We start from the raw sequence: 72089 nt of genomic DNA on the forward strand, positions 1-72089 counted from the left end.
AATACATTAGGGTGAGCCCAAGGTGAAAACTCCTTCCTACACATTTGGTTGTGCTCATTGCTGGCGCAGCACTGAAGGAGGCAAGCTGCACACATCTAAATCACATCTACTACCTTCTATCCCATTGATCCAAGTGACTGGCAGCATCCACTCCAGGGTGGAACAGAATTGCCCAAAGGTGTGGACACTGGGAGGGGAAGCATTTGTGATTGCTTTTGAAATTGGACTATTCAAGTTCAAGTTGACCTTTAAGGCCAATCCCAGAAAGGCCTTGTTGGCTTATTTTTATCCCACAGGATTGCTCTTTCACTTCTTTCTTACTGGAATCTTCTTTCTATTTATCTTTGGATACAGCCCCAGTTCATGTTCAATAACTAGCTCCTTTGTAAGCTTGATATCTAAATTGGATGAGGTTGTTAGTTACAAAACACATTTAATTCAAACAATTATAGTTACTGGTGTGTAGCATGCATCCTCTGTTCCATCAGATATTTCTAAAGGGCTGTGTTCATTTTTGCATTCCTCTATCATGCAACAAATATCAATTGCTATTACTTATTTATACCAATTACTTTATATATTTTAAATCCCATAAAAATATAGGCAGTCTTAGTGATTCCTTTTTACAGAATAGGAAACTAAAGCACAAGAGAACTAAAGTTACTTGACCAAGACCACAGAGCTAGGAAGCCTCAGAGCCAGGATTTTAACTCCTGTCTCTTAAACTCAGGATCCTGTCCTTTTCCACTCATCTCCTAATAGAATGGAAAGTAGTGCTCATGAATAAGCCACATGCAGATATTAAGAAGTGACCAGGATGGATGTGATCGTGCACTTGTTAGACTGTAAGTGTCAGGCTCTGGGGGTAGAAGACATCAAGGTTAATGAGTTTCTCTTCTCAGCTTCAGATTTTGGACTTAGATCTATAGATTCACAAAGTATTCTCAGTTCTCTTAGAGATCAACAGTCTTTGTTGAACTGAACCATTATAACCCTTGTCACAAGATACTTAGGCTCTGTGGAGATAGAGAAGGGACTCCCACATCAGCACAATTGTCGGATGGCCACAACCATCTTTAATCAATAGGGAAACTGAGGGAAGATGAGAAGGTTGCAGGGTGAGGTTACTTCCTGCTCCTTCCAAAAGGGATTTGAGACCGTTGCACAGGGAGCTGTTATTTTTAAGGAACACGGTCCCCAATGAGTCCTGTGAGTCACTCTTGATGAAAGGCTTACTCTGCCAAGCCAACAAGAGACTCATGGTGAGTCACCAAGGCTCCAACTCTCTTGGATGTTGCTGGAAAAATTCTTCTCCCTCAACTTTCCATTCTGGATATTCCATAAAAACATCAATATTGGGCTTCACTTTATTGGTTTGGGATTGTGGCATCTGTTCTTCCCTTCCTGGCATTGCTGTTGTAGTGTGGGCAGCCTGGTCTCCGGAGAGGTCAATGACTTCAGCTTAGTTACCTACACATGGGGTGGCTGGTCAGTCTTTCTCTTTTTTTTTTTTTTTTGTGTGTGTGTGTTATACAGATAAAATAATAATATTTGGTTTATTGGTTGAAATATTTCATAATCATTTCAAGGCAGGCAGAAATTTAACAAATCTGGAGTCTAAATATATATATATATATATATATATATATATATATATATATACACACACACACATATATATATATATACACACATACATACACATTTATATATAGATACATATGTGTATATATGGATATAAGAATTTGTGTATGTTTATATGTGTGTATATATGTACATATATGTTTTATTTATTTATTTTTTTAATTTTTTATTGTTGGCTGTTCAAAACATTACATAGTTCTTGATATATCATATTTCACACTTTGATTCAAGTGGGTTATGAGCTCCCATTTTTACCCCATATACAGATTGCAGAATCAAATCAGTTACACATCCATTGATTTACATATTGCCATACTAGTGTCTGCTGTGTTCTGCTGCCTTTCCTATCCTCTACTATCCCCCCTCCCCCTCCCCTCCCCTCCCCTCTTCTCTCTCTGCCCCCTCTACTGACATTCATTTGTCCCCCTTGTATTATTTTTCCCTTTCCCCTCACTTCCTCTTGTATGTACTTTTGTATAACTCTGAGGGTCTCCTTCCATTTCCATGCAATTTCCCTTCTCTCTCCCTTTCCCTCCCACCTCTCATCCCTGTTTAATGTTAATCTTCTTCTCATGCTCTTCGACCCTACTCTGTTCTTAGTTACTCTCCTTATATCAAAGAAGACATTTGGCATTTGTTTTTTAGGGATTGGCTAGCTTCACTTAGCATAATCTGCTCTAATGCCATCCATTTCCCTGTAAATTCTATGATTTTGTCATTTTTTAATGCAGAGTAATACTCCATTGTGTATAAATGCCACATTTTTTTTATCCATTCATCTATTGAAGGGCATCTAGGTTGGTTCCACAGTCTTGCTATTGTGAATTGTGCTGCTATGAACATCGATGTAGCAGTGTCCCTGTAGCATGCTCTTTTTAGGTCTTTAGGGAATAGACCGAGAAGGGGAATAGCTGGGTCAAATGGTGGCTCCATTCCCAGCTTTCCAAGAAATCTCCATACTGCTTTCCAAATTGGCTGCACCAATTTGCAGTCCCACCAGCAATGTACAAGTGTACCCTTTTCCCCACATCCTCGCCAGCACTTGTTGTTGTTTGACTTCATAATGGCTGCCAATCTTACTGGAGTGAGATGGTATCTTAGGGTGGTTTTGATTTGCATTTCTCTGACTGCTAGAGATGGTGAGCATTTTTTCATGTACTTGTTGATTGATTGTATGTCCTCCTCTGAGAAGTGTCTGTTCAGGTCCTTGGCCCATTTGTTGATTGGGTTGTTTGTTCTCTTATTGTCTAATTTTTTGAGTTCTTTGTATACTCTGGATATTAGGGCTCTATCTGAAGTGTGAGGAGTAAAGATTTGTTCCCAGGATGTAGGCTCTCTATTTACCTCTCTTATTGTTTCTTTTGCTGAGAAAAAACTTTTTAGTTTGAGTAAGTCCCATTTGTTGATTCTAGTTATTAACTTTTGTGCTATGGGTGTCCTATTGAGGAATTTGGAGCCCGACCCCACAGTATGTAGATCGTAGCCAACTTTTTCTTCTATCAGACGGCGTGTCTCTGATTTGATATCAAGCTCCTTGATCCATTTTGAATTAACTTTTGTGCATGGCGAGAGAAAGGGATTCAGTTTCATTTTGTTGCATATGGATTTCCAGTTTTCCCAGCACCATTTGTTGAAGATGCTATCCTTCCTCCATTGCATGCTTTTAGCCCCTTTATCAAATATAAGGTAGTTGTAGTTTTGTGGATTGGTTTCTGTGTCCTCTATTCTGTACCATTGGTCCACCCGCCTGTTTTGGTACCAGTACCATGCTGTTTTTGTTACTATTGCTCTGTAGTATACTTTGAAGTCTGGTATCGCTATACCGCCTGATTCACACTTCCTGCTTAGAGTTGTTTTTGCTATTCTGGGTCGTTTATTTTTCCATATGAATTTCATGATTGCTTTCTCTATTTCTACAAGAAATGCCGTTGGGATTTTGATTGGCATTGCATTAAACCTATAGAGAACTTTTGGTAATATCGCCATTTTGATGATGTTAGTTCTGCCTATCCATGAACAGGGTATATTTTTCCGTCTTCTAAGATCTTCTTCTATTTCTCTCTTTAGGGTTCTGTAGTTTTCATTGTATAAGTCTTTCACCTCTTTTGTTAGGTTGATTCCCAAGTATTTTATTTTTTTTTGAAGATATTGTGAATGGAGTGGTTGTCCTCATTTCCATTTCAGAGGATTTGTCGCTGATATACAGGAATGCCTTTGATTTATGCGTGTTCATTTTATATCCTGCCACTTTGCTGAATTCATTTATTAGCTCTAATAGTTTCTTTGTAGACCCTTTTGGGTCTGCTAGGTATAGAATCATGTCATCTGCAAATAGTGATAATTTAAGTTCTTCTTTTCCTATTTTGATGCCTTTAATTTCTTTCGTCTGTCTAATTGCTCTGGCCAGTGTTTCGAGAACTATGTTGAACAGAAGTGGTGAGAGAGGGCATCCCTGTCTTGTTCCAGATTTTAGAGGGAATGCCTTCAATTTTTCTCCATTCAGAATGATGCTAGCCTGAGGCTTAGCATAGATTGCTTTTACAATATTGAGGTATGTTCCTGTTATCCCTAGTTTTTCTAGAGTTTTGAACATAAAGGGATGCTGTACTTTGTCGAATGCTTTTTCTGCATCTATCAAGATGATCATATGGTTCTTATTTTTAAGTCTATTGATGTGGTGAATAACATTTATTGATTTCCGTATATTGAACCAGCCTTGCATCCCAGGGATGAATCCTACTTGATCATGGTGCACAATTTTTTTGATATGTTTTTGTATCCGATTCGCCAGAATTTTATTGAGGACTTTTGCATCTAGGTTCATTAGAGATATTGGTCTGTAGTTTTCTTTCTTTGAAGTGTCTTTGTCTGGTTTAGGTATCAGGGTGATGTTGGCCTCGTAGAATGAATTTGGAAGTTCTCCCTCTTTTTCTATTTCCTGAAGTAGCTTGAAAAGTATTGGTATTAGTTCCTCTTTAAAGGTTTTGTAAAACTCTGCTGTATACCCATCCGGTCCTGGGCTTTTCTTAGTTGGTAGTCTTTTGATGGTTTCTTCTATTTCCTCAATTGATATTGGTCTGTTTAGGTTGTCTATATCCTCCTGACTCAATCTGGGCAGATCATATGACTTAAGAAATTTATCAATGCCTTCACTATCTTCTAATTTATTGGAGTATAAGGATTCAAAATAATTTTTGATTATCTTCTGTATATCTGAAGTGTCTGTTGTGATATTGCCTTTTTCATCCCGTATGCTAGTAATTTGAGTTCTCTCTCTTCTTCTCTTCGCTAGCATGGCTAAGGGTCTGTCGATTTTGTTTATTTTTTCAAAGAACCAACTTTTAGTTTTGTCAATTTTTTCAATTGTTTCTTTTGTTTCGATTTCATTAATTTCAGCTCTGATTTTAATTATTTCTTGCCTTCTACTTCTTTTGCTGTTGTTTTGCTCTTCTTTTTCTAGGATTTTGAGATGAAGTATGAGATCATTTATTTGTTGGTTTTTTCTTTTTTTAAGGAATGAACTCCAAGCAATGAATTTTCCTCTTAGAACTGCTTTCAATGTGTCCCATAGATTCCGATATGTTGTGTCAGTGTTTTCATTAATTTCTAAGAATTTTTAAATTTCCTCCTTGATGTCTTCTATAACCCATTGATCATTCAGTAACCTATTGTTCATTCTCCAAGTGATGTATTCTTTTTCCTTCCTTCTTTTATCGTTGATTTTCAGTTCCATTCCATTATGATCAGATAGGATGCATGGTATTATCTCTACTCCTTTGTATTGTCTAAGAGTTCCCCTGTGACATAATATATGATCTATTTTTGAGAAGGATCCATGTGCTTCTGAGAAAAAAAGTGTAACTGCTTGATGTTGGGTGGTATATTCTATATATGTCAATTAAGTCTAGGTTATTAATTGTGTTATTGAGTTCTATAGTTTCCTTATTCAACTTTTGTTTGGAAGATCTGTCCAGTGGTGAGAGAGGTGTGTTGAAGTCTCCCATGATTATTGTATGGTGGTCTATTAGACTCTTGAACTTGAGAAGAGTTTGTTTGATGAACATAGCTGCACCATTGTTTGGGGCATATATATTTATGATTGTTATGTCTTGTTGGTGTATGGTTCCCTTAAGCAGTATGTAGTGTCCCTCTTTATCCCTTTTGATTAACTTTGGCTTGAAATCTATTTTATTTGATATGAGTATGGACACTCCTGCTTGTTTCCGAAGTCCATATGAGTGATATGATTTTTCCCAACCTTTCACCTTCAGCCTATGTATCTTTTCCTATCAAATGCGTCTCCTGTAGGCAGCATATTGTTGGGTCTTGTTTTGTGATCCATTCTACTAGCCTGTGTCTCTTGATTGGTTAGTTTAAGCCATTAACATTTAGGGTTATTATTGAGATATGGGTTTTTCTTCCAGCCATATTTGTTTATTTATGTTACTAAACATGGTTTGTTTTCCTCTTTGATTATTTTTCCCCCCTTTACTGTCCTACCTCCCACTGTTGGTTTTCATTGTTATTTTCCATTTCCTCTTCCTGTAATGTTTTGCCAAGGATGTTTAGAAGAGATGGTTTTCTAGCTGCAAATTCTTTTAACTTTTGTTTATCGTGGAAGGTTTTAATTTCATCTTCCATCCTGAAGCTTAATTTCGCTGGAAACACAATTATTGGTTGGAACCCATTTTCTTTCAGTGTTTGAAATATGTTATTCCAGGATCTTCTAGCTTTCAGAGTCTGTGTTGAAAGATCAGCTGTTATCCTGATTGGCTTACCCCTAAATGTGATCTGCTTCCTTTCTCTTGTAGCTTTTAAAATTCTCTCCTTATTCTGCATGTTGGGCATCTTCATTATAATGTGTCTAGGTGTGGGTCTCTTATGATTTTGCACATTCGGCGTCCTGTAGGCTTCTAGGATTTGGGATTCTGTCTCATTCTTCAAGTCTGGGAAGTTTTCTCGTATTATTTCATTGAATAAATTGCTCATTCCTTTGGTTTGAAACTCTGTCCCTTCCTGTATCCCAATGACTCTTAAATTTGGTCTCTTGATGTTATCCCATATTTCTTGGATGTTCTGCTCATGGTTTCTTAATAGTCTTGCTGAGCTGTCTATGTTCTTTTCAAGTTGAAATACTTTATCTTCATTGTCTGATGGTCTATCTTCTAAGTGTTCTACTCTGCTGGTAGTATTCTCAATTGAGTTTTTAAGTTGGTTTATTGCTTCCTGCATTTCTAGGATTTCTGTTTGTTTGTTTTTTATAACCTCTATCTCCCTGTATAGTTGATCGTTTGCTTCTTGGATTTGTTTATGTAATTCATTGTTGAAGTGATCTTTCATTGTCTGATTTTGCTGTCTGATGTCTTCCTTGAGACTCCAGATCATCTGAAGCATGTATATCCTGAATTCTTTATCTGACATTCCATCTGCTGCAGCTATTACCTCTTCTAACGTTGAGTTGACCTGCATTGCTTGTGGTCCTTTCTTTCCTTGTCTCTTCATACTGTTCGCGTTCCTTTCTACTTGGTGAAACTGTTGTGCTATTGAATTTTCCCCCTATATATTTATATTGGTCTTGTATAGTTGCAAAGTCTCCCTCGAAGGCGCGGGCGGCGGCTCTGTCCCTCTGCGGGCCGCTAGGCTTGTTCTGTCGGTGGTCGCAGTTCTGCCTACTTTGCAGGCGCAGGCAGCGGCACTGCCCCTCTGCAGGCCTCTGGGGCTGTTCTGCCAGTGGGTCGCAGGTCCGCCTACCTTGCAGGCGCGGGGGGCGGGGCGGCTCTACCCTTCCTCAGGCCACTGGGCCTGTTCTGTCTGTCGGTTGCAGGTCTGGCCTGTTCTGTGGGTGGTCACAGTTCCGCCTACCTGGCAGGCGCGGGGGGTGGGGGGCGGCTCTGCCCCTCAGCAGGCCGCTGGGCCTGCTCTGTGGGTGGTCACAGTTCCCTCTACCTTGCCGGCGCAGCGGGAGGGGGCAGCTCTGCCTCTCAGCAGGCCGCTGCTCCTCTTCTGCAGGTGGGTCGCAGGCCCGCCTACCTTGCAGGAGTGATTGGAAGCTCTGTCCCGCCGCGGGCCACTCTGGTCAGTCTTTCTCTTGACGTCAATAATGCAGGGAAAATAATAACACAACCAGGTGTGGTGAATGATTCCTTTTCTAAAAAAAATATTTTCACGTATGAAAAATATGGTCCTCAGTTGAGACTGTGAGTAGGAGCAGTGCACACACTCAGTGGAAGGGTCAGGATTGAGTGCAGGAAACAGGCACAATCTTAGATACTTGAACTTTGAACCCTAATGCAGGGGATGGGGAATTTTAAAAGTTGTTGGAAGGTCTTGTGCTGTGGGCTCTAGGCCGCGTGGCTAGAAAGACTCCTAGGGCACTATAGGAACACCTCCCTGGGGAGCTCTACCTTGGAGGCCACCTCTAGGGCTGCTGGTTTCAAGAGCCCTCTGCTGAGACCGGGTTGTCAGGAAGCCACACTGCCAACTCACACTGCCTGTGGACACTCAGAAGGCTGTAGAACATTCGCCCAAAGGCCCAAAGCCTATGTGTCTGCTACCTTGTTTGCCAACGACAAGAAAAGGTTGAATGGACTGTCCTCTGCTGGAGCTGCCTCCCAGGCTCAGGTGCTACAGTTGTCCCCAAAAGCACTGGATCCAGGACCCTTGTGGATACCAAAGTCCTTGGTGCCCATTGCCTTATGTAAAATGGCATATTTGAATAAAACCCCCACACATCCTCCTTCCACTTTAGATCATCTCTGGGTGACTTATGATACCTAACACAACATCAATTCTATCTAAACAGCTGCTATTTTGGACTCTTTAGGGAATAATGACAAGGAGAAGTCAGTACATGCTCACACAGACACAATTTCTATTCTGAATACTTTTGGTTCATCTTTGCAGATATGGGAAACTGACCGTACAGTCTGATTGGCCAAACTTAACCGGCTTCTGAGACACTAGGTAAGAGTGAGCCTCGAGAATGTAATTGTTGGTTTCCAGGCCCTGGAGGGAAGATCCAGGGAGGGGTCTGCTTTTCCACGCACCTAATATCAAGCAGCACAGTCACTGTCCCGGGGGACATGGCTGTCCCCTTCCCTGTTGTCATCACCCCCTTCCACAGAAGAGTGAACTAGAGGCCTTGGGTGATTTGCACACATATTTGTGAGGAGGGGAGTGGCACTGACTCCATCTGCCTGATTGCAGAGACACACTCCCCAGCCGTCCTTGGCCACCGTACCCTGCTCTTCATCACTGCCTCGCCACCTGCCACCACGCTGAAGTCACAGGCTCCGAAACTCTCCCTCGCTCTGTTTCAAGTGTCAGTAAGCCCCAGGCTCCGGAGCTGTTCACAGGCTCCTGACAGGTCTCCTGTGGCTTTTCTCTGGCTCCTGCTTTTATAGGGAACAGGACCCATCTCTGCAGTCTTAGTGCTCAGAGGAAGCTTTCTCTGCTAACTCTCTTCCCTCTGGAGAGAGGACTGCTTCACTGATCCCAGGGAAGGTCTGAAATGGCCTCTGCTACATCCACTTCTGCTTTTTTCCATCCCTCTCCAACAGAAATAGGGAAGATGAAGGCAAGACCCTGCTTTACGGATTTTTCTCAGTCTCAGCAAAATGTAATGGCTCCACTCTGTTTTCTTCCTGGAATCACAGGAGGCTTCTCCCGGCAGCCCAGCCGCCCATTCTTCCACTCCTCCTCTCCCTTCCAACTGTTCCTTGGAGCTTGGCCTTGGTGTGGACGTGGATTTGCTTCAAATTTTTAAGAGGCCTCATTAGCGAAGTTGGCAACTGACGGATCCTACCACACCTCTTAAGAGAATCACCAGGTCCCCTCCCGCAAACATTTTAAAACGCTCCTGAACGGAATGGTAAAGCAGTGTGGCCATCGCTTGTCTATTTGCATCTGCCATTGGAAAACACCTCCTCAGTTTAAAATGCCCTCAGGACACAAGTTGTCCCCTATTTGTGCCTGGTCCCTGCTTGCTTTCCTCTCTCTACACCGGGGTTCATTCAGCAACCATTAAATGATAGGCCACCTTTGGGACCCATTCTTGCTCATTCATTCTAAAATATTTGTGAATCCTTTCCAGGCACTGTGCTAAGTGCTCAGAAGAGTTGGTGAATAAATAGTCCGTGTTTCCAGAAGCTTCCAATGCGGACATTACACAAGCAACCAATTTCTCCAAACCAGGTTCCTACTTAAGTAGTCAGGGAAGGCTTCCCAAAGGCGGCAACATTTATGTTGAGTGGAAAGTAGGAGGCTGCCGTGTAGAATGAAGAAGGGGAAAACAGAGGAGAGCAGGTACAGCACGTGGGAAGGTGCCGAGTGAGGAAAGGAAAGCGTCTGCATTTCAGGATCTACAAGGAGTCCCCCTGGCCAGAGGCAGGAGCGGACTCAGGGTCCGTGGACCAGACCTTTAGGACCTGGTAGGGCGAGGTAAGAACTTGGGATTATGTGCTCAGTGTGACAGGAAAGGGTTCAAGGGGAGGGATGGGCTGCCCACTTAGAGTAATTGTCATGACTGAGTGGGGACTGGACTGGGACAAAGGGGAGAGGAGGGAATCGGAGGACAGCAGCTACTGAGGCTGCCCAGCATGGACTAGGCGAGGAAGAGTTGGAGAGAGGTGTGGGTGGGATGTGAGTGGTGGGGAAGTGGAGGGGTCACTGATGCTGAGTGTTTTTTTCCAGTGATGCTGGGGCTCAGTGTCATGGGATCCTGCACCTGTAAGGGTAAAAGAAATTGAAGTTAAAGTGTAAAAGTTAAAGGGTAAAAGGCCGGGTATTGTAAAGTTTCTAAGCTGCAAGGCCTGAGTTAAAATGTAAAGGACTAGGTATTGTTAAGTTCCTATGCTACATGCAAAATCTGAAATTCCTGTAGCTGTTAAGACAATGCTTGGAACCGCCCAGTAAATATTTCCCCTGATTGCTTGGTTGTTTAATAACTTAAGGGCTCTGTGTGGCCTTGCACGTAGGCATAGCAGGGCCTGGACCAATCAGTTTAAATGTGTACCCCGCTTTAGAACTGACCTATCACCCCCGCCTGACCTGTTCCCGCCCATGAATGAACTAATCATGTCTCAGAATTATTGTTTGATTTTCCCGCGGTGTATGATGATTTGTTAAAGGAGACTGTGATGTATGTAAAATCCCCGCCCTCCCAAAGAAAGTGTACTTAAGCAGTGCTCAGCCCCTGCTCGGGGCTCTGGGCTGCTTTCCCTTCTCTAGTGGGCACGGAGCCCCAGCATGCTGGTTCAATAAATCCCCTTCTGCCAATTGCATGAGTGGTCACTTGGTGGTCTCTTTCTCCGACGCTTCGCCGGACCCTTACACACCAATATGGCAGAGGGGGCTTTTCTGGCCACGGAGGCTAACGGCCTTATGAATCTTGACAACCTATCCTCTCTCCCCTCTGGTCATGTCTTGTTAGTCCATCCACATTCCAGTGGATAGAACCCTGAGGCTGCACAGTTACCTGCCTACAGCCTGGACCATGGATGCCTCTGGGCTCTGACAGTACTGTGGTGGTTAAGGACAGTCTCCAGAGCCAGGCAGACTGGCTCAAACCCTGACTTGTTCTCTGGTCTAATGGTGCAAGTCCATCTGGCGTCTCTGCGGCTTGGCTTCTTCGGTTGTAAAATGGGGTGAAGATGTGGCTCGGGTTTCACTGAGTTGCTGGGAAGGCTGGATGAGCTGCTGCTGGTAAAGCCCTCAGAACGCGTCTGGCTCAGTGTTAGTCCTTAGCGGTGTGAATCAGTGGGGACCAGGTACCTCTGAGCCACCTGATTTCATTCTACACCCATCCTTACAGCAGGGTTTAGTGTCTCAAGGCATCTTCTAAGTAGATCCAACCCCACAAGTGGACTAATAAGAAAGGAGACTTTACCAAATATCTCAGGGGGAGAAGGAGGATGAGGTTTCCTTGGGAGTGCTCAGTGCCCCAGCTCAAAATCCCTATTGAAAATCTGGCCCCTTTCCTCTTGGTACACCCTCTGCTGGGCCTACCCAGTCCTGCAGTTTCCATGGCCTCTGGGACAGGGCCCCCCTCGCTCCTTCCTCTTAGTCTTTTCACAGAATCCACTTCTGGTTTTGCTCATCTTCTGTTTTCTTCTATAAACTGAATGTTTGTGTCCCTCTACCCCCCCCCCCACCCAAATAAGTTGAAATCTTGCCTCTCAAGGTCCTGGTGTTGGGGGTGTGTCTTTTGGGAGGTCCTGAGAGCAGAGCTTTCAGAAGGGCTTTCTGCCCTTGAGAAGCGACCTCCAGAGAGATCCATCACCCTTTCTGCCACATGAGGGTACCGCCAGAGCAGGCCACCCATCTATGAACCACAGAGCAGGCCCTCAGCAGGCACTGGACGTCCCAGGACCTTGATCTTGGACTTCTCAGCATCCAGAACTGTGAGCAATGAGTTGCTCTTGTTTTAAGCCATTTTGTGATATATTGTTATAGCAGCTCATAAGGGACTAAGCCATTTTCCATTTTCCTAATTTCTAGGCTTATATATTCAGTCTCTCAGTCCTTTTTTCTTTCTTTCTTTCTGTCATTCTCTTTCTTGAAAGAGGTTGACCAATTTAGAGAAGGCTAGGGATCCGGATCCTTACCTCTTGGGGACTGTTCAGTTGTCTCCATGGTCCATTTTACTGTGACATCTTTTGGACATATATGTTATTTTATCATCACAGTGATAATCTGATGAGAGAATTGATGGTCAGAACTCCAAGGGCTGCTGGGCTGGGGTTCTGGCTCAGTGGTAGAATGCTCGCCTAGCACATGCAAGGCGCTGGGTTCGAGCCTCAGCACACATAAAAATAAATAAATAAAATAAAGGTATTGTGTCCAAGTTCAACTAAAAAAATATTTTAAAAAAAGAATTCCAAGGGCTGGGGGTCTAACTCAGTGCAGGAGCACTCACCTGGCATGCACAAGCCCAGGTTCAATCAGAATTTAAGTTTCTGGATGGAATGCAAATGACCAGCATCATTAAAATTACGACAAAACAAGATCAAGTAACAGTTTCTTTAGGAGGCTTCGGAACCAGGAACCAAACTGCCCAACTCAAGCCCAGAGAACAAATCTCACAGCTCATGAGAATCAACTTAAGACAGCCGAACAGCTTTCCCTTAAAGTCTCCATTAATGCCTTTTCTACCTGGCCTTTCTCATTGATCCACGTATAGCAAGGCATTTTAGCGATGGCACAGATGCCCCTGTGACTGGCCAAGAAGAAATTTAGAGCAATGTGATTGTCCATCACTGCTCATGCAGAGGAAGTGCAACTGATTTGTATTCCACTAAGTGCAGGGCGGCTTCGTTGCAACTTCTGCTTGAGCTAATGATGTCTCTTGCAGTCTTTGCTATCTGCATCACTCTCACCAGAATGAACAATGAATCAGTAATTCCCCCAGGGAGAGTGCTGGAATAATTATGACTGGCCTGGTTTTGGAGTTCATGTACGGTGGGGATTTCTAAAGTATGTGAGGCATTAGTCTGAGGCAAACAGGATTAGATGTTCTGGGCTGAAGGAAGTTGTATTCAGCAGGGACTCGGAGATAGAGGAAAGAAGAGTTACTCATGACATGAGGTGAAAACCCAAGCTTTACATTAGCTGGGATACATATTTGGATTGCAATTAGCCTCATTTAGGAGGCAAGTATTTGGATCATCATCCTATTAGGGTTGTTGAATTTAAATTTAGAAATACACAGGGTCTGATCAATACTCTAATAATTGGTTCCTTTTCAAGGAGAGAGGGACACCAGCAAAGTTACAGGTTGATTCGCTTAAGATCATTTGTCCATGTAATTGCAAGCAGAAACATCATTGGTTGTGATTCCCTAAGGTCTTGTTTAATGAGATTGGAATTGTTCAGAGATTTTTATCATGGGGATATGGTGATGGATGATACATTCAGCAGTCAGTAAGACTGGGGGAAGTGGCTATTGTTGGGGATAACCCAAGAATGTCATTAGAATGAGTATGTTCCAGACTAACAATTATCTGGAATAAAAGGGAAAGAGGCCATTATGGAAAGACAAAAGCTAGAGGTCCCCATATAAAATAAGTAAGCAGATTAAACAACAACGAGAGTTAGGCAGGGATCTTAGCCTAAAGCCTGGGGAAAAAACTGTCCTATTTGAGGTCATTGGCTTGTTCTGAAGGTCTTGGATTGGCTGACAGCTTCAGAAGACTGGCTGTTTCTGGAAGGTATCTGAGAATCCTCAGTTTGAAGCACCTTGTTGGATTTGCTTTTCAGTTGTACAGAATTCAAAATTGCTTTTTTAGTTCTGGAATGTGAGCCCAGAGATTGGCTCCTCAGGATTTCACTGTTGTATTCATTGTTAATTGTACAGATAAGGCTCCTTGCAATGAAGTTCAAGAATAGTTCCTCTTGGATATCTCTTCCAATAGATAACATTTCCTTGTTGGAGATCATGAAGAGGCTGTTTAGGAGGATGTGGGACTAACAGCATAGTGATTTTGGTGTTAGGACTGAGTATAGTACATGAATCTCTTGCAATATTGTGACTTGTCTATGTGCAGTAGGACTGAGTCTGCTATCAGAGGTGGAAACTCTAAATGTCTGGGCCTTCCAAGACTGGATCACCCGGCCGTAAAGGTTATTGGAATGGGAATATGTTAGATCAAGGAGACTCAAATGGTTCACAAGGTTTTGTTAATCTAAATGTAAATATGCCATTGATTCTTTCAACCTCTCCAGAAGATTTTGGGTCGTAAGGATGGTGTACTTTTGGAAGAAGATTATAGATTCTTTATAATAATTTCACAATTGAGAAAAGGGTAATGACTTAACAGTGTTCACATAAAATGTGTGCCTCGGTCACTTTATATAAAAGTTGTTTTTCCTCAGGTTGGAAACATAAAATCAAGTAGCTTTTAGAAACTGTAAGGGATGTAGCTTTTTGGCAAGGAAGTGCCATGGGCCACCCTGAAAATAGATACACAGTAAATAAAATACATTTTAAAAATTGGTTTGATAGTGGTTAAAACAAACAAACTCTTTAGTCTTGTTCCAGCCCCTACCTCCCTTTTACAGATTTTCCAGGGATATACTGTTGACAGGTAACACATGACTTCAAAATAACCTTACTGTCTTTTTTAAAGTTTCACAACTAATGCTGATTTGCGATAGTAACCAATTGGTTTACACTACGATGAGTATTTCCATGAAGAAATGTAATTTCATGCAGAACAATCAGATTTCCCTATTCTTTCTTTTCAAAATCAGGGACTAGACACTGTCAAGGTAGAAGGACCCAGTGCAAGAAAGGTGCTCAACTTATGGGAAGGTGAAGAAGCAGAGAGAGACAGGAGAGGGGCAGGGCCAGCAGGTAAGGTGAACCCTCCCTGCGCATAGGCCAGTCACCACCTCCTTCAGTTTTGCCCCACCTGCCTACTGTTACCACTTAGTCAGTCCATTCAAACCAGGACACAACTTGCTTATGAATGGAGTGTCCTCTGGAACTCTATGAAATAATCCCTTTGCTGTGTACTTGTGGTTAATAGTTTTTGCTGATTTCTGTGGTGTAAATGCTCTCACCGTGTCTAATTTCAAGGCACCAACTTTTGAATGGGAGTTGAAAAAGATATGCAAAAGTGCACCATTATTATTGTGTTTCCATCACACAGATACAATGGATGAAAGTAATCTGAGAAGCATAGATAATAAATATAGTAACATAACTAGAAAGTGGTGAATTTTGAGTATTTTGCTTTTAATGTCATTCTGTGTAAGCTCATATAATTTAATTTTAGGAGTATCTATTTAAAGACTAGCTCACAAAAATACTGAACATTTAACAAGCAGCTTTCACAATCAAGTGTGAAACAGTGTAAATGGGCTCTAGCACACTACTGAGTGAGGACAATGCCAGGGATTACTATAGGCTTACCTAAGATGAAGATGAGGCGGAAACTGAAGGCAGGGATCCTTTTTATTTATGTCTTCAGCACTTGTAGGTTATTCAAGAGCCAAAGTAGTTCATTGATTCCCCCCCCCCGCCCTCCTATATTCTGGGCATTGTTTTAGGTACTAGGGGGAGAAGGAGCACTGCAGCAAAAGTCAAGGCTCTGCCTTAAGAGCGTTTACATTTATCGAGGGGCTATGTAGACACATGTCTGTGTGTCCGGTGATGGGGAAACAAACGTTATGGCTAAAAGTTCTGTAGTGCCAAAGAACAGGAGTGGAGCATTGCCATTTCATATGGGGTGGTGAGGCAGTTGTGAATGTCTTGGAACCTGACAGTGTTCATAAGGTTGATTCTGCGCAGATTTTAATCAACCAACAAGGTCGGAATACAAAGGAACGCATTTTTTTTTTATGCACTTTTTACAGAAGTGCATGCAATTGCACTTCTGTATGCTCAGCAGTTCACCCAAGTGCAAAGTCCTTTCTAAAGTTCTAGTTCCAATCAGATGCTCGCAGTCCGAATTTTAACACTGACTCCTCCCATCTCCGCCTGAAGCCGGCTAAATGTGAGGACTCCCTTGCGCATGCTCAAATACTCCAAAATCCTGGAGTTCCGGCTACAGGTTTGCGCATGCGCACGAGGGGGCGTTGCTGGTCGCTATCTGTTTTTGTCCCAAGGTCCTGCCGTACCGTCCAGGCGGCGAGTTGCATTCTGTGGCCGGTGTGTGGGGAACTGTACTTCAGTCTACCCGTCTCCGACGCCAAGGGCGTCATGAACCGCGAGACCTTCGCGGCGGGCGAGCGGCTGGTGTCACCGGCTTACGTGCGGCAGGGCTGTGAGGCCCGCCACTCGCACGAGCACCTCATACGGCTGCTTCTGGAGAAGGTACCGAGGTGTCGGTCCCCTCCCCAGCCGCGCGCCCGCGAGGCTCCGGCCCCGCCCCGCGCCCCGGTCCGTGCCGGGTCCTGCTAGCAGGCTGCCGGGTGGAGTCCTTCCCGGACGGTCGCAGTTCGGCTCGCCCCGCGCTGCTCGCTGCGCTCAGGTCCTTCCCAGCCTCGCCGCAGCCTGCGAACCCGGAGCCTGGCCTGCGGGGCTGAGGGGTCGGGGCTTGGAGACCTCATCTCCGCTCTCCGAACCGAGTGGTTCCAGCCCAGCTCGTTTCCCTTTGTTTGCGGAAAGGGCAAAGTCCGAGTCTTTCGCGCTCCCAGACACTCGGGGACACTGGTCCACCAGGAGCCAGCTCGGGACTCGGGGTCTCGCCCCGCCACCCCCCCCCCCCAACGTGCCTGAACTTTAATTTCACTAGTTCGACAGCCCTAATTATAGCCCCTGGTTGGAGTCGTCTTCGCTGACAACACGGTGTTTTGGTTCCCACTCACTCTGACTTACTGAAACTTATACCCCAGGATACGCGTTTGTCATCACTTCTCGCAATCTGCAGATAGTCGCAATCAAGTGTAATAGGAATGTTGTGCCAATTTGAGGTTTCTTCATAGTGCTGAATTTTATCTCAATTTTAGGAGCAAGGAGCGTGGCAAAATACACATTTAAAAAGTTTAAAATACATTGATGTAGGGTTTACATCGTCTTGAGAACGATGGTTTACTTGAATATAATTACTAGTTTTTGTTTGTTTGTTTGTTTGTTTGTTTTTAAGGGCAAGTGTCCAGAAGATGGTTGGGATGAAAGTACTCTTGAACTCTTTTTACATGAGCTTGCTGTCATGGATAGCAACAATTTCTTGGGCAATTGTGGTGTGGGAGAAAGGGAAGGGAGAGTGGCATCTGCGTTAGTTGCTCGTCGTCATTACAGGTATGTTTTTTTAAGTAGATGTGAAATCATTTTTTTTTTCTTTTTGAAGGATGGTAAACATAATGGTGGCAGTATTCGGCTTATAAAATTGTCCATTGGCAAACCACTTTATTGTTCAAACGGGCTTGGAATCCAGATTCAACAAGGAGATGGAAACAGTTTATCTGAGCAGGTGCTTTTCGAAGACAAAAGATTAGAAGTACTAATATCTGGTGTTTCCCCTGTCAGGTTCTGGGTTGTTAACAGCACAACCTAAATGTTCTGAAAAGAATGTTTGATCTTGTGGTTGTAAGGGTTTTAAATACTTTAAGGTTGTTTATAGATTTCCATTTCTCTTTTAACATTGCAAGTTTTGTTGGAGAATGATTTATAGTTAGAACTTTAAAACATTGTCCATCTGTATCTAAGCTGAGTCCCATTTTATGAATATTTGTTTTTGTTGCAAAGAAATAGGAAAAAGTGTATTGGATTATTAATTCACTTTTATTCATTATTTCAGAAAGCTTTTCTTCAGTTCTGATAATCATGAAATTATGAAGTGATAGTGATTTTAAATATGATCATTTCTTTCTGTTTTTCAACCTTTCTGGAAGATAAATATAAACTCTCTTAAAAACTCCTGTCTTCCATGATTTTAAATCATGATGAAATTTTCCTGGGCGTAATAGGATCTTTTTAAGCTAAACTGTTGAAGTCAGAACTAATGATCATGAATGCATGAATTGAATGAAGATTTCATATTTAACAATTTGTTTATAACATAGTTGGTAAGTAATAAATGCTTTGTTTATGAGGTTTTGATGGTAAGGAAGTGCAACACTGTGTTCTGTGATAATCCCATTACACAGAATTTCTGATTTGCTTAACTATAAATTACAAATTATTTCAGATTACAAATAGATTTTTTATTTTAAAAAGTATTTAGAGACATTTTTTAAAAATGTATAACGTCATATAGTTTAAAGTCAGTGGATTGTCACTGTTATTTTTAAGAAGCATATATGTCTTTTAAAATTAGGACAATTTTTGAAACAAGTTCATTGCCATTAGAACTTACTCCACTTCTCTGGTTATATAGTGTAGTTTTCTGTTGTTGCCTAACCATGCCAAAACTTAACGGCTTGAAATAGTTATACATTATTATTTCTCATAGTTCTCTGTGTTAACTGGACTTAGCAGAATGATGATTGTTTGTTTTGCCTCTTTGGTACAGTTGTGGTCAGATGTTGGCAGCCAGTTTAGTCATCTGAAGGTTCAAATGGGCATTTTATTCAAGATGACTTACTCACATTATATGGGAACTCCGATGGCCTCTCTTTGACTTGGGTTCCTCCCAGCATGGCAGCTTGATTTGGAGAGAGGACACCCTAAGAGTGAGCTGTTTAAGGATCCTGGTGGTGGGCTGGGTTGTAGCTCAGTGGCAAAGCACTCACCTAGCATGTTTGAGGCCCTGGGTTCGATCCTCAGCACCACATAAAAATAAATAAAATAAAGTTATTGTGTCCAACTACAACTAAAAAAAATTAAAAATTAAAAAAAAAGATTCCTGGTGAAACTGTAGGTAGGGCCTCTTATGAACTAGCTTAGAGGTTCCAGACAGTCATTTCTGCTGGGTAGGCAAATCACTAAAGCTAACCTGGATTCAGATGGAGGGGAAATTAGACTTCATCACCTGGTGTGGGCAGGGAAAAAAGAAATTAATGGTAGCCATCTTTGGAGACTAGATACCATCACAAAATTGATGAAATTATTTCAATTTAAATAGGATATTTTCACTCTATTAAATATAGTTGATGATGTATATATTCAATAGCTGAATATTGCCTCTGTTCTTTTTTGGTTATTGTGATTGAATACTTGTGTATTGAATCACTTAAAATACTGAGTATATTTGTCCAGTCTTTGCCCCATTTTTTGCTCAGGCTCATTCATGGGATTGGACGATCGGGGGATATTTCTGCTGTGCAACCAAAAGCTGCAGGCTCTAGCCTTTTGAACAAGATTACTAATTCTTTGGTCCTGGACATCATAAAGTTGGCTGGTATGTACTGTAGTAATCGTAAGACATTTGGTGACCAAGGGTGTATACCTTTACCTAATTTATTTTATTAGTGCCTCCTTCTAAAAAGAATATAACTGGCTTTTTTTGGGGGGGGTATGGGGGAATGAACCCAGGGTCCCTTAACCACTGAGCTACATCTCAGCCCTTTTTATATTTTGTTTAGAGACAGGGTCTCCCCAAGTTGCTTAGGGCCTCACTAAATTGCTGAGGCTGACTTTGAACTCATGATCCTCCTGTTTCAGCCTCCTAAGCCGCTGGGATTACAGGCTTGCACCTGTGCCCAGCATAACAGGCTTTTAAAAGGACACACATATAAGAAGTGTTACTGCATAAGATAGAAAATCAGTCATAACCCCAGAGGATGAATTTGACAGTGACCTTTCTGGGAGTAAGTACAGAAAAACAAATACTCAGGCTATGACTCTTTATTTATTTGAAAAAAGAAATATATCATTTCTTTAAAAAGGATGTTAGGTTTTCAATGGTAACTAATTTTTGTTTTACTTCTTATTTGTAGGTGTGCACACAGTGGCCAGTTGCTTTGTAGTTCCTATGGCAACTGGTATGAGTCTAACTCTGTGTTTCTTAACATTACGACACAGAAGACCAAAGGCAAAGTATATCATATGGCCACGAATAGACCAGAAATCCTGTTTTAAATCCATGATCACCGCAGGTAAAAAAAGAGAAGTGGCCTATATAGTGTTTTAAATATCCTAATGAGAAAATACAGAATTTTTATGTACAGATAGATAAATGAAAAATTAACTAAATCTGTTCCGTATTTCTTTTTTTAATGTGATAAAATGTACATGATGTAAAATATAGTGGATATATTGCTTATACAACTTTTAGGTTTATAGATACTAAATGTTTACCATTAAAGTTTATGTAATTATTATTTGTGGGACCTATTGATTGCTAGTTAAATATACTCTTTCCATTGAAAATTTAAACAAAAATTTTATGTTTTGATCACAGAAGGCTCTTGTGAGTTGAGATGGGCCAGTGATCCTCAAGCTAGTGAAATCAATTACAGTTTTCTTTAAAGGTGAAACTTTGATGTTTGTGATTTGTTTCAGGCCTTGAATTTATATTATTATTTATGTCCATCTCTGAAATAAAGTGAGCTGTAAATTAAAACTGAAATATTGCCAGAAAATGAGCGGACTTGGACTAGTGATCCTTTTTGTTATCAATATCTGTTATTACTTCTGTAGATTCTATTTAATTTTTATTTTTATTATTTTCCAAAGTTATTCTTTTTTTTTTTTTTGTCACATCAAAGTGTTAAAAAGGTTTGTGATCCTAATTATCTAGTCTTTCACATCAGTTTGACCTGGCTTTGACTAATGTGAGCATTGTGCCAGGTTTTATTACTAGAGGAAGGCTCATCAATCAAAATATTTAGAGTTCTTACATGGAACAGCACTGCCGTGTCGAGTTCCAAGATCTGACTTTATTTTCGTTCACCCTAACATTTAGATTTCTGGTTGGCTTGGTTAGGTTTTGAGCCGGTGGTGATAGAAAACGTGTTGGAGGGTGATGAGCTGCGCACAGACCTGAAAGCCGTGGAGGCTAAAGTCCAGGAACTTGGGCCTGATAATGTTCTGTGTGTTCATTCTACTACATCCTGTTTTGCTCCAAGGGTGCCTGATAGGTAAACGATTTGTGGATATTGACCTTTATGTGTTTGTCAGTCTCTTAAATAAAGTGTTATATACTAATTCTAAAATATGCTTAAATAACATTTGGTGGTAAATAGTGGATGGTCCTAGGAGATTAGATTAACCTTATGGAAAAATAACATAATGGCTTGGGAAAATAAATATTTACTGTAGAAGAAGGAAAAACAATTAGTACAGGGGAGAAGATCCCTTTGTCACCTGAATAGAAGCAGGCCATATATTTTCTTGCCTTTTTTGTTTTTTGTGGTACTAGGGATTCTACCCAGGGCCTTGTACACACTAGGCAAGCCCTCTATCACTGAGCTGTCTCTAGTCTTTTTTATTTTTATTTTGAGACAGTCTTGCTAAGTTGCCTAGGCTGTCCTTGAATTTGCCATCCTCCTGCCTCAGCTTCCCGAGTTCCTGGGTTTACAGGTTTGCACCATATTCCCAGCTTGCTTTCTTTCTGTGTATCCTGTTTCCAGTCTCTTAGCATCTTTTTCCTTATGTAAAAAAATTTTTAAGTTTGTTTTAATTAGTTATACATGACAGTAGAATGCATTTATGCACTTTCATTTCCTCATTGTTTTAAATAAAAATTTCTTTTCCAAGCTAAATGTTGAGTTTAGTTGTTTTCATTGCTCTCTTTACTTCTTTGACCTTATTGTTAGTTTTCAGATATAGGAACTATTAGTATTAACAGATTTTAAATGGAATATTTTAGGATTATTTATTTTCCTTTGAGATTTTTTTAATTGGAAGATTAAATTCTGATGTTTATTAAATGTTCATAGTGGTTGTCTTTATTTTGACAATGGTATAAATATTTAAGAAAATAAAAGTAAACAGGAAATAAAAATAAATATTTACTTTTCTAAAGAATAGCCACAAGTTTTTATTCTGAAAATGTAATAGCACTTTAGTTTGTTAGTACAGATTTCTGTTTTTGAAAGTAGTTGTTTTTGTTTCATTTTAGTATTTTGAATAGAAGTACTAATAATTTGTAAGAACTATATTGACTTTGGACTTATTAATAAGTTACACTCTGGCTTTCATAGAATCTCATTATTTGGCAGTAATGAATGCATGTTAGCTTGTATTATAGACAGATTTGGAGAGAGACTTTTTAAACCATGCTCTTGAAAATTTACCTTGCTACATTCATGAACCTGTGAATTCTATTTTTGATTATATTGTGTACACTTTAGTGGTTTTTATTCTTTACTTAAAAGCATTTAAAATTTGTATTGAAATATTTTTTCAGAGGTTTTATATTTATTTATTCTTCATTTAACTTTTAAAATACTACTATAATTGAATATTGTTTTTAAAACAAAAACAATAGCAAGTAGTGAGCATATTATGATCATAGTCCTTCACTCATTCACTACTGCATATAAAATGCCTGCAGTGAATGTTATTTACTGGCCCCCTTAAAAGGTTTGACACTGAACACCACCTCTGGGCTGATGTTCTTCATCCTTATATGCTTCTTGATTATAATAGCGTCATTTTTCCTGATTTGGATCGAAGTCCATCAGTTCTACCAGATCCATTTCATCGGTCTCTTCTAATTCCTTCCTCTGATATAGGAGTTTTTCCAACAAAGAAAGTTTGTCAGGAGAGAGAAAGCCATTTTCAGGAAAGTTTACCTTAAACTCGATGGTTAGGTGACCCTTCCATTTGGTCTATGATAAATTGGCATACCTTCATTTAGCACCCACTTTTATATCTCCATGCTTGACAATATGACTGGATGAGAGGTGATGATTGTGGTTCGATTATCAAAGAGTGATACTGGCTTCTGGAAGCCACATAATGCTTCTACCAGCTGTATGTCCATATACATGAAGAGGCATTCTCCTTGTCAAATAAAAACAGCATGGGCCTTCTGATCTAACACAACAATAATATCTCCTGGTTCCAGTTCTGGCTCTTGGTCTCCTTCACCATGGAATGTTATCTTCAGTCCATCTTTCATGACTTTGTCAATATTAACTTCTAGAATCGTCTTCTCTCAAACTATCTTCCTTCTATTGCAGCTTTTACATCTATCTTTAGGACTGATCCATTCCCGCTGGCCTGGGCTCTCCATGCACACAGACTGAATTTGGTGAACCATTCCAGGTCCTATCTGATGAATTCTTATTTGCATTCCAGTACCTTGGCATTTGGGATAGCACTCTACTGCCCCTTTCTTACCACCACGGCCTTCACATTTGTCACAAATCACATTCTTTTGCAGAGCCGGTTCTCTTGTGCACCATTATATAAATCTTCTAATGTTACTGAGAGCTGATGCACAACATTTTTGCCTTTTCTCTTTCCTTTGGATTCTTATCAGGGTGGTACTTCAGGGCCAGTTTCCTGTAAGCCTTTTTCAATTCTTCCTGGGTGGCATTGGGTTTGACCCCCCCCCCCCCCCCAAACATCATAGTAAGTGGTTTCTTTCACCATTTTCTACAGCTGGTGAGCAGGCTGGGGCCACTGTAGGGGAGTGGGTGGGAGGGTGTAACTGTGCATCTTGGGCAGCTGCAGCTCCTCCACCTTTCACCAAGTGTTCTGGAAAGTTCCCCTGTATTGAAATATTAAATACACATTTCTACTCTTGTTTGTTGGTTTTGCTATCTAGGAAAAAATTTAATGTGATAAAGAACTCACGTTTCCAAAAATAGCATATGGGGCTGTAGCTCAGTGGTAGAGCGCTTGCCTTGCATATGTGAGGCACTGGGTTTGATTCCCAGCACCACATAAAAATAAATAAAACAAAGGTATTGTGTCCATCTGCAACTAAAATAAATAAATAAATAAATAAATAAATAAAAATAGCATGTGGATATTTACATTGGTTGGATTATCTATCCTTGGGGAGAGTTTTATTTTTATTTTGACTAATGTTTACAGTATGCATGGCGCAGTGTTGAATATTTTACATCTATTATCTCTGTTAGAAAAAAAGTTAAATTTTTTTAATCAGCAAAATTCTCATTTGTCACTTTTTAGTAGTGTTATGTAATGAATGTTTCTTTTCTTTTTTTTTGTAGTTGGACACAACACCTTTATTTTATTTATTATTTTTATGTGGTGCTGAGGATCAAACCCAGTGCCTCACATGTACTAGATGAGCACTATACCGCTGAGCCACAACCCCAGCCCCATGAATGTTTCTGTTAAGAGGGAAGTTCAGGAAAAAATGGGATGTATAGTTAGTGATATGTTTGAATTTCTGATTTTATTAAATTTTACAATTACATTTTGATTCCTTTATGTCAAGTGTACTTCCTTTAATACCTCATTTTGATGGTATGGCATATATTTTATTTTGATTAGATAACTGGAATATTATAGGGGAAATATTCTTAAAAGAGATGTTAAAAGAAGGGTATCATTTCTTTTAATTAACACCTTAAATTAGTTTACATTAGTTGGATTATCTGATCCCTATGGAAATTATTTTTCTGCTTCTTGCTTTTTATTTAATGTATTTTCATAATCCTATTAATGCATTTGATCAGATTATTTAAAACTATACTCACAAGTGATTGTATTCTTTTTAAAATATAATTTTGATTTTATTATGGTACATTATTTTCAAGGAAGTTTTTTTTTTTTTTGTGGTGCTGGGGATTGAATCCATGGCCTTGTTCATGTGAGGCAAGCACTCTACCAACTATATCCCCAGCCCCAAGGAAGTTCTTTATTAGGGAATGTTTTTTTATTAGATCACATATATATGAAAGTGCCTTTTCTCTTGTGAATATATGAATCACAGAAGGTCTAATTTGTTAAAAACATCTGATTACTTTTAAGTAACAAAATAATTTCTATATTGATTGTGAAGTTTATGAAAATAGATGCTAAAATGAGTTTTCAGTTCATAAAATTCAGGGATACAATTGAAAATGAAAATTTTTATTGAGCATAATAATCTTATTTCTATTTATAGTTTGAAAACATGAATACACATCTACTTAAAAAAAGAAAATGTATCATGTATAATGTATAATATCATGTATAAAATGTATTATATATAATATATATTTGAAATATATCCTTTTAGGAGAAAATTTTTATTATATAAAGATACTTTGCTTTCAAATTCTTTTATGTGAAAGGAAGCTTTAAAAGAAATAATTTTCTTAAACCATAGGAATTAGTTTTAGTTTCATAGTGAAGACATTTCTATTACAGATAACTTCAGTCATAAATAGCATTTGGTTTTGTGAAGGACCCTTTTTATTATGTACTGAGATTTATTAGCTTCATTTAAAGTTAGATTGAAATTGTCTTAATGTGAGAGGTGTAAAATGAAAAAGTGTGAGTGAATAATTACAGATTTAAGCAATTATTTAAAAGATTCTGCTGGTATACAAGTTATTAGAAAATGGCACTTATTTTGGTACTGAAACATTTCAACATCCTGTACTTTTAATACATTAAACTTATTTGAAAATGTATTTTTTATGATGGTTTAAAGTGAGTTTTCTGAAGATTTCCAGATGTGTTAATTATTTTGCAGATACTAGCATTGGTATGGTAAGCAACTGGTCGAATTTAAAAAAGAATATATCGTTTTGTGAGTTGTCAATATAAATAATCTTCTTGCTTTGTTTACAGGAACTTTTTTTTAATGATTTAAAAGTTACTATCTATGTAAATTTTTATAATTTTTTCTTATTTATTGGTAACATTAATTTAAAAGGTTTTTTTAGGCTTTTCTAAAGTGCTTGCTTTGTATTTCCAAACTGCTGAATTATATATGCTGAGAGAGTACAGAAGAAATTTCAGTGTCCCCCTGCCCCCTGTATACATTAATGTTGATTGTTAAGTTAAAAAAAGTTTCCACATTGTAATTTATAAAGCACAGTGTATGACTTCCTGTTGTGTATTTGTGCTTAGATTAGAAGAGCTGGCTGTGATTTGTGCTAATTATGACATTCCACATATAGTCAACAATGCCTATGGAGTGCAGTCTTCAAAGTGCATGCATCTTATTCAGCAGGTAAGAGTTTAAAAAGATATGTTAAAAAAAGTAGATTTTGGGCCGGGTTTGTGGCTCAGTAATAGAGTGCTTGCCTAGCATGTGTGAGGCACTGGGTTCAATTCTCAGCACCACATATGAATAAATAAAATAAAGGACTATTGACAAATGAAAAATAAAAACATATAAAAGTAGATTTTAACATTCACCAGGATAGTTATTTTTATCTTACAACCTTAAATAGTAAAAACAGTTATGTAGCACTCTCTAATATTGCTTAAATATTGGATACATTAGAAACTTGCATTCAGTATCCTCTCAGTAAAAGTCCTTATTCCTTGATAGTATGGTGGTATTTGGACAATACTTTTGTTAGTCCCAAATCAGTGTGAAAGTATTTCAGTAGTTTTTAACTTTCTGAGAATATTTCATGACCAGGATTCTTATTTTTCTAATATAGTATTTTAGAAATTTATAGTATTTTGTTCACATTTCCTATTGGTTCATTATAGTTGCCTTATAGTATTTAAAAAACTGTACTATTTTAAAAACAATTGATGATTATGTTTTATATTTAAGGAATCATTTTACCTTATTATTCTAGATTTTATTTCATTTAGAAACATTTTAGCATAAACTATCGAGTTATGGGTATTTTTTGTTTTTGGTTTTATTTATGGTACTAGGGATTGACTCCAGGGGGTTCTACCACTGAGCTGTGTTGCCTTTTCTTTATTTTTTATCTCTACATAAGTTGCTACAGCTGGCCTGGAACTTGTGATCCTCTAGCCTCGGCTCCTGTGTTGCTGGGCGTTTTAGTCAGCTGTTTCACTGCTGTGACTAAAGGGACCCAACCAGAATAACTGTAAAGAAAGAAAAGTTTATTTAGAAGCTCATGGATTCAGAAATCTTAGTCCATAGAAGGTCCACTCCAATCCCTGGGGCTCAAGATAAGGTTGAACATCATAGAGGAAGAGTGTGGCAGAAGGAAGCAGCTCACATCAGAATCAGGAAGCAGAGAGAAAGGGATACAGAATAAATATCCAGGTACAAAATATATATCCCAAAGCCACGCCCCAATCCCCACCTCCTCCAGCCACACCCTGCCTTTTCAGTTACCACTCCGTTAATCCCTAGCAGGAGATTAATTCACTAATTGGGTTAAGGTTCTCACAACCCAATCATTTTGCCTCTGAACCTTCTTGCATTTTCTATCACGTGAGCTTTTGAGGTACACTTCACATCCAAACCATAACACTGGGATTACTAGTGTGGACCACCATGGCCAGCATTGTTTTGTTTTTAATATAAGCATCAGCTAGATCCTGATGATCTGTCTTGGGTTCTAAGTTTAAAATATGCCTGTTTCCCATCCCATTCAGAATAGTCCGAGGTCTGGCCTGCAGGACTTTGCATGTTCAGGCCTCTGCTGCCCTTCTGACCACTTGCCTCTCACCTGCTTTGCTCTAGCAGAGCCTTTCAGTGGTTGCCTTTCAGTGCCTCCATCATGCCGCAGGTGTGCCTGCTTCCAGGCTTGTGCTCCTGCTCATCCCTCTTCCTGGATTCCTTTTGTTGACTTTTATTGCTTCTCCTCTCACTTTTCTTTAGGCTAATAAGACTTTTTTAGATATCTTATCTAAAATAACACTCCTCTATTCCTTGCTAGTATTTCCCATGGCCCTTTCCCTCTTTTATCCATTCATTGTTTTTTTTGTTGTCGTTGTTTGTTTTGTTTTTATTTTTGTTTATTACTGGGGATTGATCCACTGAGCCACATCCCTAGCCTTTTTTATTTTTTATATTGAGACAGGGTCTCACTAAGTTGCCCAAGCTGGGTTTGTACTTGTGATCTTCCTACCTCAGCCTCTTGAGTTGTTGGGATTATAGGTGTGCGCCACCATGCCTGCTTTGTATTCATTGATTTTAAGAGGCAAAGTTCCACATTGTGATGTCTCTGAAATTGGAATGTCTTATGATCAGTGATGTCTTATGACGTAAATTATCAATATTTTGTCTTACATAGTGATAAGTAAGATAATCTTAAAATTGATGGCCTCTTGCTATTTTTCTCCATAGCTTTTTTAATCACTTCTTCTATGTTTACTTTTATTAATTGATAGTAGTTAGAATTAAGGTTTTGTTAAGGTTAGAATTTTGTTTACTGTTAGTTTCTGTGTATTTAGGACAATAATTAGTATCTAATACAAAATTGACAGTAACTGACTACTGAACATAGTGAAAGCATAAGTGAAGTGGTATTATGTTTATTTACCTGTGTGGATAATGATTTTAATCCACACATTCAGTTTTTTTGGTACCAGGGATTGAACCCAGGGGCACTTAACCACTAGACCACATCCCCAGCCCTTTTTTGTATTTTATTTAGAGACAGGGTCTTGCTGAGTTGCTAAGTGCCTTACTAAGTTGCTGAGGCTGGCTTTGAACTCACGAACCTCTTGCCTTAGCTTGCCAAGCTGCTGGGGTTACAGGTGTGCGCCACTGCACCTGACCACATACTCAGTTTTGACACATATGATTTGTGTTATGTATACTTAAGTTATTCAAAAATTATGACCTTTTCCAACATAATGAATGTACTGAGGCCTAGTAAATACTATTTAGTATTTTTTTTTTTTTTTGGTTTTTAAATTTTGTATGTACTAGTTTCGTCTTTTTTTAATGTTTTCTTATTTACTTATTTATTGGTTCTAATGAGTTATACATGACAATAGAAAGCTCTTCAATTTATTGTACACAAATAGAGCAGAATTTTTCACTTCTCTGATTGTACATGAAGTAGAGTCACATCATTCATGCAATCATACATGTACCAAGAGTAATGATGCACATCTCATTCCACCGTCTTTCCTATCCCTTTTCCCTTCACCCATCCCCTTTGCCCCATCCTCCACTTATCGCATGCACCTCCTACCCCCCATATGAATTATCAGAGAAAACATTCAGCCCCTGTTTTTTTGAGATTGGCTCATTTTGCTTAGCATGATATTCTCCAACTCTATCCATTTACCTACAAATTTTGTAATTTTATTCTCTTTTAATGCTGAGTAATGTTTCATTGTGTATATGTACCACAGTTTCTTCATCCATTCATCTATTGAAGGGCATCTAGGTTGCTTCCACAGTTTAGCAATTATGAATTGTATTGCTATAAACATTGAAGTGGCTGCATTACTGTAGTATGCTGTTTTTAAGTCTTTAGGAGTGGGATAGCTGGATCAAATCATGGTTCCATTCCAAGTTTTCTATGGAATCTCCATGCTGCTTTCCATATTGGTTGCACCAATTTGTAGTCTTACCAGCAATGTATAAGTGTGCCTTTCCCCCCACATCCTTGCCAACACTTATTGTTGCTTGTATTCTTGATAACTGCGATTTTAACTGGAGTGAGATGAAATCTTAGTTTTTATTTGTATTTCTGTAATTGCTAGAGATATTAAACATTTTTTCATGTTTGTTGATCGATTGTATATTTTCTTCTGAGAAGTGTCTGTTCAGCTCCTTGGCCCATTTATTGATTGGGTGGTTTGCTTTTTTGGTGTTAAGTTTTTTGAGTTCTTTATGTATCCTGGAGATTAGTGCTCTGTTTGACGTGTGTGTGGCAAAAATTTGCTCCCACAGTGTAGGCTCTCTCTTCACTTCGTTGATTGTTTCTTTTGCTGAGAAGAAGCTTTTTAGTTTGAATCCATCCCACTTACTGATTATTGATTTTGTTTCTTGCACTTTAGGAGTCTTGTTAAAGAAGTCAGGGCATAATCTGACATAATGAAGATTTGGGCCTACTTTTTCTTCTATTAGGCATAGGGTCTCTGGTCTAATTCCTAGGTCTTTGATCTATTTTTGAGTTGCTAGTTTCATCTTTGATGAAACATGTTATTATGATAGTAGTAGCTGATTTGCTTAATTTCTTTATTCAGAGTTTATATCCGTTGGGATGTCATTGGCATCTGTAGCAGAAGCTCCAGTTGGCTTAAGCAATAAGGAAGTGGATTAGTGTAGGTAACTTAAACCCAAAGGTGAAGTGGGTTTTAGCCATGATATGTCAGGATTTCTTAAAACCATTACTAGGATCACCATTTTTTCTTTTTCTTTCTTTTCTTTTTTTAGTTGTTGACGGACTTTTATTTTATGTAGTGCTGAGAATGGAACCCAGTGCCTCCCATATGCTAGGCAAGCACTTCCACAGAGCTGCAATCCCAGCCCAGATCACCATTTTTCTTTTTATCATTTGCTTGGTGTCATTTTTGTTATTCCTTAACTTTTTAAGGCTTTCTCACAGTTCTAGACTAGATTATATCTAATTTGTATGGAAGCAAGGGGAGGGTGTACAGTTTTCTAAACTGGAAATCTTGGCAGACATTTTGTTTCAATTACTCATTTGTATTGCTCCCCTCTCTTTCCTCCTTCCTCTTCTTCTCTTTAATGTTTAGTAGTCTCAGTTCTTTTGAAATTCAAATATATGACATTAAAATTTAGAAAAGTACAGAAAAAGTAGAAGATCATTTATACCCATCTTACCTTTATAAATGCCACTAATAATTTTTATGTATATGTTTTGTCTTTATATGTATTACTTTTTACATATAGTCATTATATACATTTAACATTGAATTTTTAAAATTTTATTTATTTAGATGTTGGTGGACCTTTATTTTATTCAGTTATTTATATGTGGTGCTAAGAATCGAACCTAGTGCCTCACACATACTAGGCAGTTACTCTACCACTGAGCCACAAGTCCAGCCCCAACAGTAATATTTTAAATTTTGTGTTGTGTTTCTCTTCACATGCTTATAAAGGTTTTGTAATTAATGATCACTTTAACATTCCTTAACAGTTACTTGAATGTTATTTACTTAGTCAAGAAGTGCCCAGTGTTTTAGTATTCACAGTCTGTTTCTGAATATTAGAAAATTTGGTGGCATACCTGAGATTAAGACCTTAAAAGAAACTGAGCTCCATAAAGCTGTACATCATAATGCCCTGCTTTGTCATCATTTCTCTGCATTTATGAGGTATTTTACTAACATTTTAACCAGAAGAATAAAACTGTGAGATGAGTGGATGGATTTTTAAAATGAAGGTATTGCTTTGTTTTAGATACTGTGTTACCTTTAAAATTGATGTAACTTTAAAAGAAAAAAATAAAAAGCAGTAAATAAACATTCTATTTTCCTCAAATTTGCTTTCATGAAAAAAGGCTGTGGCACTGTTACTTTAACCCAAATAAATACATGGGTCTTATTGAGTGCTGGTTGATTTTTTATGACATTCTAAGTAATTAACGTCAACTTTAATTCATCCAGTAGCTCTTACTGACAGTATATACCACTTACTGCCTGCTCACCATGTGTGTTTAGGCATCCTGCCAGGCTTTTAAAGTTTCTTAACTAATCCTAACAGTTGAAGGTGTACTTTTTTTTTTTTTGTTCCTGTTCTCTACATGAAGAAACAAACTCAGTGGGCTTAAGTGACTTGCTCAAGATCCCATAGCTGCAAAATAGCCCATCTAGCTCAGTATGACTCTAGAGCCCCATGTTTTTCTTTAAAAAACAAAGTACTAAAGCTGCAAGTCTTTTCTTGAGAAAATAATATGGCAGTAATAAGGCAATCAATGAAGTGCGAGCTATAACTGTTTTAAGAATTTCTTAGGGCTGGGGATGTGGCTCAAGCGGTAGCGCGCCCATCTGGCATGCGTGCGGTCTGGGTTCGATCCTCAGCACCACATACAAACAAAGATGGTCTGCCGAAAACTAAAAAATAAAATATTAAAATTCTCTCTCTCTCTCTCTTTCTCTCTCTCTCTCTCTCTCTCTCTCCCCCCCCTCACTCTCTCTTTAAAAAAAAAAAAAAAGAATTTCTTAAAGTATTTTTAGGGAATTCCCCAGAATGACTTAATTCTGAGCAGATCAAGAAATACATTTCTGTTTATATTTGCTAAAGTGACTGATTTGAGTCTCATGGAATATGGATGATGGCATACAGTACTGCATCAAATACACATACAGGATTAATTATTTTAGTCAAATGGATCGTAAACCTCCCAAAGTGTGGGAAGCAGCAACTTACTACAAGTTTGAAGTATGTCACTGCCACTCACTCACAGACCTGGTTGTTTGTTTTTCAGCAGATGTTTGCTAGGTTCCCACTGATGGGCCAGGCCCTAGGGCGTGTGCTGGTGCTGCAGTTGTGAATACATGGAAATCCTTCCTTCTTGAAGCATTCTGATTTTGGAAGCAGGCAGTAGGCAGATATTGAGAAATACTCTGGTATTTGGAAGAGAGTTGAATTATATGGAATGATCCAGAGACCTCTTCAAAAAGTAACCTTCAACTGGAGCCCTGAATGATATGAAAAAGCGAAGAGAGTGAGAGAGAGAAAGAAGGGAGAGAGAGAGATTCCAGACAGAAAATTACAGCAAGTGTGAGACTAGCAAGGAGGCCAGAATGGCTAGATCATCATCATGAGGGGAATAGTGGTGGTAGAGATTTGAGATGTACTAAGGATTTGGGATTTTACTTGGGGTATGGCTGTTTGGAAGGTTTGGAGCAGGAGAGTGATGTAGAATGTGGTGAGCAGAATGTAGGATGGCGAGCATAGAAGGCTGTCATAGCAGCCCACGTGAAATATGTTGGTGGCTGGGGCCAGAGTATTCTCTGTGCAGGTGATAGGAAATTATTGGATTCAGACATATTTCTAGAATAGATTTTATAAAATATGCTGGTGAATTATATGAGAAAATGAGAATTCAGGGCTTCTAGGCTTTTGGTCTGAGTGGCTGGAAGAGAGGAAATGCTATAGGATAATATTCTTTCTTTTAAACAGGGCCTCTTCGTCTAGATTCTGGTCCTGCTGGGCATTGATTGCTTTGGTAACCTTCAGTAAGGAGCTTTAGCTGCCAGGATTTGAATCATAGCGGATCTTGGGCATGTCACAGTTCATTATGCTTAATTTTGTCATCTGTAAAATAGGCATTATAGTAGCATCTACTTATTGTGCAGGTTAAGTGTGTATTGAATGTAAAGTGCTTAGAGCAGTGTCTGACACACACTAAGCACTCTGTAAATCTGGCAGTTGTTATTTTGTGAACAATTATTTGTTTTATAGGAATAGGTTCTGGGGATAGCAGGAATAAAATTAAATAAAATATTCATGATTAATATGTTAACTGGAATAGTGTCTGCCGTGTGATAGGTGTTCACACATTTGCTTTATGAATAAATGAGTGAACTAATAAATGGCAGCTCTTTACCTTATTGCTGTATTCTAGTGTTCCTTACTCTGCTTCAACAGTTCATCCTCCCAGTGTTTTTTCCATCCATCATTAATGGGGGAATAGGGTCCTTAGGCCATTCTTGAGATTGGGTCTGGCATGCCTGTTTTCTTGCCTCTGAGAGTGCTGTCATTTGAATCCTGCACTTTAGTGATAAAGGGTTCTAGCTAAGTCTGGTGCACTGATTCCTCTCGTACTCCTGCTCCCGGCTGAGGTTCATGTTTCAGGAAGCCTTGGGCAGCAATTAAATGGTAATAAAAAGGCATCTCTGTGCCATTTTATTCTTACATGCTGCAACTTGGAGTATTTTTCCATTATTCTATTGGTCTTACATGCTTCCCTCTGTTTTCCTAGGATACAGTGGCGTTCTCTTTAATTACAGTTTGTCGGGGAATTAGAGGTGTAACGGGAAGTTAAGATTTAAACAGTCCCATGATAGTTCTATGTCTAGTTTGCTCCCTTTTCCTGCTTTTGCTGCCTCTCCCTTTTGCCTGGATCTGGTCTCTCTGATTAGGCCAGCTATCTGCACCTTCCATTCTCCCTGAGATATGGAGATGGAGAGGAGGTGTGAAAATGAAGGTCAAATGTGGTTATAATATTAATAGGAATGTAGATTGCAAATACAGATTGAAAATCTGTGCCTACAGATAAAGAAGAAAAAAACGATCTTAGTTGAAATTTAGATAGTATCTTTACTTTTAAGAGGAGAGACTTGAAGCATATTAGACAGAAGGTCACAGACTATGTTGGATGGGAACCAGAACTTAGTTTTATATTTCTAGTAGGTAAATAAATATTCAGTTTTTCTAGATTTTCATTTGAAGTTCATTTTGCAGTGGAATGATATTATCTAAGATTATAATATTAGGCAACATGCATTACGTAGAAACATTGCTTGTTAAATTTCCAAGAGTATACATATAAAAGATAGTTAAAATTTGGCTTCTCTCTTGTTTCTGAGTGGCAGTGGGAGCAGAATTTGTTGCTTAAAGTGGTTACAAAGGTATAAGATTGTCCTTGCTTCAAAAAGAGACACTCAGCTGTCTAACTGTTTGACAGCTTGGGTAGCTGTAATCCATTAGGTTACAGTGGCAGCTCTTGAACTCACAACAGGTGTTTAAAACTGCTTCATTGTTGCAAGACTCACTGTAGACATTTATTGTCAAATAAAGGATTGCAGATAAGAAGCATGGGAAGAATCCAGTTTTAAGGTGTAGAGCTCTATTTCAGTAAAATTCCCACCTGAACTAATAATGAAAACCTGCCAACTTCACAAGGTTTTTGTGAGAATTGAATGATTAATATGTAAAGTCTAAAATACTGCTTTAAAAAGAACACCATTTAAAAATTTGGTTTAAGACTTAAAAATATTTTACTGGCACTGTTACAAAAATAATAAAAGTCTCTGACCTGTTTTTTATTTCTATGCATTGTTTTAATTTTGTATTTTTTAATTAAGGTATAATTGTATTTATTTATGGTGTATAATATTTTAAAATATGTATGTGTTATGAAGTGGTTAAATCATATTAATTAACATAGCCGTCACCTCACCTACTTAACATTTTTTGTTGTGGTGATTATTCGTTGATAGTTGTTGTTTGTCCTAGCAACTAATATGTAATATTAAATGTTATTTATTCTAGGGTGCTCGGGTTGGTAGAATAGATGCTTTCGTTCAGAGCTTGGACAAGAATTTTATGGTCCCAGTAGGTGGCGCTATAATTGCTGGCTTTAATGATACCTTCATACAGGAAATCAGCAAGATGTATCCAGGTAAATAAGTTATTCTTCAGAAAAGGTAACTAACAAGCAGAAACCCATTTGTATATATACTGCTGTAATAAATATTAATCTCCAAAGCTTCCTCTATACCCTCTTTAATGTTTTGTCCATTCTTATTTTAGGAAGAGCTTCAGCTTCACCTTCTTTAGATGTCCTTATTACTTTGTTATCACTTGGATCAAATGGCTATAAGAGGCTGTTAAAAGAAAGAAAGGTGAGCTTTCCCTTTAGGTGAACTGGAGGGAAAAGGATGACTAGAATAAAATAGGGCACCAAAATTGAACAACTTCTGTTGTACATCCATCATAAAAATGTTGGAGAATCTGTGATTGATGTGTGTGTGTGTGTGAACTATTCACTAGAACAGTGTTCCAAACCATTGGTGTTTTTGCCTATTGGTTCATTCCATTGGGAGTTTAGATATATGATATGGGAATATACTCTTATCTAGATCCACTGTAGGTGGTTTTCAATTAGCCATGTCATCTGGTTTATCCTGATAGTCTGAGGGATATTAGACAGGTGGTTTTACTTTTATTATTTATTTATTTTAGAAAAACTTTACAAGGGGGATCTTATTTAGTAAAATGAATTTTATTTATCACTTAAAGATAGAGGTTATTAAAGGAAAAATAGAAAAGTCTTCTTTTTAGAAGACAGTTTAGGTTATGGATGTTAATCTCAGGAGGAAGAACCAGGTCAGAAGTTGGCCAGCTTCTCATACTAAAATAATAAATTTCTCTCTAGCCATTTTTGGAATGCTGAACTCCTTGGACTATGTCAGCTGTGAGAAGAAAAGTGACACTTATGTTTAAAAACTGGGCTTTGTCTTCAGTACCAAAAACTGGCTTTATTCAGGACAACTCCAGAACCAGACAGTGTTGGCAGAGCAGGTCAGATTAAGGTGTTTTGTTCACCTTCCATTTGGGAGAGCTTAAAGGTCCTGGTACAGGTTTTGAGTATATTTAACTTTCTAGCACTTATTAGCTATTGTAGTCCCTTAGATTTATATTACTACTTTACATAATTTAAAACATTTATATACATGTCTGTAATCTACAACGTCTTCTAACAGTATTATGATGAATTAATAACAGAAGTTTAAAAATTTTATGCCCTGTTTTACTTTAGTCTTCTTTTTCCCACTCATTCAGTCCATGGGCAAGTTGTTTACTTTTTATTGTGAGGACATTTCTTAAGGTATATCTTGAAAGAGGAAAAGATACTCAGGAGTCATTAGGAAAATGCAGATTGAACAGTAAGATACTACTTACACAGCTAATGTAAAATAAACCTGACAGTACAAATGCTGACAAAGATCATGAGCAAATACATCTCTTAGACATTGCTGGTAAGAATGAAAAGTAATACAGCAACTCAGAAGAAACTCTGGCATTTCTTACAAAGTGAAACATAAACTTAGCATATAATCCAGCCGTCTTCTACATATTTCTCTCAAGAGAAATGGAACCTGTTTTCAGATTTGGCTATTTCTGACCAGAATCACTATAAACATTCATGTATAGACTTTTGTATAGCTATTCTGTTTGTAATTGCCCAAACCTGAAACAACTGAAATATCATCTGATCAGTAGATAAACAAACTGGTATATCCATACTGAGCAATAAAAAGGAATGAACTACTGATAATGCAACAAAATTATGACTCTGAAAACCATTATGATAAAAGAAAGAAGCCATACTCAAAATACCATACTCAAAATACTGCATTTTGTATGGTTTCTTTATATGCTGTCCTGGAAAAGGTAAGAAAATATAGGGACAGAAAAAAGATCTGTGGTTACCAAAGGTTAGGGATTAAGGAGGGGATTTTTTGGCATGATGAAATGTCTTGTATCTTGAGAGTGAGTTTCATGGCTCTGTGTATTTGTTAAAATTCATAGAAATGGACACCTGAAATTTTACTTTATTTAAATTATACTTCAATAAATTTGACCAAATTTTTATACAGTAAGAATAAAACTGTGGTTTTAATAACTACAAAAAGGAACATCATAGTCATAGATTGTTGTAGCCAAGAGAAAAGCTCAGATCTTTCAAGGAAATTTCTCCATACATCAGATGACAACTCTTGTTTATGTATGTGTTACACTTATTGGTTTGTCTGAGAGTTTGGTTGTTTCAGATGCCAAGGGTTTTAGCTATCATATAAATTAGTTGTTTAACCTTGGAAAAGTTACTTGAACTTCTAGGTTTTGTTTCCTTATTTATAAAAGAAATATCGATATATCAGGCCACTTTTATTTCTAAAATAATTTAGAATGTTTATTAAAATATAAAGAGACTCTGGAGTCATTAGGAAAATGCTTTGGGCATTATAATCATGGGAGATGGTCTAATTAAGTCAGTCAGTATAAGGCACATTGGTAATTTAGAAATTAGACATTTTCTAAGTTTGAAATTTTTCTTTTTAAGATGATGGAGCCTCATATTCATTTCCATCCATCTCAGGCCTCCTTGCCCCAGTGACAAGCCCACTTATAGCATGGTCTAAAGTATGGAAAAATGTTTCTGTGAAATGTTTCTTGAAATTTTGTCAGTGAAGTTGAGTGTGGGGTGTTTCATTGAGTAAATACTTAATTCACTGACCAAGAGAGCCTGCTCTTTTGGAGCACATGTTGCACATGGGGTGATTAGCAGTGAGCAAACAACATAAAAGCACAAACTCTAAGGTTTACTTGAAGGTGAATAGTGCTGTAGAAATAAAACAGAGCTCTGGTGACTCTGACATTAAAAGATCTGGGAAGAGAAAAAGGAACAGCAGAGGGGATTGAGAAGGAGCTATCAGTTGATTAGTAAAACCACCTAAGAGCATGGAGTTCTAGAAGCCAAGTGAAGGGAGGATTTCCAGGAGGAAACTAATACCATGGATCCAGTCAGTTAGGGTGAGATTAAGATTTGACCATTTGTTAGAAAAGTTTCTCGTAACATCCTTCTTAGTGTAACTTGGTGCAGGGTTATATTATCTCTGTGAATATATGTGCACATACATTATGGGCATATGAAATACTGACACCTAGTCCTGAGCATTTACTATGTGGCAAGCACTCTTCTAAGTGCATTTTCACGTCTTCATTTAATCCTTACAATATCTCTGTGAGGTAAGTTTTATTGTCACCCTCATTTTCTGAGGAAATGGGACAGAGAAGTACCATGAGTGAGATAAATTGTGAAATTAGATTTAATCTAGGCAGTTGGGCCTCTTATTCTCCATATTAACCTTTAGACTCTACTGCCTTTTTGTATAGTCTAGCCTGCTAGCTGGTAGCTGTGTAGCTACATATAGCTATGACTCTGAAGAGTTAGGTCTACTAAAATCTAAAGGAGGCAAAAACAATGAATAAATTTAGCTATTCCAGCCAAAATAAAGTACAGTTATATTTTAGAGGGAATATATGTTATTTGCGCGTGTAGAATTGCTATGCTTGGGCAGCAGCTCCCACTGATGCAGGTAGTCTTGGTGGATCAGTCACAGTGTTCCTTCCTTCTCTTTCATAGCTGTGGGCATGTGATGCGGCTAGCTTGGTTCATCGGTAGGTATGTGGAAGATGAGTCCTGCCAGTAAGTTTTATGGATCCTCCAGGGATAAAGGGCCTCTTGCTTTGCACATAGCAAGTTTTAAGGATGGTTTTATGGTTATCAGCTGCCATGTTTTTGGCTGTTCCAAAAGAGATTTCTTGAGACTAGAGAACATGAGAGGGAAAAAGAGAAGTGAAGCATTTGAGACTCTGGATCCAGCCATACCTACCTGTAGACAGTTGTTAGATGAACCAATAAGTTCCCTTTTCTGTTTTAAACTAGATTTCCAACACTGATATTTTGATTCTTCCTATATCCTCAACTCCTTGTGTCATTAAGCCATTTGTAATGATTTCAACATGTCACATCTTATCCCTTTCTGCTGTTGTTACTCCCTCACTTACACCCTTACACCATCCTGGCAGGGTGGCTACAATGGCCTGCTAACTCTTCTCCTGATCCTCAGTTGTGGCTGATTTGTCATGTTGACTTTAATTTGCAGTATGACTACATGTCATATTGTAGAGTGATACCAGATTAATATTCTAAAATATAGTTTTCTTCAAGTTACTCTGCTTTCAGTTTTCTGTTATTTGTAAGACAGAAGTCAGACTCCTTAGCCTGCCATCCTGTTTATAATTTGATCCCACATTTCTTTAGCAATATTGGCCCTGCTTATGCATTTATTAATTCAAACATTTATGCATAGACCCTAAGGTTAAAATCACAGACAAAACTGAAACAGTTTATACTCTCATGGAAATTATAGTTTAGGGGAAGTCTGGATATTAAATGAACAATTATAGATCTGATGAGAATTTTGAAAGGAAAAGCAGCATATATGAGAACATCCATTGCAAAGCAACTCTGGAAGACCTTTCCGAAGAGGTGATATCTATTCTGCAAAAGTGCAATTTGTGCTGGGTGTGGTGGCACACACTGGTAATCCAGTGGCTCAGGAGGCTCAGGCAGGAGGATTGCAAGTTCAAAGCCAGCTTCAGCAATTTAGTGAGACTGTGTCTCAAAACAGCTGGGGATGTGGCTCAGTGGTTAAACGTCCCTGGTACCAAAAAAAAAAAAAAATCAGTTTGTACATTTATTTATTAATATTCATGTTGTGTTCGTAAGCTAGCATTGTTGGCCAGCACAACTGTAGAACTTGAAAGGGTATTTTAAACTGTGACTAGAAAGCAAAGTATTGTGCACCCACCAGAGGGTTGATGTTTTGGATCACTTTGTAAATATTAGTTTTCTTTTAGGGTAGATTCAGATTCAGTAGGTCTGGAGTAGGGCTCAGACAGCTGCATTTTAAACAGATTTCCCTCCTGTGATACACACCCAAATTATAAACCTGTTGTTTTAGGGCATACACAGGTCATTTGTATGTATAATAGAAACTTGGAAACACGCAGTGTCACAGCATTTTAATACTTATATAGATAATAGTTTATGGCATTTTAGATAGACCACTTAATTATCCTAAATATCAAAGCTTGAAAATGTAACTTGTTATCTGTTTTATCTTCTACAGTATTTTTTCTTAGTTACTTTTTGTTTTATATTGATTATTTGGCAAATTTTGCTAAGATCCATTTTCAAACGAAATAAGTGGAATATATTTTTCCTGATAAGAACATTTTACAGTTTTAATCATTTTTAAAATACACTTTATCATATAGATAGCTTTAAAAATCTTTAAAAATCCTTAAAATGACTTTTACATGCTGTCATTTTAAAATGCTAAATATGCATGCTGTTTAGTATTTCTTGCTTTTGTTCTTGAATTTAAATTGTGAATAATAATAGTATGAAATATTTGTGTAATATATATAAACCTTGAGTAATTTTGTATTAAAATTATTTAATTAGCACATTAAAGTGATAGTTTGAGTGCACACGTCTAAAAATCTGCCATTATCTGAAATGAAATGCCTAACTTGGTTACTCATCAAGCAATCCAGGTGATCTGGTAGACTAGTGCCACCATGGAGTTTGCCATTTGTCCCTCTGTTCTTAGTATCCTTTATGTGATATATAGTAGATGCTCATCAGATGCTTAATAACAAGTAGATGCTTGTTAAGTGAACTGGCAAAGAGTTTTTGGGACACCTGAGTGGAATATTTCTTAGTTGTCCCTTGTTTTACACAGAGGAAGTATTTCATTGCTTATATGGACCTAGGTAAATTGCTTGAAAGAAATGAGTTAAATGGTGTTTAACAGGCATTGTACCTCTGGGCATAGTATCTCCTGCCTACTTTTCTCATTTCAGGATTTTAGAATTGTTGATGTGTTAGGGATGTTCTGTCACCTTCTTGAAACCGTAAGAATTTCTTTTATGTCTTGGTTCTTTTGTCTTTTCATATTTAGGGTTTGACTTTTAAACATTCAGCTATTCAGTGGTACCCAGTGTGTGTACAGTTTGCTTAGCATGAGTGAAAATGCTCTTGTTTTGAGAAGGACCTGCAAGAATATGTAGCTCAGCTACTGAGGGACCCAGCAGGCATCGCAATTCAGCTTTTCGTGGACTTTCTTCTTTGTTATCGTTGAGTAAACACTATGGGAGGGATTTCATGTTCAAGTGGTATTCATGGATTGGATGGCTTCGTCTCAGATGTCAAGAGGTAACCTCTTTGTAACACTCAGAGCTTTGTTCTTTTCCTTTTATCTAGATACAGGTAGTAGAGTAGAATAAATAGGGACAGGACAAGAACATCACTGTCACTCCTGTGTGTTAGCACATATCTAGAGGAGATCTGCCAGGTAATGTTAGGGTTGTGGGTTTGGTGCTGGGGATTGAACCCATGTTCTCATGCCTCTTAACCATGTGCTCTACCACTGAGCATCATCGCAGCCCCAGTTTTTGTTTTTATCCTGAAAGCTCTTGAGACTAAGGTAAAAGTAGGTGGGCAGGGAACTGAGGTTTGTATGAATGTCTGCTGTATGTCAGCAACTGTGCTAGGTTGATTATATTCGTTATTTCCACCACAATTTATTGAGGTAAGACTGTCCCCATTTTATACATGAAATTGTGGCTAGAGGGGTTCAGCACTTGCCCAGGGACTGAGCACAGAGCTGAGTACCAGACCTGCTGTGGAAACCGAGGTCTGGTGATGCACCAGCCCTCGCGCTTGCTTTCTCAACACTGTCTTCTCCCAATTGCAGTCACCTGTTCAGTGCCCAGGGAGTGATCGATCACTCCAAGCAAGGTATTGAGCCATAAGATGATGATTGATCTTGTGACCTTCCTACTCTGTCTAGTGGAGGTATAAAAAAGCCTCAAATCCTCTCTAATGTAATAATTGGTTTTATTTAAACTTCTATGTGTAGAATTTATTTAGAACGGATTATCTATAAGAGTAGTTTTCTAAGTGTTAAAATACTTGTTTGAGAACTGTTGTTATAAATAAAACTTAGCTCTTTAACAACTTCATTCAGTAGGTAGGTCTTTCTGTTGAAAAATGTGGATGTCCTCCATAAACCATAATTGCATATATGTAGCATAAATATTGTTTCTTTATTGGATTTGTTGCAGAAATAAAACCTCTTTGTGTATAAATGGACTTGGTTTTGAACTGTGAAAATTTAATCGTGATAGTTTATTGGTTCAGCTCTGGAGAAGCTGAGGCAAAGCTATTTTGCTCCAGCCAGAGCTATTTATATACCATCACCGTGAGCTCCTTTTTATATTATTGGTGTTATGCCTACTAAAAAAAGGAGTGTTAAAGGAAAACTTCGCATTTCTTTTTATTCTGTGCCCTTATTCACCACAATGATATTTTTAGAGGTTATTTCATCTAGCTATCTCTCTTCAGGAAAGGCTTTATCTTTTTCACAGTAGAGACAGACAAGAACTCAGCTTGAAGCCATTTCTTCTCAAGCTTTCCTTTTTGAAGGGTGAAAGGATCAGAGAAAGTGGGACTTTGTGTGCGAATTGAGCCTCTTTGCCCTTAGGCCCTTCCTGAGCAGCACATCTGCTTCATTGAGGGGAGAGATGACCAGGAGTTTTAATGAAAAAGACAACTTTAAGGAAAGAGGTTAAAATTTAAGAGACTGTTTCTTTTGAGTTTTTCTATGCAAAAAGAAAGATCTGGCTTAGAAGTTTATCCTCACTTTGTTTTGCTTCCAGAGAAAACCATTATTCTGCTTAGCTTTCCTTTTATAAAAGTGCTTTGCTGAACAGGGCAGGCAGGTAATCATTTATTGTTGCAAACATCTGCTGAATTGGCCAAGTACAGAAGAAGAATGACAGCCGAATGGCTGCTTCAGAGGCTAGAATTTGTGAGCTGAAGCTTGGAGGACAAACTAAGTTCTAAGGGAGCACCAGATACAACCTCAGTGTCCTGTAACAGAGCAAAATTTGGAAACATGAGTAAATTTGCAGCTCTAAAAGTAGTACAGTTAAATATCCAAAAGTGTCAGATTTCAGGCCTTGATATGAAGCCTCAACCATTTGAGCAGTGTTTTTGCCTCAGAGGCAAGCCCTTGCGGATCCTTGGCACTGGCCAGCCATGGACAACAGTACATCATATTTAGTACTGTTTGCCTCAATTGTGGACATCAGTGTGTGTGAAAATGTACCTGCAGTGTCTTCCATCCATGTGTTCAGGTCATCGACGAGATGTTAGACTACACGTCAAGTTTCTGTTTTGATTTATTATCCGTTCTAGGAGATAATGAAATAATATCTGAAGTACCATTTTTATTTTATCCTAGAACATGAAACAGTATGTTTCAAAAGACATCATCACTTGAGACCCTTTCCTTTAATATTTAGCTGTTATGCACATCTTTGGATTATGGGGAGGGATAGTCTGGATGTCGGGTTTCATGACTGCAAATCAGCTTGCAAAAGGCCATATGAAAGATAATGCTTAATATAATTCAACTTATTTTCCATTAACATCTTGAACTATGGTGTAAGTTTTGTATTTTTATTCTAGAAATATAGCTGACATTAGCATTTAGGCATACAGTTCAGTTTATCTCTAGTGAAAGTCTTTTAAAATTGTTATATACAGCACAAAGGACATAGAAAATCAATAATATTTCATTTCTTTTAAGTAAGATCCTTCTATATACATTTGCTTGGGTTGCTTATAAGTTTCTTCCTTTATAGAAGTATTTTGTAATAAATGTCAGTTATGGATTTAATCGTAGCAAAAAATAGTGCAGGTTCTGTAGTACCTTTAATATATCAGGTAAAAAACTGCTTAGCTAAGTATTAGTGTAGTAGAATAGTACAATTTCCTAAAAGATATTTTTTAAATGTAGTGATATTAATAGGAGCGCATTTAGGACCTTAGTACATGGAATATTGTAGAATTCAATGCATTGTACTTTTAAAATATTTAAAGCTTCTTTGTTTATTGGTTTGCCGATCATAACCCTTTACACAGTGTAGAGATACTATAAATATTTTCTGTTGAATGTAAACTTGATTTGAAAATACTCTTCTTTTTTAATCTAATTACTCTCATACTAGTATGATTTGGTTACCTCAATGTTATCTTTGTAGTCTAAAGAATTGTAATATTAGTTATAGTTAAAATTGAATTTTGGCAGTATAATCAATTGATGGAACTGGCTAAAATTAATTTATTAGAGTATTAGAAATTGAACATTGGGCAAATTCAGTTTTTTAATAGTCATGTATGCATCAGTAAGTTTAAAAGCACACTCTAGGGGGTTACTAAGGAAACAGTTCCTATTTTTTTCAGAAATAGCTAATTCAATACAAACTAAGTACTCATTAACTTCCTCTTAATTTACAAATGTGACCACATTGGTGTTTAATGTGGTAACCTAGCCAGATAGAATTATATTTTAAATTGGTCTTTACCACTAAAATATATAAACTGGAGAAAACTTTGCTTCATTCATAAATGCTTAAGGATAAATGAAAGGCGGAGGTGGTTTTGGTGTTGGAAGGGACACACACAGTGGTCTGAAAAGGGTATTTCCCAGCTGTCAGATTTGTTTCTGCTTAAGAGAGATTGATGAATTTGAGAGTAAGGGAGAATTAGATGCAGATTAAGACTTCAGTGAATAATAATAGATGAATAAGATCAGCATTTAATAGCTAAATGAAAACATGTGACAGTGTTAAAAAAAATATACAGAGCACTTAAATTAGTGACCTAGGTACTTTATAGTAATTGAAAATATATAAGTGAAACCCAGGAATTCTACCTTTTGTTAAGACTCACATGGTACTGAAAAATTATGAATTGTTCCAATTGCTTTAAAAACTGTTGACATATTGTTTCCATTTAAATATTTTATATTTCACCTTCTGAAGGAGTTTGGAATATTGGTGTAAGATGGAACCAAGAAATCTTTATCTAAGAAGAGATGCCTATAACATTTTTTTCCCATTTCTGAAAATAATATTTGCCTCCTTAAATATTTCTCTATACTTTTCTTAATGGCAAAAGAGAAAGTCTTATCACATGTAATAGTAATAATTACTGATAGCTTCATTAAGTGTGGCAGTTGTAGATGTTAACCTGTTTTAGAATTAATCTTTATAAAGTATCCTAAAATTTAAGAATGATTTTTGTCTTAATATATTTTAGGTGAGAATATAAAATGTACACTCTTGACAAGGGTAAAATGTTTGTGGTCATAAATAGACTAATAATTGGAAGGAATTTTCCTGTTCTTTTAATTTTTACCTAATAAAAGATGGAGTTAGTCATCCAGGTGCTTTAGACATGAAAAAGGCCTTTTGGGGCCCAGCAAGAGTATCTAACTCTTAGATAAGAGTTCAAACAGAAGAAGTTCTTATGGCCTTTGAGGTTGCAGAGGTGTGATTTCCTGCTGTCTCTACTTGGGTACTCTGTTGGCTTTGGTTGTTTGGTATATCTTTCAAGTTTATATGATTTAACTGTGGATGGAGGACCAATGCAAATGGGTTGATTCACCTGCAGATATACTTGGGCAGGTTTTCATTTGAACACCCATCCCAAGGCCATATGAAGAAAGCAGAGTAAAATTTTGGTTCAAATAATTGCCAACTTAAAATTTATTTTTAAGTATTTGTCCCACTTTATATGGGACATTTTACACTAACAAGACAGACATTTTTATTATATTTTCAGCTATAGGATATCAGTTTACTTTGGACTAGGACAATTTTTAACTTTATGTGATTTAAAGGAAATACTTTTAAGGCTGAGGATATAGTTCAGTGGTAGAACACTTGCCTAGTGTGTCTGAGGCCTTGGGTTCAATCCCTAGCACCACAAAAACAACAAACAAAAAAACAACTCACCACCAACACCACCATGGTAACCTCACTTCACTTACCTCTTAACTTGCATACTACAGCCTGGCATATTTCACTTGGTATTGGGGAAATGGTGGAAAAAGCTCGTACTTCCAAGGAGTTTTTCCATTCTGATAGGTAGTAATAGGCAATATTCAAATAAGCAAATAAATGAGATAATTTTAGATTGTAGTAAGTATAGTGAAGAAAACAAAATAGATAATAGTATTAGAGGGAGATTGGGAATTGAGGGTGGGGAAAGTCGAGCTATTTTAATAAAGAAGTAACAAAGGAAGGTCTCCTTAGGATGTGACAAAAGGTTTTGGGCCACTTAAGGAGTTATCTGGGAAATGTGGGGGAAGCAAATAATAAAGGTCAGACAGGAAAGGGTTGCAAAGGAGGATGGTGGACAGTGGAGTGGGGGATGACAGTCACTGGGTTGGTTATGTTGCTGGGTTACATCATGTGGGGCCTTGGAGTTGAGAGTGGTGTTTTTATGATTACAGGAGAAAGTCATGAGAGGAGTGGTGGGAACTAGTTTATGCATTTGAAAGCCACTCTGGCTGTGTATAGAGAAGATTGTGGGGGGCAGAGGAGTAAGCAGAGAAACCACATGGACTCTTCTGCCATGTCAAGGGGTGGAGTTGATTGGGTCCTAGACTAGAGTGGGTACCTCTGGAGGTTCTGAAGAGATGGATTTGGTATGGGCAGGTCATAGCCCCAGGGCAGGAAGGGGGCTGGGATTTTTTTTTTTTTTTTTTGCCTTTACCTAAATCCTATGGTTTCTGATGGTTATGGCAGCTTTGAATCTCATTATATGTGGCAAAGGAGGGCACATAATGAAGTAATTTATAGCACACACTTCATACACTCAGATTTCATATTAATGCAACTAATGAGTTGCAATATTTATTCGATTTGTTTTAAATGTGACGTTTTGTTATTGCAGGAAATGTTTTCATATTTGTCCAGTCAACTAAAGAAGTTGTCAGAAGCCTACAGTGAAAGATTATTGCAGACACCTCACAATCCCATTTCGTTAGGTAATTTTTTCCTTACAAAAAGAAAATCCCTACTTCTTATCCTTCCTTAGGAAGAAATCGGTCTTTACAGCAAAAGAACTCTTTTTGTCTACATGCTATTTTGAATTTATTGCAGTATTAATTCGTAAATTTAAAAAATTTAACCTTTAGAAATGCTTTAATTATTTCAAAAATAAAATCTATCCACTGAATCAGGATCAGTGAATCCTTTTTTTCACTATGATACTTATAGTGAATATACATAAAGTAATAATTTAAGTCTTGCTTCTAACCAAAATACCTTGGTCACTAGTAATAACTCTAAATAATTAACACTTTCTCCAGGATTGGGGGTGAAGCTCAGTGGTGAAACACTTGTCTAGTATAACAGAATCCTTGAGTTTGATCCCCAGTACCATAGACTTAAATAAATAAGTAAAACTCTCTCCACTTAGCAATATCAACATATCAGAAATTAAAGTTTTTCTTATTATTTTAAAAATGTTATTACTTAAGAGAAATCTGTATTTAGCTTACGTAGCGCGCGCGCGCGTGTGTTTGTATCTATCCATCCATCTATCTATTTTTTGTACCAGAGATTGAACCCAGAGGCACTTTACCACTAAGTCACATCCCTAGATCTTCTTTATTTAGAGACAGGGTCTCACTGTGTTGCTTGGGGTCTTGCTAAGTTACTGAGGCTGACTTTAAACTCGCAATCCTTCTCAGGCCTCAGCCCCCCGAGCTGCTAGGATTACAGGCTGTGCCGCCATGCCCAGCTTAATCTGTATAAAGAGAAAATGGTAATATAGAATTATGCATTTAACTAACAAACTTCATAATTACCCCTTTAATTGGTGAATATATATGTATATTTATATAGCATAGTAGTATGGAAAGTGAATCATTTGCAACTGCAGCCTTTTTAAGAATAGGCTTCTGTGGAAAACCTTTGTGGGCACCAACGTAATATTATCCCAATCCCTTGCTGGTAGGCAGAAGCTGGTTTGGGATATCAGAATATCAATTCTGCTGTGTGCTAGCCTCTCATCAGTTTTTCCCCTATCTCTAAAATAGACATAATTATCCCTCACATGCAAAATTGTTAAAATTGGTCGAGGTTATGTTTGTAAAGTATCTAGTAAGTCAGCCTTCAGGCATGTCCACAGTTTACCCCCATACTCTCAGAAGGATCATTTACATAAGAAGTTGATCTTACAGTCTTAAATATGTACTAAACAATCTCCCATATTCTCATTTTACAAGTTATTAAAACTTGGATGAGTTTGAATAAACAACCATTACTAATCTTGTCATTGCATCATCTATTGAGTTGGAAAAACTCACTTTTGGGGAAGGCAATGTGGAAATTCTGTTCCTGGTTGTGACCATATTAATTCACATAAAACTATGTTTGTATGATATTCAAACAAATCCCTTATTAAGTGCATTTTAAAGTGATGTGCCACTTGACAGACACTGAATAAGAAGTATCTTTTTTTTTTTTTTTTTTTTTTTTTTGGTGCTAGTAAACCAGAGCTTACAGGGATATTTTTTTTCTTTTTCAGCTGTGACACTTAAGACACTAGATGAACACCAGGATAGAGCTGTCACTCAGCTTGGCTCAATGCTTTTTACCAGACAGGTTTCTGGAGCCAGGTAAGAGTAATTTTAAAAGATACTTAGGATATTTAATGGCTTTCCAAGTTAAGTCTAATAAAATACTTTTCTTCTACAGTAGCCCCCCCCCTCCTAAATATATGCTAAACTATGCCTGAGAATTCATTGTGTACTCAAAGAATGATGAGATAGAGAATCTGTAAGAATAGTAGTTGCACCTGAAGACTTTCTAGACTTGAAATAGTCCCAGAAAGATACGAATCTTGTTTAATAGTATATAGAAACAGTTTCATTCTTCTCTCTACAGTTTTTTGCCTATTTCCTTTGTTAGATGATTTTTCATTGATATCATATATGATATTAGAAATAAGTCATTACTAAGTTCAAGTGAAATTTTGCTAAAGAAATGGCTGTTTCCTAAACTAAAAAGGGTTATGGAATTCTTGCCTAAGTACTGCCTTGGAAACATGTACTTTTTTCCTCTAATATATACTTAGCATGAAATGAATCTCATTTAGCATGATAAATTTGTTGAAGTCAGAGAAAAATGTCTTGAAAATAAGTATCTTGCTCTAAATGCTTTTCTTCACATACTTCTGTTAAAGAATTTCACTCTACCAGAGGGTAGAAATTTCACATCAAAGGACAGCTTTTTTGAAAGAAGAAAATCTTAGATTAATTTAGCTTATACTTTGATAAACTCTTATCTGTATGTAATACAGTTTTGACAAATGCTTTTTCCAAAATGTTTTTCTTGACCTGACTTTCAGTATTGCTGGTATTTGTCTTTATATTTAGGTTGATCTTAATTTATTGACTTCTTAAAAAAAAAAAAAAAAAAGGTAAAAGATTAGAAATCTGCTTTTATCTTCGTATGCCTGTGAAGTCAAGCTTAGTAAATGCATGGGCCAGAGCTCAGTATTGCAGTTTGCTGATCTGCACCCCATTGTAAGTGGTTACATCATTTCTTCTGGCTCATTGCTGTAAAGCTTTGTATTGTGTAGCACTGATCAGATAGTTAGAATTTTAGTTTGTTGATTTTTTGAGGGGACACACTACAGTTAAAGTGGTTTGACTTAAAGTGTCTATGTATGAATTCAGATTCCAGATTTGGCACAAAAACAATTTGCTTTCTTTTTCTACTTTGAAGATGTAAAAATGTTTGAGATTCCTAGAGCTTGTTGTTCTTTTATAGATGATAAATAAATAGTAATCATCAGGCAGGACTTTTTAATGTAAAATAGCAGTGTATTATATACTTTCATTTTAAGGCTGACAATCCATTTGCATAGGCCATGATTTATTGCTGTTTTTAAGCCTCTTAATAGATGAACGGCTTAGTAAGACAAATATCTTGTTTATGGGTGACATTCTGTTAACATCACCAGACATTAAATTGATAAATCTTTTCCCTTTCAGGGTTGTGCCTCTTGGGTCTGTGCAAACTGTGAGTGGCTACACTTTCAGTGGCTTTATGTCCCATACAGATAATTACCCTTGTGCTTACCTCAATGCTGCAGCAGCCATCGGAATGAAGATACAGGATGTGGACTTGTTCATAAAAAGACTTGACAGATGTTTAAAGACACTAAGGAAAGAAGGAAAGAAGGACAGCGATGTATCTGTAGTTGACAATTATGACAAAACTAAAGATGTGGATATTGAAGAAATGGCTTTAAAACTAGATAATGTACTTCTTGATACGTATCAGGATACTTCTTCATGATGTGTGAGATGTTTCTTTTTGATAATTTGAAAGAAATAGTATGGCTACAGTACATAAAGGCAGTTTAAAGAAAGGAACTGAAATTTTTGAATTGAGAATTTTATAGAGAATATTCAGTTGAGGACTAGACTGTGGTCTGAGTTAGCTCTTGATGGTTGCTGTTTTTTATTTTTAGACTGCCTCAATCTTTTTGATTCTTGACAGGTTAAAATATGCAATTAGCATTTTTCTAATTGTTAGAATATTTGTCAATTAAGCATCATGGTTCAGATAATTCATAGAAATATAATCACTGTAAAATCACCTCTAATTCTCTTTGAAACTTAGAGTGCTTCTTCCTAACCATTCTCCAGTATTCACAAATCACTTATATTTCTGATCATACAGAATCTCTAATGCTGCTGTTATTGAACCTTCCCTCAGGTGTCACAGCGTGCCTGTAAGAGACCTTATCAAAGGAGCAGAGGCAAGACGTAAACTTCCATTTAGATGCCAGAGCAGCGGTTCTCAACTGGGGATGATTTGCTTATATCTAAGCAATGTTTAGGGACATTTTTGGTTGTTGCAGCTGGTGGGATATTATTGACATTTGGTGGGAGAGGCCATGGGTGCTGCTCAGCATCCTGTAATGAATGCATCAATTCCTGGAACAGAATTTACCAGTCTAAGATGTCAGTGATGCTGAAGTTGAGACACAATACTCTGAAATCCATGAAATCCTCAAATGTAGAGGAGTTTTCCATAACAACCTTAGTTATGCAGTAGTTACAGTCATGTGCTGCATGACGACAGCAAGGGACTACATGTTAGATAGTAGTTCCATAAGATTTTATTACCTAGTGACATCATATCCATTTGGGTTTTTTTTTTTGGTGGTACTGAGGATTGAGCCCAGAGGCACTTTTCCACTGAGCTACATCCCCAGTCCTTTTCATTTTTAATTTTGAAACGGGTTCACTAAATTGTTGGAGATGGCCCTGAACTTGTGGTCCTCCTGCCTCAGCCTCCTGAGTCACTGGGATTACAAGAGTATTCCACCAAACCCACAGCCATCTTGGTTTGTGTAACTATTACTTTCATGTTCACTTAACAGCTCCACTAATGATCTCAGACCACATCTCCATCATTAAGCAACACATGACTGTCCTCCAAGAAGCTAGCTCTAGAAATTTTATCAACTATACTGCATAGAGAACCTTAAGTGATAACTAGGGTAACGAGTTCTAAACATGTCATTATAAATTGTTCTTTATGGAACTTGCACATTTTTCCATTTGGGCAAGTGAAAACTTTATTTCACTTGCTGTTTTTGCTTTAAACAAACTTGTATATTGATTAGTTTGCTCAGGTGTGTGCTCAGCCACCATCAAGATTGGCTAACCAAGGGTATTTTGTAACATATTTTTGCTAGGGAGGTAAAAGTTATGTTGTATGATAAATGGATGTATTACTCTTTTCTGTGCCCATATGCTCATATTCTGAGTCTAAAATTCCAGGTTTATTGACTTAACAATGATTTTTATTAATTTTAAGAAATTGACTAATGTCTCAAAGCCTAAGGAGTTGATGAAGCCTCTGAATACACTACCTTGCCAAGGCCATGTTTCCCAAAACCTGTTCTGTGAAGCATTTTTTTCAATTGAGAGATGCTGGGGAGTGGTGTGTATGGGGGGACGTGGAGGGGGGAAGGTCCTGTAGACAAATAATTTGGGAAACACTTTTGTAGACCTGCTCATGGCATATTGAAAGCTCTAGAAAACTCCTTTAGTAAAGATTAATTCAGTTTGACTATGTCCTAATCCAAAGAGAAACCTGTTTTTAAAGTAAGATACTACTTATTAACATCCCCTTCAGCATACATTCAAACTACAGTGGGAGACACTGTGTTGACTCACAGGTTGTAGTTTTCCTGATTTGGTGATGTCAACTGTTCGAGAAAGTTTCCTGGTATGTTGGTGATGTGTGCATTATCTTAGATCCTTTTAAACACGAACTTGGGCAGAGGCCACTCCCTTTAATGTCTAAGTCAGAATGCTTCAGACACTGGTTTGATAGCCTTAAAAGTCAAAACTGGGTTTAGATGAAATACTTAGCTCATATAAATATTATAAAGGTTATTTTAAAATCTATAATATTTGGGGGTTTCACGCATTTCAATTACAAGAACTCATTCCAAAGGAGTAAATACTGGGTTGCAAAGTTACATAATGTTTTCTGTGTGAATTTGGGACTAAATTGTAGAACCAACAAAGATGAACCAGGCACAAACCAACCCTTGGAGTCCGAGATGGGACCAGAGCGATGCTGCAGATGTAAGTGCTGGCAGTGCAGCGTGCCCTGCGTGTGAGCCAAAACTGCTTTGTAGAGCGAGTGATCTATACCGTGTGGTCATCATTTAGATTAAGAAAGGCCAGAGTCAAGGGTCGAGCACATCTCTTCATCTGCAGTGCATCAGCAGTTCTTGGGCTTCAGCTGCTGAATAGATAATAACTAATTAAAGGTAAATTACATGAACCCACGGGTGAGTGATAGATACGCTAAAACATTTTGTTCCTGATGCACAAAATCAACTGTAATTTTTACTGTAACCGCCCCCTCCCTTGTCAAGTGTTTTTGAAATTCCAGGTCTGGTCCAGCTGACTTCACATGGACCCTGAGGTCACAGAACTCACCAAGTGTTTGAAGGGATGATGTTGCTTCTGTCTCTTCAGGCTTCCTTTGCCCCCACCCCAGGGTCATCTTCCTCCCTCTCCCATTTCTACCTACATAAAAGTCTTAAAAAGTGTATACATAACTTTCTATAAATTGCTAGCCTCATAATCTGTTACCTTGAACTGTGTCAGGGCCAATAGGGAAGAATTTTCTATCTCCTGTCTTTGTGGTCCCTTATTAACAAGGCCATCAGATTAAAATTTGGGAGTTGGGGTTTTAAAGTCACTGAGCTGTATTGGAGGAGTCTGCCCAGAAAAGAAAATGGAATAACATGAACTCTTGTTTTGGTCACTTACAGAGCAGGGAGAGGGGCTTTAAATCATGCTCTTACTTTGGCTCTCGATCCTTTGCAGATGAGTCTTTCTATAAGGGGATGATATGTGATTCTAGCCTCAGGAACCCCATGTTCAACTATAAATCTTCCTATTTAGCTTTTTGTGTTAGTTGAATTAAGTTGCAGGATATGAATTATTGAATGCAATTCTGTTTAGCCAATAGGCACTTGATGAACAGAATGGTAAATATAAATTAAATTCTAATTTACATAATTCTGCAGTGGTTCTCTTTAACAACTCATAATAAGAACTGTCATTGAGACCCGAGCTTAGATGTGCTTTTATTTTTAGACTATGCCTGTGGTTTCCATAGATTTTAGTGAAATTTAAATTAAACAAAGGTGTTTTTGTTGCCGCTGTTGTTTTACTGGTGATGTTGCTTTAATAATGAATTAGCTCATTCTGAGAGTTAAATTCTGTGTCCCTTCATAATCAACAATTGAAAACAATAGCAACAGCAATAAAAAAAAATCCACGAATCTCTTATACTCAAGAGAAGTTTTTGGAATACACACACATTTTGCTGCACATAAAAATTGGATTTACTTTTCCCACTAACTTGTTCTAATTTCTGCCAAGCTCTCACGTGGTTTTGTTATGTTTTACATTCATGAGCCTGAGGTTATTTTTGCAATTTTAGAAAAATCCAGTTTTGAATTCATTAGAAATTATTTCAGACCTCCGAAAAGTTTGATGATAAGAATTGATTGAATATGTTGTTACAGGTTTTTTTTTGTTGTTGTTATTGTTTGTTTGTTTGTTTGTTTTTTAAGAGTCCCTGCAGCAGTCTTCCCTTTGTCAGGTTGCTTTGTGACTCCTGTGGTCTAGTCTAGTCCAGGGTCTGACTTACCTACTTTGTCCTCTTGTGCCTTGCTTTTTACTTTCATTCTGTCCATTATGTACAGTGTAAGATGGTGAGTCGAGGGCTAATGAATGCCTTTGTCACTTTCCACCTCATATTCTACATTTCAAACTGAGGCCTTCAGCAGAACTTGGAAATGTTCTTCTGTTGTGTCAGGTGCTGTCAACATGGGCTTCTGGAGCAGTGTGAGGAAAGGTGATGTTCCACTGTACAACTGGGAGCAGTTTTAGCCATGAGAATGTGAAGCTGATGTCAGCCTGCTAACTGTATGTCTTATAAAAGGGAAGAAAATGTTTCCTGGGATATTTTTGGTGTAGACTGTTTAAATATAAAATTGAATTGTATAATTTATTACATGAAATTAATTTTTAATAAACACTAATAGTACCTCATATTATTCTACCTAGTCATATTTACAGATAAAACATAAAAGTACAAATAACTGACACTAAATTACTTGCCTGTTGTTTGATTTTGTCGTCAGTATCAACTTGCCCAGAAATCAGCAAGAAAAGTTAGACCTATACTGATATACGGCTGGGATCTGAATTATTTTGATGATGATTGGTAGTAGGGTTTGAACCCAGGGGCACTTAATCACTGAACTATGTTCCCATTTTTTATTTTTATCAGAGACAGGGTCTCGCTAATTTGCTTAGGGCCTCACCAAGTTGCTGAGGCTGGCCTTGAACTTGTGATCCTCCTGCCTCAGCCTCCTGAGTTGCCAAGATTACTGGCATTTGTCACACCCAGCTTGAATTATTTTTTTAAAAGGAAGGAGATGACATTTTGCAAAGGGCTGATTGACTATATAAAGTTGGACACTTAATAGTATCTAACCTTTCTAAAAGAAATATTTTTATTTGAAAATAAAATAATTAGTGTAACTTCTTCAGATTTCTTTTTTTTAAATATATAATTTTTTTAGTTTAGTAGGATACAATACCTTTATTTATTTATTTTTACGTGACGCTGAGGATCGAACCCAGCGCCTTGCACATGTTAGGCGAGCGCTCTACTGCTGAGCCACCACCTCTTTTGCTTTTTGAATTATGGAGGTGGTGTCTTTGGGAGTCACATCTCTGTACTGGTACTTACCACGCAAGCTCACATATGACCCCTCTGAATCTCATTCCCATCAATGATATGTGAAGTGCACACCGCCTTATAGGATTGAGGGTTGAGTGAAATAACACTTGGAGTGATTAACTCAGTGTGGGAGTCAGTACTGTTGACTGCTGTGATACTCTGCTAAGCAGTGTTAGATCTAAGTAAAAATGTCTTCTTTATTATCTGTTTATTCCAGAGAACTTTTTTGAGGGAAGTCGTCAATGAATGTTGTCCATACTCCAGTGGAAATAAATTTCAAAAATTGATAGTTGACTTCAGATGACCTTTTTAAAAAAAATGTGTAACTTTTAGGGTTTTCCTACTTTGTTTTTATGAGTTTCCTTTGGTTTTGCATTTAAATTTGAGGATGAAAACATACACATACACACTTACACTTTTAAAGTGCAACAACTATGCACCTGAAACTTCAAATCTGAACCCTGGAGAGATATACAGAACAAGTTCGTATCACAGTGGTGCCGCGGGGATTGTGTTATCTGACAGCAAGGATTTTGTTGGAGTCAGTAGACTTATAAGTATAACAGTTGTTCGGTATCTTTAGCCTTGTTCTTCCAGAACTTTAGGTAGGACAGCTGGTCGGGGCTCTAAATTTATATCTCGAACAGACCTTTTTTCCTGATCCCTCTGCTTGTAAGCAACTGCCTAATCACCGTCTCTTGGATGCCAGCTGTTCATGCTCCTGATCTTTCCACTGCTTAGGCCCCAAACCTGGGAATTATCCTCCACTCTACATCTGATCAAGTAGTCGTGTCGTATTTGCCTTGGAATTGTACCCAGGGTCAAGCCCTTTCTCCTTCCTGTAACCAGCCAGCTCTGAACCACCAGTGTTCCTTGGTTGTGTGGCTTAGTGCCTTCTTCCTCCCCCCACAAAAGGTCTCCCTGCCTCTACCTTGGCCCTTGTGCGGTCTCTTCTCAGTGCAACTGCCAGAGGGACCGTTGAAATCCACCTCCTGTCACTTACCTGCTCAAACTCTTGCCAGTAATTCCCTGTACAAGCCAGAGTCCTTCCTAAGTCCCCAAAGGCTCTGCTGCATCCACCCGTGCTACCCAGTCCCTCATCCTGCCGACTCCTCTCTCCCACACTCACTCCTGCCCCTCGGCTTCAGCCACGTTTTCAACTCCAGGACACCTGGAGAGCCTCAGCCCTGGCTGTTCCCTCGGCCTCTTAACCCACATGCCTGGCTAACTCACTTCCTTTGCAGTTTTTATTAAATTTCCTCCTTTTCAAAGACTACCCTTTTAAATACTGTAGCTGTCTCCCTGACCTTAACACTGTTTCAAATTCAGCTTTTTCACTGTTGTGACTTAATGACCCAACTAGAACAACTGCAGAGAAGGAAAAAAATTGGGGGGCTCATGGTTTCAGGGGTCTCAATCCATAAACAGTAGACTCCATTCCTCGAGGCTCAAGTGAGACTGAACATCAAGGCAGAAGAGTGTATCAGAGGGAGGAAGCTCACGTGATGGCCAGGAAGCAGAGACTCCACTCACCAGGTACAAATATATACCCATAGCCAGGCCCCCAATGAATCACCTCCCCCAGCCACACCCACCTGCCTCCAGTTACCACGCAGTTCATCCCATCAGGGAATTCACTGATTAGGTTAAGGCTCCAGCCCAATCATTTCTCCTCCAAACCTGCATGGTCTCACAGGTGAGCTTCTGGTGGACACCTCATATCCAAACCATAACCCTAATTGACGGTGAGGACTCCGTTTCAGTATTCTGATTTAAATTCAGGTTGGAATTCAGTAGGTCTGGGGTAGGGCCAGCATTTTTAGTAAATCCTTAGGTGATACCTGTACTATTATTTATGGGCCTCATGGACCACACTGGGGACCAGAGGTCCAACATGCTATGCAATTTACATATTCATTATGTCACCTGGTGTGTCCCCCATGCTAGACCAGAAGATCCATCAAAGCAGAGTCTTCTACGCATGTATCCCAAGCACCTAAACTTCACCTGCCACACGATGCATTCTCAAATACTTTTATGAATGATTCAGTAGGTATTGTTAAATATTTATATAGCTACATATGAAATCCCATCGTGTGTAATTGAAACTATTCAGTAATTTTCCATCTCTCTCCAAAAATTTTCCTTGAGGTGGCAGACACAAAGATCTCCCTGCAAGGAAGCCTTGCTCCCAGCCGCTCCACTGACACCCTCCTGTCTGAGCCAAAGTTATGCTTTTCAGCCAGTTTCTGAGTCAGGCTAGGGGGCAGGTGTCACGAAGGCAGTGTCCTTCAGCAGGCAGCTTCACTTGGGGGGCTCCCTGCTGGGCTGGCAGATACTCTTGTCAGGCCCGATCACAGACAGGCCGATGCTCGCCCCCGCCCAGCTGCTCCAGTTTCTTTGACAGGTGTTGGTCCCCCATAAACCTTTTGCTTCCTTTGCCTCTTCCTCTGGTTTCCAGAGGATCCAATTCACAATACCTGAGACCAAAGGCCTCTGCCTACTTTTCTACTCTGGTTTGCTCCCTCCTCCCTTGCTTTAAACGAACCTGCCAAACCCTGGCATGCACCATGTGGCCCTGTTCAAACAGTAACCCGCGGCCTCCTGAGTCTCCTGTGCTGGCCGGCACAGATCCACACAGTTTCTGTCTGGCCTTTTTAAGCTATTTCCTGATTTAAAATACAAATTACCATTTTGAAGTGTGGATCCAGACTTAACGCCTTGGCACACCTTTGATAAGTGGTCCACAGACAGTGAGAGATGTCAATCATGCAATAACCACTCTTCAGGAAGTTTCCTTCAAAGCCATAGAGTGACAACAGAGTGAGAGGCCAGACTTCAACCCTGGCTCTGCCACTCAGAGACTGGGCACGAGTTTCTTTTGACTACGTGTAAAATGAGGATAATAAGACCTCACAGGGGTGAACAAAAAGATCAATGAAATTATACATGTACTGAGCAAGGAGTCAGGTATGTGGTGAGCGGTGAGATGTCGCTATGACTAAATAGTAGTTAACTAGAAGCAAGGCCAAGGAAAAGCTCTTTACTAAACAGCACAGGAGTAGTCCTTGTGAGACGTAGGTGTGTGTGTTAACCTATGTTGATTAAGACCAATTTATCCAGGCTTAAAAAGAAAATTGAGCTGGGGATCTATTCACAATGCTTGGCCTACGGTGGCCCTTCTGGAGATGACCGCCTGCCTCCTCTTGGCTCTGCCATGATGGGAGTCATTCCTGTCTCTTCACTTTTTCTCTTGTTAAAATACAGATGCTGTGGGAACTAGAAACTGCCATTTATCCTTGTCAGTTAGTGGTTCATTGGTTTGGGTGAGTTTATCAACTGCTACTGCAAGAATGGGTAACAGAATGGCTAAACTAACAGAAAACCTTTTTATCATAGAAACTTTCAAACCTATGCCCCGCCCCCCACAGGGGGGCCACTGCATGTCCCTCGCTGAGCTTGGCATTCACCAAGTCCCATTTTGTTTCACACACCCACTGGCCACTACTCCCCTCTAGTATGTCAAAGCAAATCTCAGGCATCATTTCTGAGTGAGGGTCACATCTTAATATGTACCTCCAAAGCAAAGGACTTTGATTTTTTTTTTTAATTGTGGTATCCTTAGCCCACCTAAAAGTGTTGGCAATGACTTAGGGACCTAGATCATTCAAATACAAGGTCAGGGCTCATTCATTACTTTCCTTTTACACTTGAGTCGGAATCCAAATGAGGGCACCTCTGGGTAGATTTTAGTGGGAAAGGATGAGAGTTGAGGAACAGAGAGCGTTGGAGCCAGTGAGTGAGGAAGCGCAGAGGGGAGGTTCTGAGAGCTCCTGGCCCTGCTCGGTGCCCTGCTCGGTTCCGTTACTGCTCGGGGTTGGGGTCTCAGCGCCGCAGGCTCTGCAGCCCAGGAATGTGGTACATACAGGTCTTCCTGAGGGCTGTGCCCTCCAGGTGCCACAGACCCCAGAGGCTCACCACCAATTTCTTCTTCCCAGGTTCTTGTCTCACGAATTCAAAGACTGAAATTCATGGACGAGGATGAGTGAGCGGGAGAGGAGGATTTATTCAAGTGTCAATAAAAACAGAAATCCCACAGAGGGAAAGAGGACTGGCCAGTCCTCCCCTCTTAGTATGCTAGTCTAGAGGTTTATATGGCACCTGGGTCGATGCTATTGGTCCCAACTTATGCTAATCAGGGCTTGGAAGGGGGCAAATGCGACTGGCTAGGCCCACTCAGGTCTGCTGCCCTCTGCCCTCCCAGCAGCTGGCCTGGCTCCCAGCTTCCCAGGAGGTTGAAGGCCACAGATTGCAGACGCTGGCGGGTTCCAGGCTGCTGGGCTGGCATCATGGGCTGTGCAGCCTGAGCCCTTCATTTCCCCCTCTGAAGGAGTTCCCCAAGTATCATTAGGGGCAAGGGGTCATGACCGCTCTGGCTACTTCAGGCTGAGAAGGGGCACTGACAGGGGATGGCAGTCACAGTCCTTCTGCAGAGGCCCGTTCGAGGGCCCTCAGTAGAGGGGAGTTTGGTTTTAAATTCCACCTGTAGGGCCATTTATAGTTGGGCTTCTCCCACATCAGGGGGTCTAGAAGTCCTGGTGGCGATGCTCGGCAGCCGGGGAAACAGGTCAGTTCTAACAGCTTTCCCTGGGCTAATCACCCTGGGCTGTGGGGGCTGCCCCCTCCACACCAGCTCCCCAGGAACTTGCAGCCTGCTGAGGCATTGAAATTTGACTGGCTCCAACTTTCTCTGGTTCTGATGAGAAAAGGACTCGTATCCATGTCTAAGTGTTAGTTCAGTTTCAACACCCACTTCTTTAAGGTGAGGTTTTAAGTTAGAATCCCGAATAGGACTAGGCCTAGCAGCAGGTTGGGGTCATCGTCCTCGCCACCCAGAGGTCACCCTGATTCTAAAGCGGATGGAAGGTGCATAGAGCTACATGGGCTTAACCAGCTGTGTAGGTGGAGCACCAGCTCACGTCAGTGGTCCCTGGGAATAGGAGGTGGAAAGGTGTCCCCGGAGAGACCAGAGGAGCAGAGTGGGGTGCCCCGGGGGAAGATTCTGCCCAATGTGTCTCGGGAATCACATTAGAGACACAACGGAGTTTTTAGGAGGGTCTTGGTATCCGTGACCAGATCAAGAACTAAACAGTGATTTTACGCTCCTCCCTCCCCAAATCTTGGTCACCCACAATAAAAGGGTCCTTCGCACCCAAATGGCAGGAGGTATAGGTAGAAACCTATGAGGAGAAAATCCAAAGTCAAGCTGACCTTGGAGCCGTTCACCTAGAAAGGTGAGCTCAGGGGTGACTGGGAAGGCACGGGGCTGCTCCGATCCCCACCGTGACCTTTCCAGGTGAGAACAGATTCCCACAACGGTGCACAGCTGCTTAAGGACAGAGTTGAGGCAGCTCTCAAAGGCCAGTGCCACCCACGGGCCAGGCCAGGGGTAGGAACAGCCCAAGGAGGTGGAGAAACCCTTTGCAAGGCAAAGCGTTGGCCCAGAACATTCTCACAGCTTTGGACAGACCATGCCTCTGCTTCTCTTGTGCCTTCTGTTTCCGGAGTCTGCTCTCTATGTCCAGTGGATGGACGGACATGCGAGTCCCCATTGCCAGTGACTCAGACCTTCCTGGGTGGGATGGGGTGGAGTAGCCTTTTGAACATCGACCGACCTCCATTAACTTCTTGAAGGCCTGTAAAAATACTCACCTACTAATAAAAAGCAAATAAGCATTTTAACATGGGAAAATTCAGCATTTTTGGGGGGGATTGCATTTATGATCAGAGTCCATTTTCTATTTATTCTCATCTATTTTCAATAAATGTGTTTTGGGGCCAGCTTGGTTTATGCTGTTCCCCAGGAAAAAAATAATAAATGGGAATAGAAACACAATCTACACCAACCAGGCCGCTCCCCAGCCATCCCCACGGAGCCCCGAGCTTCCTAGGCATGAAATTGACTGATGCACACAGAGGCAGCAGGTGCGGAGCCACATGCCACTGGCCGTCTTTTTTTCCAGTGTGTGTTTATAATCAGTAAATGGCTGTGGACGTTTCAGTGGTTCCCTAATACTGATGGAGAGCGGATGCCATTAGAACTTGAACTGGGATCGCCACGCAGATGGTGGGAATAAACATCCAATTCCACACACAGTTTTGTTTGTCTCACTCTTAAAAGATCAGCTGAGTGTCAGGCCTCCACGGTGCCAGCAGGGGGGAGGGCAGGGGGAGCAGGGCTGCGGGCTTCCAGACTGGCTTCCTGCTGAGAGCCCAGGACAGCGGGCTCCCCCCACCTGGAGAGGTTCCCGAGCAGCAGACCCCACCCTGGAGCCACAGCCAGCAGCTCCGACCCCCTCCTCACAACCAGAACGTGCCTCCACTCCACAGTTCTCTGGCTTTGCTGCCCCCTCGCTCCCATCAATTGCAAAGCCGCCCCGACCCAACCACCCCCCAAACTGGCTGAGCCCTGGCCTCTCCCTGGGTTCAGCATGGCGACATCCCCAGATTTGACTCCATGTACTCTGCCTCCTCTGACGTCCCTCCGATTGCAGCCTCCCTGGGGTCTGTTGCTTTACCACATTTTGTGGGACCTTAGCACGTATTTTTTTTTTTAACAAATAATCATCAGTTAACTTGTCCAGGCTAGAAATAACCCGTAGAGTTAAAGTGAACCCGGTCCACAAAGGTTTGCTTTGCTAGGTTTGAAACAATGTCTCTGAATCATGTCGTGCATTGGTGTAGAGGTCTTCCCGAGTCACACATGCTTTGGAACACAGCATCTTGCTTTGGTTTTCAGACGGTCTTTGGAACCAGGCAGGGTGTGGTGAGCATACTTATTTTCAACCAAGCCTCAGAGGATCTTGGTGATTGACATGGTTTGTCTGGCAGGGTCTGTGTTTAGGTCACTGTCCGTTGCTATAACAGAATGCCCGAGACTGGGTGATTTATAAGGAAAACTTGGGCTCACAGTCCTGGAGGTGGAGAGGTCCGAGAAGCAGCATCTACTTGGCTTCTGGTGGGGTCTCTTGCTGCTTCAATTCATGGCAGAGAGCAGGAGGTGGAACGAGGGCTTGCACAAGAGGGGCAGCCTTGCGTTATCACACCCAGATCTTGCACATTCAAACCACACAAGGAACCCTGGGCTGGGGCTCAGGCTCTGACACCCGCCTGGCGCTTTCTTGGAGACACTGCGCCAGGGGTTAAGATGGGGACCTTCAGAGCAGAGCAGGGCTTGTCAGCCATCTTTTCCCCTTAAAGGGCCAGGAGGAGATTTCAGGCTTGCTGGCCACACTATCTGTTAGCGAACGGGCATCCTGTGCTCCAAGAAAACTTCACTGGTGGATGTGGAAATTTGAATTTCATATACTTTTCATGAATCTTGAAATGCTCTTCGTTTGATTCACTTTTTCCAATCGTTTAAAGGTGTAAAATCTATTCGCAGCTCCTGGGCCATACAGACGGCGGCTGGTTGGGTCTCGCCGGTGCCTTGCCGACCCTCCTTTAGAGCCGGTTCTGCCCTCTGCGGAGTGTGTAATCCGGCGGGTTACCTGCATGACCACGCTGGGGGCAGCGGGAGCCTCCTGCGGCGGGGACCTGGCATGCAGTGAGGTGACTGTCACATTGCAGCTCTCAGGAGGAGGGAGGGTGGGGATTAGATGATGCTGAGTCCCGGGAAGTTGTTGGTCCTCCCCAAACACACACCCCTGGGGCTCTGGGCTCTCCATCACCTCCTCAGCCTTTCGTGCACCTGGAGCTAATGAAACGGCGATGGGGGAAATGCAGGCACCCCCCTGGGCAGAGAGAGGCTTTCGTTTTATTTTTTTAAACCGAGGAGAAGCCCCTAGAATAGCTTGGGCTGGACCAGGTGTGGACCTTTAGGGCTCAGAGCTCTGTTCCCGACCTCGGCAACCTTGCTGGGCCTCTGACAGCCCCCCGGTGGCCGTGGCCCTGGGTTGGTGCTGATGGTGTGGAATCGTCCATTAGCCGCACACACACCTCTCAGTCCTGAGGACGAGGACTGGGAACTGGGAAATCCTCCACCCCCAGCACCCTGGGGACTCATTCCCAGGCCAGGACTCAAGGTCAGGGGGCTCAGACGGGCCTCGGGGGAGCCTGGCAGGGGGAGCCGGACGGTGCAGGTGCCCAGGCAGCCGCCAGGAGTCCCGAGTGCGCCCACTCAGCATGGAGCCCGGCAGCGTGCCCAAACCCGGCTGGTGGCTCTCCCCTCTCTGAAGCAGGAATGGGTGACGGTCACCTGTTCCTGACCCACTACCCACCCCCTCAAGATCCCACACCTGGAGCCCCGCAGCTCGCAGGCCCCGGTGAGATGGGCTCTCAGGACCCAGAAGGCCACGGGGACTGTCCCCCCTCCCGACCTGCAGTTTCCTGCTGTCAGCTGAACCTTTGCACCTGCCCAGGGCACTGCTGGCGTCCTGAAGGGGTGGACAGCCAAGCCGTAAGGTCCTGAGTGCTGGGTAAGTGCTGGGAACGGAGGGTCGGCCTGGTCCTTGGCCACCCCTGGGGACAGCCTCGGTGCCTGCCCAGCCCCTCCTGGGCCCTGATGCTGCTCCCTCGCAGGCATGTGGGCAGAAGAGGGGACGCTGAGGACGGCAGAGCGGCTCCTCCTGTTGTCCCGCCCCCTCTCCTGGGCCAGCCTTCAGGCTCCCCATCAGTCAGTCCAGCAGCAACCCCCACCCACTAAGCAAAACTGCACAAACCACAGGTCAACCATGGTCTAACCTGCCGGGCAGTGGGGCCCCCATGGCATGGTTGGAAGGTGGAGTCTGACTGAGGTTTACTGAGCCTGGCCAAGGGACTCCTAGTTTCTTATCAATATTCCCCTCTCTCCCTGAGAATGCCAGTTTTAACTGGAAATAATGCCACCCTTCCAATGGATTAAACTACCCAACTGGCATAACCATGTGAGATAAGGTCAGGCCAGTGAGATGTTAGCTGAATCACTGAATAGGACTGTGGGAAAATTTTTTTTTTTAAGTGTCCTTAACAAAGAATTCACATGTGATGACTGGAGCTCGAGCAACCATCTTGGACCATGAAGTAGGCACAGGAAGCCTGGTGGGGTAGTGAGGTGGAAGGAGATGGGGGCTCTGATGATGGATGAAAGGTCCATAAAACTCCCCCTGGGTCCAGAAGAGGAAGATAAGGGCTGCACAGTAAACCATGGTTTTGAGTTTATCTGATCCAAAGGATTCAAGTCTCATCCCAGGGGTGACAGACAGTCCCGAGGATGGCCATGTGGCCCCTGCCCCTTTACACTCACGTTCTAGGGTTCCTGGAATAACTGGTGGCACGAAGTCAAGAAAGGTGAGACCTGAGAGCCGTGGTCCTAAGATGCCTCCAGCAGTGACATGTTCATGCCACTCTGTGACTATCATCATCCCCTACTGCAGACGGGGAGATGGAGGGTCACGCTGCCTGCAGAGGGACACGCAGGGTGGGGTGGCTTGAGAATCCCGGCCCTGGCCTCCCCCCTGTAGCCCTGCCCAGCAGTCCCACAGTCCACAGCAAGGCAGCACGCAGAGGGACTGCCACCCAACCGCAGAGCCCTCTGTTCCCAGCCAGGGTCTGTGCGGCAGGTTGCCTCTCTTCACGTGTGACCTTCACGTGGGGCGGGGCTGGGCAGGAGGCTTCCCAGTGGCGCTGTCCTGAGGGACAAGAGCACCGCGGGAAGCGGCAGGTCTCTCCACCTGCATTTCATCGGTAACATTTTTTTGGCCATAAGACTGGCCAAGATCCAGGGAGAGGGGACACAGACTCCCACCTTTGTAGGAGTGTCAGAATTTGTAGATGTGCTTAAAACCAGTCCCCATATCAGCCAGGCGTGTATTCAGTAATGATCATCTGGCTGGTAGGGCTCCTGGGAAGAGATGGGACACAGACATGATGGCTGGAGCTCACGCAACCATCTTAGACCATGAAGAATCCACAGAGAGACACCAGGAGCCAACGTCATGGCACCTATAACAGGGAACAGGTGAGTCCATCTTTCCAGACCTAACCGGTTGAATTCTGGAATCTGGGAAGCTCAGGAGGCCTGTGTTGCCCTGCCTGTAAGTACCAGTCATCAGAGCTGGCCGGGTCCCCTCCCTGTCTCTGAGGAACCTGTGGCTGCCAACATTGTGCCCCCTGACTTGGGAAGAGTGGAGGACGTGGCCAAGGGCAGGGGTCCCCAGGCACAGGGGTGAGGTCAGCCGTGGAGGCCCAGTGCCCCCGGGAGGAAGGCCATTAACCCAGGCGCTGGTGGGAGCTTCGGCACTGACCTCGAGGAAGGGAAGGCCTTCAGGCCGACTCGCCTTCCCAGGGTCCAGCCCGACCTCGGGACGACTGTCTGGAGTCCCTGGAAGGTCCCAGGAGCCGTGGGACAGCCTGGGTTCGGGGCATTCAGGGCAGTGAGGACGAGCTCCCAAGTCCCCCCAGGGCTCCCTCCACCACCGCGCCCACCTCCCGCGTCCCTCCCCGGGACAGGAGTCACGGGCCCAAGAAGGGCCAGGGGATGGTCCGGGGGACAGCAAACGGGAGCACTGGGAGCGTGTTCAGGGCCAGGCGGGCCAGGCGGTGTCACGTGGAACTGTTGAAGCGCCACACCCACCTGCAGGGACACAGGCTCCTCCTGCCTGGACACGGACGGGGCCAGGGGCCAGCGTGGGTAGGACCGGAGCCTCCCTCCTCTCGTCCTCTTGGTGACACGGGAGCCTTGGGCTGGACGGCTCTAGGACCCTGAGTGACAGCAGAGACCCCTCCTCGGCTGCCTCGCCCTCAAGGATCAGAGTCAGGGACCCCAGGAGGGCGAGCTCCCAGGGCCACCTGCCCGCCCCGTGCTCCCCAGACCCGCCCTGGCCTTCCGGGCAGCGGGAAGGTGGCCCTAGAACCGTGGAAGTGGGCTCCTCTCCGTCTCTGCTTCTCCCACTGGCTTTAAACTGAGGACAAAGCGCTTTTCCTACATTGAACAAATGGTTGGTCCTTAATGGTTTCTTGGGGGACCCTTAGCCCCAAACTCACCCTGTGACCTGAGGACACAGGGTGGGGAGAGGTGGTCTGCCCCGGCCGGTTCCCTAACTAGGAAGGAGACAGACGGGCAGAGGCGCCACCTCCGCTGGGCTTTGTCCCAGGGCCCTGGCACCCATTCCCGCGCCCGGTTGGAGGGACCCCAACCTGACTTGAACCCCGCAAGGCTCCTTCCAGCCTCCGCTGACCCCATTCGTGTGAATGATCACGTTTCTCTGCAGAAGCATCCACAGGTGCCCCAGGATGCTGTCCCCAGGGGGCTGTGCCCCGATGTCCCTTCATCAAAACCCCCGAATCCAGAACGAGTATCAGACAGGGGAACCATGGCCCGGCAGGAAGCACAGAGGTGACCCAGGGGCGCGTCCTGGCTCAGACGGAGGGTAAGTGGGGGGGGGGGAGTTGACAGGGAAGGGAGGGGCTCGGGAGGGGCCACGGGAGGGACAGGTGGGAGGAGCCTCTCAGGCTGGACTCCAGACCCTTTCAGAGTCACACTCTGGCCACCCACAGGCGTCACCAACTCTAGGGTGCCATGGCAGCAACAGCATCCCCCCGGCTTCTCTCCTGCCCAGGGTCAGGGGCTGGGGAGGGTCCCCAAGGGCAGGGCAGGGCTGGGGGAGCCGTCGACTAGACTTCGCTCCCTCCTCTGTGGTTGACATCTGGGTCTGTCTCCTGGGCTGAGTGACAGGCTGTGTACTAGGGGAATTCAGGGTCCTGGGGCTGGAGGCTCAGGTCAAGGTCAGCGGCTGCTTCCTGCCAGGGCTGCAAGAGCCTCTCCAGCCCCTCCCTCCCAGTGCCCCGTGGCCACAGCACCAGCTCCCGGAACTCGACGCCCCTCTCCCACAGCCTGCGTCTGTGCCCTCAGTCTCCCTGTCTACAAGGACATCAGTTGTTCTGGTCACCAGCGTGACCTCATCCCTACTATTGACATCTGCAATGACCCCACTTCCAAATCAGGCCACACTCTGGGGTACTGAGGGTCAGGGCTTCTTCGTGTCCCTAGAGGGGGACCGAATTCCACCAAAGTTCCAAGTCTTCCCTCTGGTGATGCTTCCCGGGCAGACGTGGTCAGGCCTGTGGTTCCTGGAAGGGCAGATGGGGACAGAGTCCAGAGGAGGGAGGGGCCAGGGTGACCTCCAGGTGAGGAGTGGCAAGGGCAGTGTCCCTGCCGTGGTGACATGAGAAGGGACGATGAGCCCACCAGAGCCTGGGATCGGGAAGGGCCTGGTGGGAGGACGGCTGGGTTTCAGAAAGCCGGGCTGAGCCACCTGCAGGGGCTTTACCACCAACTGACCATCTGACGCAGAAAACTCAAACTGAAAACAGAATGATTCCCCGCCCTCCCATCATCAAGGAGTTTTGCATCTCATCTGAGTTTTTAATCTCAGGAAAAGTGACAGAGGACAGGCAGACCCACGTCGCAGCGTGGTTTAAGGTGAATACTACCTCAGCCACTTCCTAGCTGTGTGACCTTGGAGAAGTGACCTGCCTTTCCTGGGCATCAGAGTCCTCTGCACGAGAGGGCTGATAGCCAGCTGCGTCACCCGGCTGTGGAAGGACCCCGTGTGAGCCCAGACGAAGGCCCTCGGCCCAGTGCCCGGCGCCCGCGTGCTCTGGGGTCCACGTGGCTGTGTTCCGTGGACCGTGAGCGCGTGTGGAAGCCCAGAACAGGCCACGGCCCCGTGTGCTTCTGGCTTCTCTGGCTCACCTTCCAGCAAGTGTCCAGGGACCTGGCCGGCTGATCCTCAAGACCAAGAGGACCGAGTGTCTGCAGAGTTTAAACTAGTGCCACCCGGGACACTGAAAAGTGGCGGAGTGGCCACAGAACCACCGCCTGTGTCCCCTGAGCTGCAGGAGGGAGGAGGGCGCTGAGTCTTCCTCGTTCCTTAGGGAAAAGGGTGACCGGCAGCATTCCCGGACGGGCCTGGTAACGGTCCCTCAGGGAACGATCGGACGGCTCGGGCACGCGTGGGAGAGAGGGGCAAGGACCCGCGCTCTCGGGGTCACTAGGAACCAGCTGTCCCAAGCTGCTTCCCTCCCGCAACAGGGAGCAGATGCCAAAGACCCAGGGAACTTGATCGTGGGAGCTGTTTCCCAGAGACCCTCACAACAGCCTTCAGAACAAGAAACAGCAACGTGGTCTTCACAGCTGGGCCATTCCCTCTTGGGTTGTAGCCAAAGAGTCTCAAATGACCATCAGCCTGAGGGGAAGGTCCACAGAGCTGACTCCCAGGCGCCAACTCTCCGCTAACTGGGACACACGCTCGCCTCGGCTGGATCCAGGATTCTCTTTCTCCGCTGCTCTGAATGCAGTTTCAAAGACTTCCCTGTTTGTTTTTGAAGCAGATTGAAATATTTACAACACATTTAGGATCGTTTCATATTTGCATTAAAAAAAATCCCCGCCCCCCCGAGTGGTGACATATTTCATCAAAATTCATTGGAGGCTTCATATCATACAGAAGCCTTCCTGGGCCTTGCTGATGAGGGAGGAAACTAGTGGGCCAGCAGCATTATGTTCTGCTCTGGTTCTTTTAATAAGTAAACGCATGCACCTATTGCCCACATGTGTACACACACACACACACACACACACGTTTTCTTGGTACCACCTATGTGTCAGGCACTGTGCTAGGCACAGGGGATTCACAGTCATGACATTGGAAGGAAGCTGACTTCTTGAGCCCAAGTACAGAGGCATTTCCCGATAACCCAGGAGCTGCGGGAGCACTTTGGTGCCAGCTCTTGCTATACATCCTCCAAGGTTTGCAGCCACCTTACCCTTTGTGCTGGGTTTTACTTTTGAAATAAAAGCTGATCTCCTGAGAGAGGCCATAAAGGCAAAATTGCAGTCCAGACATTTTTTTTTTTTTTTAAGCAAGGAAGGATGTTCACAAAGGAAGTCCTGAAAGATCACATTGGGCCAAACACTGGGAAAAATCCAAATAACCTTTCCCCTGCCCCCAACCACTGAAATGCCACCCGGCCCCCAGACAGGGCGAGCCAGCTCTCGTCCACCTGAGCCGGGCTGCTCCTGGCCCTTGCCGTGGGGTGAGCTTGGGGGACCAGCTGGGTACCCTGTCCCCACACATCACCAGGACCTTTGTCCTACATTGTAAGTGGAGTGAAATGGAGCACGGATCATGGCTGTTACAGGCCCCGTGCCAGTGTCCCCCCGAGTTCCCCGGCAGTGCCTCACGGCTCTCTAAAGGGTGTTTTCTGGACAGACAGACTGCATAAAACAGAGACAGGAACCTCCTCTTCTGTCAGTCTGGCTGCTCGGCCCCCTCTCAGTCCGCACCACCATCCTCCAAGTCAGCCGCGGTCCCGTCCGTCAGGGGTGACCAGAGTCACTCAAGCAATCCACGCGGGGGTGTTCATGGAAACACGGGGTCGCTCGAGCTGCCTGGAGTGTTTGGGAGGTCGGTGCCATGTGATTTTTGTACAATGGCTAAACGACTGTCTAGAAATAAGAACCTCGCCCCCTGACCTCACGCAGCCGACCTTGATCCTGCAGCCTATGAGGAAGGAGCACCCTGAGATCTTTGAGAAGACACCAATGCAGGACCCCATGCACGACGGGGTGACCCAAATCTCCAGGGGCTGGCCTGGGTCTCTGTGGTTCCTTAAAATCTTTCCAGGTGTTTCTGAACCGTTGGGGTGTCAAGAGCTAGGGGTCCCACATCAGAGACCTGGGTATGCAAGTTGGTTGTACCACAGAGTTTTGAGGGAGCCCTGGGGGCACTGATTAAATTCTTTGGGTGGCGGATAGAAACTACCTAAATCAGACATCATCCATTAGTGCTTGGTACATAGTAGGTGCTCAGCGAATCCATCTATCCACAATTGCAGTCAATTCCTGGATGCTCCCTGCACAGATTCCGTGTCTCTCTCCCTCTGCTTTCTCATCATGATGCCATGTGTCCCCTGTGTGCCCTGTGAGTCTCACTCACTCTCCAGATGACATCTCAAGAGCCCCTCAAGAAAGCCTTCTGTGAACGCCTGCTCCTCCTAATGCTAAAGGAGATGCATGCAGGTTGATGGCACCGTCAGGCGTCTCTTCTCTCGGGTGTCACCCCCCTCCTGTACTATTATTGGGTTTCATATGATCGCTTCAATTTACTAGCCCACGACCACCTACAGGGCATTCAGCTTCCATGTCTACATGAAAGTGGTGGTGAATTCATGTGTCAGCTTGGCTGGGCCACGGTGCCCAGAAATTTGGTCAGACATCATTTTGGATATCTCTGCAGGGTATTTTTGATTGAGATAAACATGAATGTCAGCAGACTTCGAATCAAGCAAATTGTCCTCCATAATAGGGGAGGGCCTCACCCAATCAGTCGAAGGCCTAACTAGAAGAGCAGCAACAAAAAAATTCTGACCTCCCCCAAGCAAGAGGGAATCCTGCCAGCAGGTGGCCTCTGGACTCAAATGTGGCCTTAGCTCTTCCTGGGTCTCCGGTTGGCTTTATCCACCCCACAGTTTTGGGCTTGCTAACTTGCTAAGTGCATTTCTTAAAGTAAACCTTGGTTGAGAGGCTTGTGGGAAGCCGGTGCTGGCAGTTGGGCTCTGAGGGTTTTTCCTGAGAGGCTGTTTTGTTTGGCGTGTGTGGTTCTAAAAATAAAGTTAGTTTCTTTTGACAAGTGGCTCCTGAATTGTGCCCAGCCAGACTGCGGCATTTGGTGGCTCGCACGGGGAGCGACTGAGGGTAAGTGAAACTGCTCACCCCTGAGGGCAGGGCGAGAGGATGGGTAGCCATTTTAAGATTCTTCTTTTGTTTTGCTTCACTTTTGTTTTAAGTTGCCTGTCCCTGGAGATGAGTGAGTTGGAAGAAAAACCGCTCACATCTGAGGAACAGATAGGGAGAAAGGACGGATGGACATTTCAGGAGGCTATTATAATGATTTTGTGTTGTTCCAATTTTGTTTCACTCTGTTTCAGTTTTGTTAGGCGTTATCTTGTTGGGTTGTATTATAGTTATAGTAGAGATATTCAAGTAAAAGAGAAGGTCTCTCGAGCTAGTCAGACAGAGGAAAAAATTCAAGTAAAAGAGAAGGTCTCTCGAGCTAGTCAGACAGAGGAAGAAAGTTTAGAGCAGAAAAAGCCACCAGGGGGAAAGTTACAACAGGAGACTGCTAACACCTTTCTATCACCAGAGGGTGTAAGTGTCCAACTAACAAGGCCACCTCCATATGCTGGGAGGCTCCCAACCCCCGCAGTTGATAGATGGGATCCCGAGACAGGATCTCAAATAGTAACATGCCCTGTATTTGAGCAAGCAGGAGGGCAGCGAATTCACCGTGCTTTAAATTTCAAAACAGTGAAGCAGCTAAAAGAGGCTGTAACAACCTATGGTCCCCAAGCACCCTTCACTGTAAGCATGGTCGAATCCATTAACAACTTGAACATGACGCCAGCAGATTGGGCTAATATGTGTAAAGCTGTGCTAAATGGAGGACAATACCTGTTATGGAAGGTTGCCAATGAGGAATTTTGCAAGGAGACGGCTAGGCGAAATGCAGCAGCTGGTGATCCTCAGAGAAATCTAGATATGTTGTTAGGAAAGGGACCTTATGAGGATCAGCAGCAACAAATTGCATATGATCCTGGCGTATACTTACAAATTGCTGTTGATGCGGTTAGGGCATGGAAGACTTTACAAGGACATGGAGGTTTACAAGGTCAATTATCTAAGGTAATACAAGGAGCTAATGA

The 72089-nt window shown here is 41.5% G+C and overlaps 1 protein-coding gene and 1 pseudogene across 1 annotated transcript; one reads left to right on the forward strand and one right to left on the reverse strand.

Annotated features, from left to right (window-relative positions):
* Nucleotides 1-16265: 16265 nt before the first annotated feature.
* Nucleotides 16266-54649, forward strand: Sepsecs (Sep (O-phosphoserine) tRNA:Sec (selenocysteine) tRNA synthase). The gene is made up of 11 exons (XM_046423679.2): nucleotides 16266-16459; nucleotides 17232-17386; nucleotides 19309-19427; nucleotides 19966-20124; nucleotides 20955-21108; nucleotides 26015-26117; nucleotides 35034-35163; nucleotides 35295-35386; nucleotides 46930-47023; nucleotides 48571-48661; nucleotides 50042-54649. Exons 1-11 carry the CDS (start codon nucleotides 16346-16348, stop codon nucleotides 50346-50348), a joined length of 1518 nt encoding a protein of 505 aa, XP_046279635.1. The 5' UTR covers nucleotides 16266-16345; the 3' UTR covers nucleotides 50349-54649.
* Nucleotides 22465-23572, reverse strand: LOC124078705 (dnaJ homolog subfamily A member 1-like; annotated as a pseudogene).
* Nucleotides 54650-72089: the final 17440 nt, after the last annotated feature.

This window comes from Marmota monax, unplaced genomic scaffold (assembly GCF_021218885.2).
Source record: "Marmota monax isolate L192 unplaced genomic scaffold, Marmota_monax_Labrador192_F-V1.1 WCK01_AAM20220418_F8-fsc00009, whole genome shotgun sequence".
Lineage (NCBI taxonomy): Eukaryota > Metazoa > Chordata > Mammalia > Rodentia > Sciuridae > Marmota > Marmota monax.

What these genes read in the sequence shown, in the direction of transcription:
- Sepsecs (XM_046423679.2), top strand. Translation starts at nt 16,346, where the DNA reads ATGAACCGCGAGACCTTCGCGGCGGGCGAGCGGCTGGTGTCACCGGCT. An exon ending in GTTGCTCGTCGTCATTACAG is followed by an intron (nt 17,387 to 19,308) that starts GTATGTTTTTTT and finishes TTTTTTGCTCAG; the next exon opens with GCTCATTCATGGGATTGGAC. An exon ending in GGACATCATAAAGTTGGCTG is followed by an intron (nt 19,428 to 19,965) that starts GTATGTACTGTA and finishes TCTTATTTGTAG; the next exon opens with GTGTGCACACAGTGGCCAGT.